We start from the raw sequence: 72,089 nt of genomic DNA, 5'->3' as shown, positions 1-72,089 counted from the left end.
TTCTGTTTTATGACTCTCCGTTAACTTTGCTGTCTCTTAAATTAATTCAAATAATGAATTAGTTTACATTCATAAAAAATCATGGACTCTTCAGACCTAACAAGACAGGATTACTGGTTACACATCTGACTTTTTCAAGTTACATGAATTCCTGTTTGGAATTTGTGAACTACAGAAAATTACAAAAGATAAAATGCAATTCTGAAGACCTTGTCGAATAAGGAAACACCTGACTAGAAAAGGACTCTGGAAACTATGCCTACCTATTTCTAATGTAACTCTAAGCACAAACAGCCATCAGACACAATTTTAGCTGAGAGAAATGTAAGGTTTTGAAGGAGGAGAGAAATTAGGAGATGATAAGGGATGAGTTACAGCTGCCTAAATTCCTCCTGTGAATACCTTTTTTGATTGGTTATTACTCTGTAGAAAGGTTTTTCTGACACAATCTGATCTTTGTGGATACAAGGAAAAAAAGTTGTATCTAATCATACTATGGAAGGCACTATGACCCTGGGTGATTAAATATATATATATATATGACAATGTATTATAGTCCTGTGCACTTTCAAGTATAGGATTAACTAACTAGGGTTAGTACCTTGCCTAAACCACTCATTAGCTGTGACTTTTGGCAAGAGATCAGGAACCTCTGTTTCCTAATCCCCAAAATGGGGATATTACTTGCTTTGCAGAATGTAGCAGTGGAAAATCACTAGCATTTCTATATACCAACAACAGACAATCTGAGATCCAAATCATGAATGAACTCCCATTCACAATTGCCATAAAACTAATAAAGTAACTGGGAATACAGCTAACAAGGGGAGTGAGGGACCTCTTCAAGGAAAACTACATATCACTGCTCAAAGAAATCAGAGATGACACAAGCAAATGGAAAAACATTCCATGCTCATAGATAGGAGAAATCAATATCACGAAAATGGTGATACTACCCAAAGCAATTTAACATTCATTGTCATTCCCATTTGCATTATTCACAGAACTAGATAAAACTGTTTTAAAATTCATATGGAACCAAAAAGAGTGCCAATAGTAAAGGCAATCCTAAGCAAAAATAATAAAGTCAGAGACATCACACTACTTGACTTCAAACTATACTATAAGGCTTCAGTAACCAAAACAGCATGGTGCTGGTACAATAACAGACACATAGACCAATGAAACAGAATAGAGAGCCCAGAAATAAGACTGCACACTTACAACCATCTGATCTTCCACAAACCTGACAAAAATAAGCAATGGGGAAAGAATTCCCTATTTAATAAATGGTGCTGGGAGAACTGGCTAGCCATGTGCAGAAAATTGAAACTGGACCCCTTCCTTAAACTATATACAAAAATGAATGCAAGATGGATTAAAAACACTTTGGGAGGCTGACGTGGGCAGATGATGAGGTCAGGAGATCGAGACCATCCTAGCTAACACAGTGAATTAAAGACTTAAATGTAAAACACAGAACTATGAAACACTATGAAAACCCTAGAAGAAAACCCTAGGCAACATCACTCAGGAAATAGGCATGGGCAATGATTTCATGATGAAGATGCCAATAGCAATTACGACAAAAACAAAAATTGACAAATGGGATCTAATTAAGCTAAAGAGCTTCTGTACAGCAAAAGAAACTCTCTACAGAGTAAACAGACAACCTACAGAATGGGGGGAAATTTTTGCAAACTATGTTAAAGAAAAATTCTAATATACAGCATCTATAAGGAACTTAAACAAATTTAAAAGAAAAAAACAACTCCATTAAAAGTGGGCAAAGGACATGAACAGACACTTTACAAAAGAAGACATTTATGCAGCAAAAAATATGAAAAAAACCTCAACATCGGTGATCACTAGAGAAATGCAACTCAAAACCACATTGCAATACCATCTAACACCAATCAGAATGGCTCCTATTGAAAAGTCAAAAAATGACAGATGCTGGCAAAGTCATGGAGAAAAAGGAATGCTTTTACAATGTTGATGGGAGTGTAAATTATCTAACCATTGTTGAAGACAGTGTGATAATTCCTCTAAGATCCAGAGGCAGAAATACCATTTGGCCCAGAAATCCCATTACTGGAGATATACCCAAAAGAATGTAAATTGTTCTATTATAAAGATACATGCAAATGGATGTTCGTTATACACTATTTGTAATAGCAAAGACATGAATTCCACCTAAATGCCTATCAATAATAGACTTGATAAAGAAAATGTGGGACATATACACTGTAGAATACTATACAGCCATACAGAGAAATGAAATCATGTCCTTTGCAGGAACATGGATGGAGCTGGAGGTCATTATCCTTAGGGAACTAACACAGGAAGAAAAACAAATACCACTTGTTCTCACTTATAAGTGGGAGCTGAATAATGAGAACACATGGACACATGGTAGGGGGAACAACACACACTGGGGCTTGTAGGAGGGTGAAGAGGAAGGAGAGCATCAGGAAAAATAGCTAATAGATGTTGGGCTTAATACCTGGGTGACAGGATGATCTGTGCAGCAGACCACCATGGCACATATTTACCTATGTAACAAACATGCACATCCTGCACATGTACACCTGAACTTAAAAGTTGGAAAAAATAAAAAATAGACGACAAAAATAAAAAAAAGAAATGTACATTGTCTAACAAAATTTAATTTGTGAAAGAAAAAGAATGGCTTATATATCTTATATAGGTTTTACGTTGAAACAGTTATTTTTACTGTTTTATATTTGTTTTGTATAATACATTAGTAAATTGCCCATAATTGAATACTAACAAAAATTAATGAGAATGCTACAGAAGCATTCTTGCATTAATAATAATTAAGTCATCATCTGTTTTTTTCATCTTGGAGAATTTCTTAGTGAGTGAAGTCACAAAGGCAGAACTGCCAGAATAAAAGGTCATGAGATGACCAGAGAAAGAGGACAAAATTAATAATGCTCTTGGAGTGTAGCAAAAAAAAAAAAAAAAAAAAAAAAAAAAAAGATCTTCTGTGAATTCTTTCCACATACCCTTCAAGTAATTTGTCTTGTATTTTCAAGAGATCAGTTCTTAAGGCTTCTTGATGTATCTCTGACGTCATGTAATATGGTAGCCATGCTCTATATATTTCTCCTTTATTTCCCCTAGGGTGCTAGGAAATATCTGAAAGAGACAGTGGTTGCATTAGCCATAAAGTAAGTCAATGAACAAATTTTGACGTTAACAAGGAGCAATTTCTCAGTCACCTGGTCCATGTGACTATCCAATACTTATCCAGCATTTTTTTAAAAAATCACTAAAATATAACAATATTTTGCATTCTATAGGGATATACAAAAATAATTTATTTAAACAGACTTCTTGTGTTTTTATAAACATGTAGTTTAAATATGGGCCACCATGATACTCAAGGTCCTGTCTATTTATTTCTACAAAAATAAATATATTTAATCTTAAGAAAAGTCTAAAGATTATTTATTATTTCCTTTTTAAGAAATAAGGCAATTTTTGCTCTGATATTAGTTATTTCTTGTCTTCTGCTAGCTTTTGAATTTTTGCCATTACTTCTCTAGTTCTTTTAATTGTGATGTTAGGGTGTCAATTTCAGATCTTTCCTGATTTTTCCTGTGGGCATTTAGTGCTATAAATTTCCCTCTAAACTCTGCTTTAGCTGTGTCCCAGAGATCCTGGTACATTGTCTCTTTGTTCTCATTGGTTTCAAAGAACTTATTTATTTCTGCCTTAATTTTGTTATTTACTCAGTAGTCATTCAGGAGCAGGTTGTTCAGTTTCCATGTAGTTGTGCGGTTTTGAGTGAGTTTCTTAATCCTTAGTTCTAATTTGATTGCACTGTGGTCTGAGAGACTGTTTGTTATGATTTCCATTCTCTTGCATTTGCTGAGGAGTGTTTTCCTTCCAATTATGTGGACACTTTTAGAATAAGTGTGATGTGATGCTGAGAAGAATGTATATTCTGTTGATTTGGGGTGGAGAGTTCTGTAGATGTCTGTTAGTTCTGTATGGTCCAGAGCTGAGTTCAAGTCCTGAATATCTGTGTTAATTTTCTGTCTTGTTGATCTCATACAACAGTGGGGTGTTCAAGTCTCCCACTATTATTGTGTGGGAGTCTAAGTCTCTTTGTAGGCCTCTAAGAGCTTGCTTTATGAATCTGGGTGCTCCTGTATTGGGTGCATATGTATTTAGGATAGTTAGCTCTTCTTGTTGCATTGATCCCTTTACCATCATGTAATGCCCTTCTTTGTCTTTTTTGATATTTGTTGGTTTAAAGTCTTTCAGACCTGCTTTTTTTTTTTTTTTTTTTTCTTTCCATTTGCTCCATAAATATTCCTCCATCCCTTTATTTTGAGCTTATGTGTGTCTTTGAACACTGGATGGGTCTTCTGAATACAGCACACTGATGGATTTACCCAATTTGCCAGTTTGTGTCTTTTAACTGGGGCATTTAGCCCATTTACATTTAAGGTTAATATTGTTATGTGTGAATTTGATCCTGTCATTATGATGCTAGCTGGTTAACCATTTTGCCTGTTAGTGGATGCAGTGTCTTCATAGGGTCGATTGTCTTTGCAATTTGGTATGTTTTTGCAATGACTGGTACTAGTTTTTCCTTTTCATATTTAGTGCTTACTTCAGGAGCTCTTGTAAGGCAGGCCTGATGGTGACAAAATCTCTGAGCATTTGCTTGTCTCTAAAGGATTTTATTTCTCCTTCACTTATGAAGTTTAATTTAGCTGGATATGAAATTCTGGGTTGAAAATTTTTTTCTTTAAAAATGTTGAATATTGGCCCCCACTGTCTTCTGGCTTGTAGGGTTTCTGCCAAGAGATCCGCTGTTAGTCTGATGGGCTTCCCTTCGTGGGCAACCCGACCTTTCTCTCTGGTTACCCTTCACATTTTTTCCCTTCATTTCAACCTTGGTGAATCTGACAATTGTGTGTCTTGGGGTTGCTCCTTTCAAGGAGTATCTTTGTGGTGTTCTCTGTATTTCCTGAATTTGAATGTTGACCTGTCTTGCTAGGTTGGAGAAGTTCTGAGGGATAGTATCCTGAAGAGTGTTTTCCAACTTGGTTCCATTCTACCCATCACTTTCAGTTACACCAAGCAAACGTAGGTTTGGTCTTTTCACATAGTTCCATATTTCTTGGAGGCTTTGTTCATTCTTTTTCATTCTTTTTTCTCTAATCTTTTCTTCATGCTTTATTTCATTAAGTTGATTTTCAATCTCTGATATTCTTTCTTCTGCTTGATTGATTTGGCTATTTATACTCGTGTATGTTTTATGAAGTTCTCGTGCTGTGTTTTTCCACTCCATCGGGTAATTTATGTTCTTCATTAAACTGGTTATTCTAGTTAGCAATTTGTCTAACCTTTTTTCAATGTTCTTAGTTTTCTTTCTTTGGGTTAGAACTTGCTCCTGTAGCTCAGAAGAGTTTGTTATTACTCACCTTCGGAAGCCTACTTTTGTCAGATTAACATAGATGTGAAAATCCTCAATAAAATACAAGCAATTGAATGCCAGAAGCACATCACAAAGCTTCTCCAGCACAATAAAGTCAGCTTCATCCCTGGATGTAAGGCTGGTTCAACATAAACAAATCAATAAATGTAATCTATCATATAAACAGAACCAATGACAAAAATCACGTGGTTATCTCAATAGATGCAGAAAAGGCCTTCAATAAAATCCAACACCCTTTCATGCTAAAAATTCTCAATAAACTAGGTATTGATGGAACATATCTCAAACTAATAAGAGATATTTATGACAAACCCATAGCCAATATCATACTGAATGGGCAAAAGCTGGGAGCATTCCCTTTGAAAACCAGCACAAGAGACAAGGATTCCCTCTCTCACCACTCCTATTCAAGATAGTATTGGAAGTTCTGGCCAGGGCAATCAGACAAGAGAAAGAAATAAAGGGTATTCAAATAGGAAGAGAGGAAGTCAAATTGTCTTTGTTTGCAGATGACATAATTGTATATTTAGAAAACCCCATCGTCTCAGCCCCAAATCTCCTTAAGCTGATAAGCAACTTCAGCAAAATCTCAGGATAAAAAAATCAATGGGCAAATTCACAAGCATTCCTATACAGCAATAATAGACAAACAGAGAGCCAAATCGTAAGTGAATTTCCCTTCACAATTGCTACAAATAGAATAAAATACCTAGAAATAAAACTTACAAGGGATATGAAGGACCTCTTCAAGGAGAACTAAAAACCACCACTCAAGGAAATAATAGAGGACACAAACAAATGGAAAAACATTCCATGCTCATGGATAGGAAGAATCAATATCATGAAAATGGCCATACTGCCCAATGTAATTTATAGATTCAATGCTATCCCCATCAAGATACCATTAACTTTCTTCACAGACTTAGAAAAATCTACTTTAAATTTCATATGGAACCAAAAAAGAGCCCACATAGCCCAGACAGTTCTAGCAAAAAGAACAAAGCTGGAGACATCATACTACCTAACTTCAAACTGTACTACAAGGCTACAGTAACCAAAATAGCATGGTACTGGTACCAAAAGAGAATAGAACAATGGAACAGAACAGAGGCCTCAGAAATAACACCACACATCTACAGCCATCCGATCTTTGGCAAAACTGACAAAAACAAGAAATGAGGAAGGAATTCCCTATTTAATAAATGGTGTTGGGAAAAACTGGCTAGCCATATGTAGAAAACTGAAACTGGACCCCTTCCTTACACCTTATGCAAAAATTAACTCAAGATGGATTAAAAACTTAAATGTAAGACCTAAAACTATAAAAACCCTAGAAAAAAACCTAGGCAATACCATTCAGGACACAGGCATGGGCAAAGATCTTGAGACTAAAACACCAAAAGCAATGTCAACAAAAGCCAAAATTGACAAATGGGGTCTAATTAAACTAAAGAGTTTCTGCACAGCAAAAGAAACCAACATGAGAATGAACAGGTAACCTACAGAATGGGAGAAAATTTTTGCAATCTATCCATCTGACAAATGGCTAATATCCAGAATCTACAAGGAACTTAAACAAATTTACAAGAAAAAATCAAACAACCCCATCAAAAAGTGGTGAAGGGTATGAACAGACATTTCTCAAAATAAGACATTTATGCAGTTAACAAACATGAAGAAAGGCTCATCATCACTGGTCATTAGATAACTGCAAATCAAAACCACAATGAGATACCATCTCATGCCAGTTAGAATGGTGATCATTAAAATGTCAGGAAACCACAGATGGTGGAGAGGATGTGGGGAAATAGGAACGCTGCTACACTGTTGGTGGGAGTGTAAGTTAGTTCAACCATTGTGGAAGACAGTGTGGTGATTTCTCAATGATCTAGAACCAGAAATAGTATTTGAACCAGCAATCCCATTACTGGGTATATAACCAAAGCAGTATAAATCATTCTCCTATAAAGGTACATGCAAATGTATGTCTATGGCAGCACTGTTCACAATAGCAAAGTCTTAGAACCAACCCAAATGCCCATCAATGATAGACTGGATAAATAAAATGTGGCACATATACACCATGGAATACTATGCAGCCAAAAAAAGGATGAATTCATGTCCTTTGCAGGCACTTTGATGAAGCTGCAAACCATCATTCTCAGCACACTAACGCAGGAAAAGAAAAACAAAACACTGCACATTCTCACTCATAAGTGGGAGTTGAACAGTGAGAACATATAGACACAGGAAGGGGCACATCACACATCGGGGCCTGTCAGGGGGTGGGGGTTAAGGGGAGGGATAGCATTAGGAGAAATACCTAATGTAGATGACGGATTGATGAGTGCAGCAAACCACTATGGCACGTGTATCCCTCTGTAACAAACCTGCAAGTTTTGCACATGTATCCCAGAACTTAAAGTATAATAATAATTAAAAGAAATAAAGCAAATTATATCACATATCCCATTTTATCTGTTCAGTTAATTGATTTACAGGCATTTATATTTGTAAAGTACAGTAATTAACTCACTGAGACTTACTAGTATCTATTTCCTTTGATAATGTTGATGATCTCTGTAGCCATTGGGGTCCCAGCAGTAGAACGAAGCACTCTCAAACTGCTTAACTGAAGATCATGTTAAAAGTTGCTTTCCAAGGTGTGAGCAGAATTTAGGGAAACCAATAAGTGGGAAGCATGTACTTTTCCTAGGTTCACTACCTAACCAGATTCTCCTTCCGTATCTGATACTCCAATCCTTTGTTCCCCACACCCAATCAAAACACAAGGAGGAGTGAATGCTTTGAAAAAGCCTATACAAGTCTGCCTCCAGAGAGCAGAATGGAGAACAGATTGTAGGTATAAAGGCACTATGGAAAATGGAAAATATCCAGCAGAAGCTCTATTATTTGCATTATTAATTACATTATAATTAATTATACATAATATACTATAATTATGTTTTACTTACAAATAAGCTCAAATTATTTAAGAAAAGCAAAGTTTCTATAAAGTAAATAAAACAGTGAAGAAATTTAACTAACCCAATAAACACTATTTTATATTTAAATCATGTATTATATAGTTCACTTCATTAAAATGAATATTTATTACCGGTATAATGAAGATACTTTTAATTATTTGCATATGAGTTGTATAATACTTTATTATTAATTACCCTGCAAAAATTTCCATTATAATACTTTTTATTTGTATAGTGCTTTGTATCTTTTGAAGCAACTTTATAACTAGGTTATTACTAAGAATTACTCAATAGAACAAATCCTAATTTTCAGGATATTACTCATTTACTTGTATAAAAAATACTTGATTGCATTTTATAGCACATATACAATATTGAAATAAAATGATTAATTACAAAAACCTTATTTTGTAGGCTTACCAGTAAATAAGCTATTCATTTAAGAATCAAAAAATGAATACTGTGAGGGGTAAAACCCAAGATTAACTGTAATGATATATATTAATATTATTTCTGTATAATTTATCAAATTGAGACATTTTGTGGTATGTTTAATCATAATGAATTAAAATATATGGAAGCTATAGAATCCATTTAAATTACCCAAGTGGTCACTTTCTGGCCACAATACTATCCCCCTCAAACACTGCTAATAAATAACCCTTTTTTTCATGCTATCTAATAGCTTCATGAAGAGGCAGAATAAAATCAGAATTTTACATAGCAACAAGACAAATTCTTTTCTTTTTTTAACCATGTGGAGAAAACATGATTTTATTTATTCTAATAAGAGCTTTAAATGTTTTATTTTTCTTATTTCAGAAAGTTCTTAATGAAAATAATTTTTGACAGTTTTATAGCCAATCCCTTACTTCCAGATTAAATAGATATAAGAAAATTGGAAAATTTTAAAAAATTGTCAGTGATATTTATTTGAGTAAATTGTGTTCATTAAAAACATACAAAACATATACAACTTCCCTTTGATAAATCCACTAGCACATGTTTACGTCAATCCCAGATAGCTATAAAATTTGTTCTTAAAATGAAGAATGCTTCATATTATGTAAAGTTTATTACTTTTTAAAAAGTCCTCAAAGTAGAGACTTTTTTCTGTGTGTGTTTAGAGTTGATTTGAAACCCTAACAAAATTATGGGTTCTGAAATCTCTTGCTGTTACAGAATTATTTGGTAAGAGTTTATACAAGTTAAATTATTTTCATGTGGTTCCATATGATTAAAGGCTAGTCTTCAATAGTATTTATAAACAATTCATGAAAAATAGATACTTAATATGGTGAATAAAATTTATTATGTAAAAATGTTGCTTTTAATAAGACTATAATTTCAAAATATATTGCAAATAGTATTGAGATGGTGTATCTGTTTGTCATGATGAATTTGTTTGATCTGTGTTCAAGCATAACACTTAATAAATACAATTAATTTGGATTCACGGTATTTTAAATTTTGTTCTGTGGTATCTTTGAAGTCAAGGAGCATATGCCAGGATTCAGAAACCATATTTCCTATGAAAATCTTTGAGAGAAATGTTTCTAGTTTTATGATTAAGGTAATTGTCATTCTATGTCATACATTTATTTTACTTGATTGGTATGTGATCTTATAAATGATATTTTCCCTATTCACAATGTTTCTTGACAGCTTAAAATTAAATTTGTGATCAATCTCTAGTACATAAATAGGACTTTATGATATGACTTTATGATATGAATTTACTAAACTCATTTTTGTTGTCATCTTGCTTTCCTATATTGCCTCTTACTTTGTTTTTCTCACTGAATTTTGTCATGTTACATAAGTATATTTTAAATAGTGTTTAATAATGTTACATAAATGGACAAAATTATAGTGATGTGTAATAAAGATTGAATAAATAATAAAGACAGGTAACATAGGTGCCAGATAAACAAATATTTTGTCTATTTTTAAAATTTAATAATCACAGAAGTTCTATGAATACCATTCTATTAGTACAATTTTATAGATGAAACAATTGAAACATATATTTTATTTAACTTATTCAAAGCCCACACAGTAAAGAGTAGATCTAGAATCTGGTCTCAGGCAAGCCAACTCCTAAGTTCCTCCTTGTGACTACAAACATGAATACTGACATTGAAAAGAAGTATGCTTAGCTTTGGAGACTCAAGGAAGTTTACATTCTGGAGTATGTATCAGTTAGCCATTGCCACAAGAATATTTTTAAAACCCCAAAATGTAGTCGCTTATAACAACAATTATTTATCCTTATAGATCTGTGTGTAATTACATCTCAACTGAATATTTACTCCTTTCATATGCAAAAAAGGACTATTTTCCTTCATATGATAGGTGTTTCCTGAGATGTGAGGCTCTTCTATTGAACATATAAATTGATACAAATAAAAATATTTATTCCTGAATTAATAAATATAACTTTACCTTTAAGTTACTTATTGTGATTCTGAATTTTTATTCTTTAAAAGATGAAATAGTAAGGAAATAATACTGATGAATATGAAACTTGTGCACAGTTAGGATCTTCATAGGAGTCAAGACGACAGTGACTTATGTAATGGCAAAACTGTGGTACAATGATTGAAAAGAAAAAATGCCATACAAAGAAGTCACCTTCCTTTCAAAATACTAGGGGACTTTGTTGGCAGCACTGAAACAATTGTCTGAGGTGCCAAATATGTGCAAAAAGATACATTTATAATTTTACCACTTCAGAACTTATTTTTGTTCAGAAGACATTAATGAAAACATTGAATATCTCTGAGAAAAATGAAATTACAAGATGCTATTGCCTGAAAATATGCTTTTACTGTATAGTTATGAAAAAATAGAGATTAAAGCATATTTTAATCCAAAATATTTTCTCCTAAAATATAAAAAAGGACTTTTATAAGCTTTAAATGTCAGTTGTTTTCCATAATTTAAAGTCATTCTTTTTATGTATTCATAGTCACATTTTGATTTTTATTCATATCATATTAAAATCAGTTTATGAACATAAACAACCAGTTACAAAGTCATAAATAAAAACAATGGTGAAAATATTTTGATTGATTTTAAGAAGTGGGGGAAAATAGAGGATTATAATAAAACTAATCCACTTTTGTGCACTTTTTTTGTATAAGACAGTGTTATAGAGTTTATATAGATAAACTCTTATTTATACTGTTATATATATATAAACTTTTAATATAACAGTTGAAGGGTTATATATATATATAAACTATATAAACTCTGTATGTGTAAACTACCTATAACTGTCTTGTATAAAATAGCAGTATATATATATATACAAACAAATTTTTTTTCTACATGCCTTATGAAGTTGGAAAACTAGTTCTCATTTTATAATGTAGGAAACTGAAGATTAGAAGGAAAAGTTAACTGAAGATTACGTGGCTATTAAATCAATAAGAATGCACGTTCAAGGTTTTCTGAGTTCAAGATTGGCTTTCCTAACACTTAGAGCTCAGATTTCTCCTTCTCCATTTGCATTAATTCTGTAGTTTCCAAATTTAGTAAGCGTTCATCAAAATTCCTTTTCACACTTCTCTCTTCTCTCCCTTAGTTCTGTAATGTCATCATCTTGTTTGACCCAATGCAACTCTATTTTCCTCACTCTCTAAATTATTCTTTCTACTTTCTTCAGGCATGTAGTTCTAAAAGCAACAATGAAGAAAACAAAAGTAAACAAACACATAAACTAATTAGTTATTTTCCTGCTTATCTTAGTGCCAGATTGGCTGACATGGTGATTCTGTCTCTTTGAAGCTATGCACTTTATTTTCTTTCTTTTCATTCCTTTTCTTTTATGTTCTCAATGTATAGTAAATTACTCTTGTTTAATATATACAATTTGATGAAGTGTGACATATATCTACAATTGTGAAATCATAACCATGGTCAAGATAGCGAGTATCACCCTCTAAAGTTTGCACAAGCACCTTTGTATTTCAGCCCTCCTCTCTCTCCACAATGCCCATTGCCACTCTCTCTGGTCTGGTCTAGTTTCAGACATTATAAGTGAGCCTTAACAAGAGTCATGGTGCAGCTATCTTCAAATAATTTTTAAATTAACTTTATACAGCACATAGCATCCCTATATTCTGGTAGATGAGGGATTTTTCAACTATAATATGCTTTCTCAGATTTCTTTTGGAAAATGTGTATCTTAATCTGTGTCAAAGAAAAACTGCACTAAATGGAGTTAAATAGGCAAGACTATTGCAATATAGATCAAGACTATTACAATAGAGTGGAGAGATTGAAATAAACTCTGCTGAAACAAAAGGCAGGAGAGTTTCTAAGTGCTAGAGTGAACTACTGGGAAAATACTAAAGAATATGGGGAGACAAGAGGTTGTTCAATGTGATTAGGTTATCTGCGTTTGCTTATTGTGCTTATGAAAGTTACCCTCCCACCTTCCCACAGAGACTGGGAAACAGGAGCTTGCCCCTTCCTTCCTTCCTTCCTCCCTCCCTCCCTCCCCCCCTCCCTCCCTCCCTTCCTTCCTTCATTCCTTCCTCCCTCCCTCCCTCCTTCCTTCCTTCTTTCCTCCTTCAACTTCCCTTCCTTCCCTTCTCTCTCTCTTCCTTTTTTCTTTTCTTTTCTTTTCTTTCTTTCTTCTTCTTTCTTTCCTTCTTTCTGTTTTTTCTTTCTTCTTTCTCTCTTTTCTTCTTTCTCTTTCTTCTTTCTCTCTCTCTCTTTCTTTCTTTCTTATTTCTCTTTCTCCTCTTTCTTTCTTTCCTTTTTCTTCTTTCTCTTTCTTTCTTTCTTTCTTTCTTTCTTTCTTTCTTTCTTTCTTTCTTTCTTTTTCTTTCTTTTTCTTTCTTTCTTTTCTTTCCCCTTCCTTCCTTCCTTCCTTCCTTCCTTCCTTCCTTCCTTCCTTCCTTCCTTCCTTCCTTCCTTCCTTCTTTCCTCTTCTCTCTCTCTTTCTTTCTCTTTCTTTTTATTACTCTCTTTACTTGATGTATTTGTCTGTTCTTATGCTGCTAATAAACACATACCCAAGATTAGGTAATTTATAAAGCAAAGAGAATTAATTGACTCACATTTCCATATGGCTGGGGAGGCCTCACAATCATGGCAGAAGGTGAATGAGAAGCAAAGCCATGTCTTACATGGTGGCAGGCAAGATAGCTTGTGCAGGGAACTCCCATTTATCAAACCATCAGATCTTGTGAGACTTCTTTACTACCACAAGACCAGTAGGAAGGAAACTGCCCCCATGATTCAGTTATCACCACCTGGGCCTACCTTTGACATAGGGGAATTCCTGTAATTGAAGATGATATTTGGGCAGAGATAGAGCCAAACTATGCAATTTCACCCTAGCCCCTCCCAAATCTCATGTCCTCACATTTCAAAACCAATCATTCCTTCTCAACAATCCCCCAAAAACTTTTGTTTTTATCTTTTAACTTTTGTTTTATTTTCATTTAAGTTTGGGGGTACCTGTGCAGGTTTGTTACATGTGTATGAGAACATGCAGTATTTAGGTTTCCACTCCTGTATTTGTTCATTTAGAATAATGGCCTCCAGCTGCGCTCATGTTGTGGCAAAGGCCAGATTTCATTCCTTTTTTATGGCTGAGTAGTGTTCCATGGTATATAGGGATCCCTTCTCCTCCTCCTCTTCCTCCTCCTCCTCCTCCACTACTTCTTCTTCTCCTTCTCCTTCTCCTCCTCCTCCTTCTCCTCCTCCTCCTCCTCCTCCTCCTTCTTCTTTTTTTTGGTCATTGCCATTGTTTGTTCAAGCTTAACCTTAAAAGAAAACTTTCTGACCAACTCTCTTATGATAGATTAAAGGCCTCAGAGGAGATATATGTCTCTCTCTCTCTCTCTCTCTCTCTCTCTCTCTCTCTCTCTCTCTCTCCCCTCTCCATACACACACAAACACATTAGTTAGGAACATGTTTTGGAACAAAATCTTCAGCTGACAAAGTGCTAGTGTCATGTCAGTTAAGATACGTGTTTGTTCAAAAGAAATGACTAATTTCTCTTTGTCTTTCATCAACAAAAGAAGAACCCTGGGAATGTGCACACATTAAATATTTAATAGGACTTACTGTTAACATCTTTAAAGAGAGCATATGAATCTGCCTTTCCTGTTCTCAGTAATGAGAAGTCAGGGATTTGCATATACTGTTATACCTTCCAACATTTACATCTTTGCTATTACTATCTGCTCTGGACCATCACTACTACCCTTATTGTATAGATAATTTTTATGCATGTTAGCCACCAAGAGAAACTTAGATCTCCTGGTCATAACTCATTCATTTTTTTTCAATACTGAGTCAAAATCACTACTTGTTTATTAGGGCTCATCACTTTTCCTTTATTCGAGGACTTTCCTTTAGCAAATATCCTCATGATCTAATTAATCACCAATTTTTCCTTTTTACTAAATCTTTGCTATTAGCTATCGAACTTGAACACTGAAGCTGATTTTGTGCTAATAATGAATCAAGACATTTTAGTCAAAGATCTATAAATTAGATAGATCCTTCAGTTACTTCCCAGTTACCTGCTCCCCTTTATATCAAATCTCTCCTACAAAGCCGTCTCTAGTTCTTTTTCAAACATTTTACTTGGTTCCCACCTTTTCATGAAATGCAGTCTTTTTAGTTACCAGTGATCTTCATGTTGCTAAATTCAATAGTCAATCCTCATATCAAATCACATGTGTCTTTTAATATGATTTCTCAAAATTGCTATTTCTTCTTGTCGAATCACGTTCTTGATTGGCTAATAGAAACACGGACTTTCTCAATATTCCTTACATCTACCTGGTCTATCAGACTCCTTTGTAAAGTGTTCTCCATCTTTCTGGAGGGAGTGACAAAGGAATCAATTTAGTTACAATCCTTGTGCCTCTCTTTTTCTCTTTCTATATTCAAACCTTGGTGATCTTACTCTCACAGATTGAAATTTTTTATTTTCTCCTACCCCAGATGACTTATCCCCTTGTTTCTTCCCTTCCCTTATTTCCTAGTATTCTTTCCTTGTCCTGTTTCTCTCTACTAGCTTTTATGCTTGTACTGGAGGTTTGTTAGGAATACTCCTAACTTTGGAACTTGACAATTGTCATTTCTTCTGCCTAGAATGTCTCTCCAACAGAGATCTTAATGGTTTTGTTCCTCACCTGCCTCAAACGCTTGTTCAAATATTACTCTCCCAGTAAGATGTGTTCTAGCTAATTTATTTACTTAGAAGTTAGAAAGTGGCTCATCACTTTCACCTTTGCATTTAACAGTATACCTGTCCTGGTTTATTTTTCTTCATAACTTTTAAAACCTATTTCATGCTGCATTTTATTTACTTATTTTTAATTTCTATGTCCACACAATAGAATGCAAATGGTACGTGACAAGGTATTCTTTTCTTTTTCTTTTTTTTATTATTTATTTATTTATTATTATACTTTAAGTTCTAGGGTACGTGTGCATAACGTGCAGGTTTGTTACATATGTATACTTGTGCCATGTTGGTGTGCTGCACCCATCAACTCGTCAGCACCCATCAACTCGTCATTTACATCAGGTATAACTCCCAATGCATTCCCTCCCCCCTCCCCCCTCCCCATGATAGGCCCCGGTGTGTGATGTTCCCCTTCCCGAGTCCAAGTGATCTCATTGTTCAGTTCCCACCTATGAGTGAGAACATGCGGTGTTTGGTTTTCTGTTCTTGTGATAGTTTGCTAAGAATGATGGTTTCCAGCTGCATCCATGTCCCTACAAAGGACACAAACTCATCCTTTTGGATGGCTGCATAGTATTCCATGGTGTATATGTGCCACATTTTCTTGATCCAGTCTGTCACTGATGGACATTTGGGTTGATTCCAAGTCTTTGCTATTGTGAATAGTGCCGCAATAAACATACCTGTGCATGTGTTTTTATAGCAGCATGATTTGTAATCCTTTGGGTATATCCCCAGTAATGGGATGGCTGGGTCATATGGTACATCTAGTTCTAGATCCTTGAGGAATCGCCATACTGTTTTCCATAATGGTTGAACTAGTTTACAATCCCACCAACAGTGTAAAAGTGTTCCTATTTCTCCACAACCTCTCCAGCACCTGCTGTTTCCTGACTTTTTAATGATTGCCATTCTAACTGGTGTGAGACGGTATCTCATGGTGGTTTTGATTTGCATTTCTCTGATGGCCAGTGATGATGAGCATTTTTTCATGTGTCTGTTGGCTGTATGAATGTCTTCTTTTGAGAAATGTCTGTTCGTATCCTTTGCCCACTTTTTGATGGGGTTGTTTGTTTTTTCTTGTAAATTTGTTTGAGTTCTTTGTAGGTTCTGGATATTAGCCCTTTGTCAGATGAGTAGATTGCAAAAATTTTCTCCCATTCTGTAGGTTGCCTGTTCACTCTGATGGTAGTTTCTTTTGCAGTGCAGAAGCTCTTTAGTTTAATTAGATCCCATTTGTCAATTTTGGCTTTTGCTGCCGTTGCTCTTGGTGTTTTAGACATGAAGCCTTTGCCCATGCCTATGTCCTGAATGGTACTACCTAGGTTTTCTTCTAGGGTCTTTATGGTATTAAGTCTAAAATTTAAGTCTCTAATCCATCTTGAATTAATTTTCGTATAAGGAGTAAGGAAAGGATCCAGTTTCAGCTTTCTACTTATGGCTAGCCAATTTTCCCAGCACCATTTATTAAATAGGGAATCCTTTCCCCATTTCTTGTTTCTCTCAGGCTTGTCAAACATCAGATGGCTGTAGATGTGTGGTATTATTTCTGAGGACTCTGTTCTGTTCCATTGGTCTATATCTCTGTTTTGGTACCAGTACCATGCTGTTTTGGTTACTGTAGCCTTGTAGTATAGTTTGAAGTCAGGTAGCATGATGCCTGCATCTTTGTTCTTTTGACTTAGGATTGTCTTGGAGATGTGGGCTCTTTTTTGGTTCCATATGAACTTTAAAGCAGTTTTTTCCAGTTCTGTGAAGAAACTCATTGGTAGCTTGATGGGGATGGCATTGAATCTATTAATAACTTTGGGAAGTATGGCCATTTTCATGATATTGATTCTTCCTATCCATGAGCATGATATGTTCTTCCATTTATTTGTGTCCTCTTTTATTTCACTGAGCAGTGGTTTGTAGTTCTCCTTGAAGAGGTCCTTTACATCCCTTGTAAGTTGGATTCCTAGGTATTTTATTCTCTTTGAAGCAATTGTGAATGGAAGTTCATTCATGATTTGGCTCTCTGTTTGTCTGTTACTGGTGTATAAGAATTCTTGTGATTTTTGCACATTAATTTTGTATCCTGAGACTTTGCTGAAGTTGCTTATCAGCTTAAGGAGATTTTGGACTAAGACAATGGGGTTTTCTAAATATACAATCATGTCATCTGCAAAGAGGGACAATTTGACTTCTTCTTTTCCTAACTGAATACCATTGATTTCTTTCTCTTGCCTGATTGCCCTGTACAGAACTTCCAACACTGTGTTGAATAGGAGTGGTGAGAGAGGGCATCCCTGTCTTGTGCCAGTTTTCAAAGGGAATTTTTCCAGTTTTTGCCCATTCAGTATGATATTGGCTGTGGGTTTGTCATAAATAGCTCTTATTATTTTGAGGTACATTCCATCAATACCGAATTTATTGAGCGTTTTTAGCATGAAGGGCTGTTGAATTTTGTCAAAAGCCTTTTCTGCATCTATTGAGATAATCATGTGGTTCTTGTCTTTGGTTCTGTTTATATGCTGGATTATGTTTATTGATTTGCGAATGTTGAACCAGCCTTGCATCCCAGGGATGAAGCCCACTTGATCATGGTGGATAAGCTTTTTGATGTGCTGCTGAATCCGCTTTGCCAGTATTTTATTGAGGATTTTTGCATCGATGTTCATCAGGGATATTGGTCTAAAATTCTCTTTTTTTGTCGTGTCTCTGCCAGGCTTTGGTATCAGGATGATGTTGGCCTCATAAAATGAATTAGGGAGGATTCCCTCTTTTTTTATTGATTGGAATAGTTTCAGAAGGAATGGTACCAGCTCCTCCTTGTACCTCTGGTAGAATTCAGCTGTGAATCCATCTGGTCCTGGACTTTTTTTGGTTGGTAGGCTATTAATTATTGCCTCAATTTCAGAGCCTGCTATTGGTCTATTCAGGGATTCAACTTCTTCCTGATTTAGTCTTGGAAGAGTGTAAGTGTCCAGGAAATCATCCATTTCTTCTAGATTTTCTAGTTTATTTGCATAGAGGTGTTTATAGTATTCTCTGATGGTAGTTTGTATTTCTGTGGGGTCAGTGGTGATATCCCCTTTATCATTTTTTATTGCGTCTATTTGATTCTTCTCTCTTTTCTTCTTTATTAGTCTTGCTAGTGGTCTGTCAATTTTGTTGATCTTTTCAAAAAACCAACTCCTGGATTCATTGATTTTTTGGAGGGTTTTTTGTGTCTCTATCTCCTTCAGTTCTGGCCTGATCTTAGTTATTTCTTGCCTTTGCCAGCTTTTGAATGTGTTTGCTCTTGCTTCTCTAGTTCTTTTAATTGTGATGTTAGAGTGTCAATTTTAGATCTTTCCAGCTTTCTCTTGTGGGCATTTAGTGCTATAAATTTCCCTCTACACACTGCTTTAAATGTGTCCCAGAGATTCTGGTATGTTGTATCTTTGTTCTCATTGGTTACAAAGAACATCTTTATTTCTGCCTTCATTTCATTATGTACCCAGTAGTCATTCATGAGCAGGTTGTTCAGTTTCCATGTAGTTGAGCGGTTTTGATTGAGTTTCTTAGTCCTGATTTCTAGTTTGATTGCACTGTGGTCTGAGAGACAGTTTGTTATAATTTCTGTTATTGTACATTTGCTGAGGAGTGCTTTACTTCCAACTATGTGGTCAATTTTGGAATAAGTGTGATGTGGTGCTGAGAAGAATGTATATTCTGTTGATTTGGGGTGGAGAGTTCTATAGATGTCTATTAGGTCTGCTTGCTGCAGAGATGAGTTCAATTCCTGGATATCCTTGTTAACTTTCTGTCTCGTTGATCTGTCTAATGTTGACAGTGGAGTGTTGAAGTCTCCCATTATTATTGTATGGGAGTCTAAGTCTCTTTGTAAGTCTCTAAGGACTTGCTTGATGAATCTGGGTGCTCCTGTATTGGGTGCATATATATTTAGGATAGTTAGCTCTTCCTGTTGAATTGATCCCTTTACCATTATGTAATGGCCTTCTTTGTCTCTTTTGATCTTTGATGGTTTAAAGTCTGTTTTATCAGAGACTAGTATTGCAACTCCTGCTTTTTTTTGTTCTCCATTTGCTTGGTAGATCTTCCTCCATCCCTTTATTTTGAGCCTATGTATGTCTCTGCGTGTGAGATGGGTCTCCTGAATACAGCAGACTGACGGGTCTTGACTCTTTATCCAGTTTGCCAGTCTGTGTCTTTTAATTGGAGCATTTAGTCCATTTACATTTAAGGTTAAGATTGTTATGTGTGAACTTGATCCTGCCATTATGATATTAACTGGTTATTTTGCTCGTTAGTTGATGCAGTTTCTTCCTAGCCTTGATGATCTTTACATTTTGGCATGTTTTTGCAATGGCTGGTACCGGTTGTTCCTTTCCATGTTTAGTGCTTCCTTCAGGGTCTCTTGTAAGGCAGGCCTGGTGGTGACAAAATCTCTAAGCATTTGCTTATCTGTAAAGGATTTTATTTCTCTTTCACTTATGAAACTTAGTTTGGCTGCATATGAAATTCTGGGTTTAAAATTCTTTTCTTTAAGAATGTTGAATATTGGCCCCCACTCTCTTCTGGCTTGTAGAGTTTCTGCTGAGACATCTGCTGTTAGTCCGATGGGCTTCCCTTTGTGGGTAACCCGACCTTTCTCTCTGGCTGCCCTTAAGATTTTTTCCTTCATTTCAACTTTGGTGAATCTGGCAATTATGTGTCTTGGAGTTGCTCTTCTCGAGGTGTATCTTTGTGGCGTTCTCTGTATTTCCTGGATTTGAATGTTGGCCTGCACTACTAGGTTGGGGAAGTTCTCCTGGATGATATCCTGAAGAGTGTTTTCCAACTTGGTTCTGTTTTCCCCCTCACTTTCAGGCACCCCAATCAGACGTAGATTTGGTCTTTTTACATAATTCCATACTTCTTGCAGGCTTTGTTCATTTCTTTTTCTTCTTTTTTCTTTTGGTTTCTCTTCTCGCTTCATTTCATTCGTTTGATCCTCAATCGCTGATACTCTTTCTTCCAGTTGATCGAGTCGGTTACTGAAGTTTGTGCATTTGTCACGTATTTCTCGTGTCATGGTTTTCATCTCTGTCATTTCGTTTATGACCTTTTCTGCATTAATTACTGTAGCTATCAATTCTTCCACTCTTTTTTCAAGATTTTTAGTTTCTTTGTGCTGGGTTCGTAATTCCTCCTTTAGCTCTGAGAAGTTTGATGGACTGAAGCCTTCTTCTCTCATCTCGTCAAAGTCATTCTCCGTCCAGCTTTGATCCGTTGCTGGTGATGAGCTGCGTTCCTTTGCAGGGGGAGATGTGCTCTTACTTTTTGAATTTCCAGCTTTTCTGCCCTGCTTTTTCCCCATCTTTGTGGTTTTATCTGCCTCTGGTTTTGATGATGGTGACGTACTGTTGGGGTTTTGGTGTAGGTGTCCTTCCTGTTTGATAGTTTTCCTTCTAACAGTCAGGACCCTCAGCTGTAGGTCTGTTGGAGATTGCTTGAGGTCCACTCCAGACCCTGTTTGCCTGGATATCAGCAGCAGAGGCTGCAGAAGATAGAATATTGCCGAACAGCAAGTGTACCTGTCTCATTCTTAGTTTGGAAGCTTTCTCTCAGGGGTGTACTCCAGCCTGTGAGGTGTGGGGTGTCAGACTGCCCCTAGTGGGGGATGTCTCCTCGTTAGGCTACTCAGGGGTCAGGGACCCACTTGAGCAGGCAGTCTGTCCCTTCTCAGATCTCAACCTCCGTGTTGGGAGATCCACTGCTCTCTTCAAAGCTGTTAGACAGAGTCGTTTGCATCTGCAGAGGTTTCTCCTGCTTTTTGTTGTTGTTGTTGTTGTTGTTGTTTAGCTGTGCCCTGTCCCCAGAGGTGGAGTCTCAGTTGAAAACGCAGAAATCACCAGTCTTCTGTGTCGCTTGTGCTGGGAGTTGGAGACTGGAGCTGTTCCTATTTGGCCATCTTGCTCCGCCCCCTCTTTTCTTTTTCCTTTGTTCACTGATGCATCTCCAGTGCTTAGTAAAATACATGGTAAATAGTGGGTATAAATACTTGCTAGGTAAAACAATGAATAAATGGAAACTTTCTGTCACTTTGCTTCTGTCAACTAATGAGTGGAACGCTTCTGTCAACAAGAATGGGTGTCAACAAGAAGAAATGGCGATTTTGAGAAATGCTACTAAAAGAACCATGTGATTTGATAATGAAGATTGGCCATTGAATTTGGCAATGTGAAGATAACTGTTACCTTTGAAAATGTGCATTTAGTGAAAAGGTGGGAACCAAATAAAATGTGTGAGGCGGAACCCAAGGCAGCTGAAAATATTAATTTTCCTTTAGCATTCAGTATATTTGTCACTTTTTCCTGCAAGTCTTACCTAAATTCGCATGACCAGGTTTCACTGTGGTGTGCTTTTCTTTTTAAAAACAATTTTTTTTTATTATACTTTAAGTACTGGGGTACATGTGCAGAATGTGCAGGCTTATTACATAGGTATACATGTGCCATGGTGGTTTGCTGCACTCATCAACCCGTTATCTACATTATGTATTTCTCCTCATTTTATCCCTCCCCCCACCCCCTACCCTGTGACAGGCTCCAGGGTGTGACATTCCCCTCACTGTATCCATGTGTTCTCATTGTCCAACTCCCACTTATGAGTGAGAACATGCCGTGTTTAGTTTTCTGTTCCCGTGTTCGTTTGCTGAGAATGATGGTTTCTAGCTTCATCCATGTTCCTTCAAAGGACATGAACTCATCCTTTTTTATGGCTGCATAGTATTCCATGGTGTATATGTGTCACATTTTCTTTATCCAGTCTATCATTGTTGGGCATTTGGATTGTTTCCTCTTATAATGAGAATTATGCTACATGCATTTTTACTGCTTTTCTAATTGCCTTTCTCCATCTGTGACCTGAATTATAGACTAAGAGAGAGTAGGAATTTAGTCTTATTTGTTGATCATATTATAGTAAGTATTTAGAAGAGTTCATGTGAAAATTAGATACTACCGTCAACAGACTTTTAACATACACCTTGAAATTGGCGGGAAAGGTGTACAAAAATAGTTTCAAAAGTGATTGAAATATTTTAATCTACATAACTTCTTGAGAAATATTCCTCTCGTAAAAACTGCCACTGGAAAAGAAAAGATTTGTTATGTCAATTATATTCTCAGACCTTTCAAGAAGTATTAGGGAAGCCAGATCTCATGCCTTACAGCACAGTGGGAAGAACCACTGCCTCCATTGGTTTGGAGGTGAAGGGTTGAATGTGTGCAACAGAGCTGCTGTGGATCTTGCCGTGGAGGCATATGTAAGATGTGCTGAAGCCTTGCCTTTACCACAAGGGACACTGAGCCAGCTGCCTGAGTGAAAGATAAGGATGTAATACTGGTGGTGAATACATCATAAGTCCAATTTCAATAGTCAGTTTGGAAACGTGATTAGTTTCAATCTTAACATTAAAATTCTGTCTTATGTCTGTTACTGAATCCAAGTTATCATACAAAGAAAAATGCAAACTGAAAGTGCCTTAATTTTTTGAAAGAAATCACTATGAAAAAATTAAATTTCTAAATGCCCACTTAGAGATTCTTATTTTTTTGCCTCAGCGGAGAGTGAGATCATATTAAAAACATAAATTATGTTTTAATTATTAAACACATAAATTATGTTTTAATTATTAAACACATTCAAAATAAACATAGAAAAACATAGAAAATATAAGTAGAAAAAGTTAAATTAATAAAAGCTAATGATACTGATACTTACTATTGACAATATTTGAATATATTCTCTTTCTGTTTTTCTATTTTATACAACATTAGGATAGTGCTACCTAAGTGGTATTGTAACATTTTTCCTCAAAATACTATATTGTAGATATTTTCTCAAATCCCAAAATATTTTTTGTAATGTAATTTTGGTTTGAATATATCATGCCATAACTTAATATTTTTCTATTTTTTGACATTTGTATTGCTTTAACATTTTTACTATTGTATATAAAATGCTTTGATAAATGTATTTTTGCATGAATCTTTGTATACATCCTTAGATTTGTGATATGGGGAATATTAGATATGTAACTTCTGGGTCAAAGAACTTGAATATACTTAAAGATCTTGACTTAAAGTGTCAAATTGCCATCCAGAGAGATTGTGCCAACATTCTTACTGGTACCTTGGGTGAGGTGAAAATGCCTGACTTTTAAAAATCTCTTATTGTTGCTATTTTAAGTTTTACTTTTATCTAACAGTTATTTATGAGGTTGTCATTTTCTAAGTGGCTAGTTTAAGCACACTTTGTAAATTGATGAGTCATTTATATTACTATTTGGTGAAGTACCTGTTTTTGCCCAATTTTCCCTGTGGCTTCATTCATCTCTTTTCTATTTACAATTTTACATCAAGGATCCTATTCTTTACATTTATGTTGTGATCATTTTTCTGTTTGTTATTCCTCTTTGAGTTCTATTTACAGTCTCTTTTGAAGTAGTGCTTCGCTTTTTAAAAAATGAATTTGTTAATCACTCTTGTATGGTTTCTTTCTGCTGATATAATACTTAGAATTTGTTTACCACCTCTGTTAGATTTATATGAAGCTTCTTATGTGTTACTGTTCGTTATAATATGTTGACTCCCCTAATACTCACAAAATATCTGTATTAAGCTCCTATTTTTGTTGATGATGTTTTACAGATGACTAAACCTAGAAACAGAAATAGTAAATGTTTTCACCAAAGTCACAATAGTATGTAAATTGCAGAGCCACATTTCAATAAGGCAGTCCAACTCCATATTCCATGTACTTAACCAGTATGATGAAGTGCTTGCATTTTCTCCTATCTACTACATGATTTTATTTCTTAATTTTTAATTGTTCTACTCTTTTTGATTAATGATATATGTCATGAGTAGGTTATTTAAGTTTTTTTTTAATTTGGAAGACTTATGGTACCAAGACTATTTTTGAATAATTTACTTTTGCACCTTGATAACAAATGTTTCTCTGAGCACATACTGAATCTGTATGTAGTACAAATTTTGTTCCTCGAATTTCTATTTTGTTTTCTCTTTTACTATAAAAAATCACCAAAACTATTGTATTTTTAAATGTTTTCATTTTTAAAATTAATATTTCACTTTCTATTACTTTCTTAGTAAAAAAACTTCGGTTATTCTTGAGTTTTATGGAGTTTTTAAGTTATTACTACCCTGAGAAATATTTGTCAAGATGTAAAACAATTTCCACTAAATTTACTTGAAATAGATTCACTGAAAGACAATTCACACTTTATTATATTGTTTTCCCAATTCCGAATGTGGTGCAAACCCCCTGATTATTCAATATTAATTGTATATACTTATCTAATATATTATACCTTTTATATAGAGTTCCTGCATATATGTATATGTGCATATGTATATATATACCTGTACTCACATACAAAAATGTGTATGTATGTAAATAAAATAAATGTATAGGAGTATTTGTGTATGGTGTGAATATATATGTATTAATTATTTATTATAACTATTCTGCAGTTGTCCAAACTAGTGACTCTATTATTCATTTTAATTTAGATTTCCACACTTGACTATGATAATTGATTTGTGTAGCTATTCTCTCCAACACTGGGAAATATTAGGACAGAGTTATTACACCATATTCTGTAACCCCTCAGTGCATGGAGACACAGTAAATATTTCTTACATGAATGAATGCTTTCCTCCCTCTTATTTAAAGTAGAAATATTTTAGCCCTTGTTTTATTCACATATATTTTACCATCACTTGTAAATCACTAGAAGTAGTATATTTCATTGGAGCCTGCAATGCATTTCCACAAATTATTTGTTTGACTCAGACTAAGACAATTTGAATTGAAGGATTACCTTTAAAATATTAAATACTGCCATTTTTAAAGCAATTTGAGGAAGGTTTTAAGTGTGGTCAGAAGTAGACATTGCCTGTACACAGAAGATTTTTATTTCTTGACCCTTGATTGTTGCTCTCATGAATTTGAAAAAATTAAAAACAGCAAGAGTTTTCATTTAATAGATCCAAGGTTTCTTTAGAGGTGCTTATTTTTGTAGCAGCATGCAAATCTTCTAAATTTCAGTAATTCACATCAAATATGATATCAGGAAAACACAATCTTAAATAACTATGGGGAAAATGTTTTGAAATTACTCTTAATATTGCTATTTTCCACTTATGAAGGTAAACAAAACTGAGCATATTATCATAACTACATATATAAATCTAAAATACATATCATAATGTGTATATACCTATATATATATTATGTGCTGTATATAAATATATGTTAAATAAAAGTATTTTTCATTAGAAAGCAAAATACTCTTTAATTCTCTGGTGTGTCTTTGCAGTAAGTTAGCATTTTGTATCAGAATCGCTTTGGGAGCTCAACTGAATTTCCTTTGAAATTCCTGTGTGTCATATAACCTGAAGAGTATCACAAATGTGAGAAAGATTTGTGGTCATAGAGAACTTTCATGGCACATTAAATATGTGCATGTGGGTGGGAGAGAGAGAAAAAAGAAAGAGTGTGTGTTTTTGTTTATGTGCGTATCTTTGCATTGACGTACTGTATGTTATTTTATTTTTTAATCCTATAGAGTCTGATCTTTTGTCAGTCATGTTTTCTTTGTATGACTTTTAAAATTTTAATTTTTTAATATTTAATTTCATGGGTACATGTGCAGGTTTGTTGTATTCATAAATAGCATACCACAGGGATTTGATGTGCAGATTATTTCATCATGCAGGTCATAAGCATAGTACCCAATAGGTAGTTTTTTGAGCCTCATCCTCCTTGTGCCCTCTACCTTCACGTAGGTCCCACTGTCTGTTTGTTCCTATCTTTGTGTCCATGTGTACTCAGCGTTTAGTACCCACTTATAAATGAGAACATGTGGTATTGGGATTTCTGTTCCTGCACTACTTCACTTAGGAACATGGCCTCCAGTCTATCCATGTTGCTGCCAAGAATATGGTCTCATTCATTTTTATGGCTGTGTAGTATCTTATAGTGTATACGTCCACATTTTCTTTATCCAGTCTACTGTTGATGGGCATTTAGATTGATTCCGTGACTTTGCTATATGGTGCTGCAGTGAACACATGCACAGGAGGAATATCTCTTTTATCTCTACTCTAATAGGCTAACCTCATTAGGTCAGGTCCAGTTAGTTAATTTCCTTTTTGTTTAACATAAGTTTGACTAATTAGAGACCTTAACTGCATCTTCAAAATACTTTTCCTCTTTTCTATTCTATTGGTTAAAAGCAAGTTGTTAGTCCTGCCCATACTCAAGAGGGAGGGATTACAGACAGGTGTGGATATCAGGAGCTAAAAATATCAGGGCCATTTTATAATCCTGCCTACCACACTCTGTGACTACAGTTTGCAAATAATTTAAGAGGGAGAAAAAATATCCTGTTTATATTATCTCAATTTGTAATTTTTCACCTGTATTTTAACCAGCATGAAAGCACTATAGAAGCTATAATATCCTCTATAATTATTAAATAATACAGTGGTTATGAATATTTTCTTATCTTTGCATAACTCAAAAGAGACTTTTGTGACCATTCTCCTTCTAAGGTAATTTTAATATAATCTATAGAAGCATTCTTCAGATACTTGACCTAATTCCAAATTGATATTTTGAAAAAGAGACCCAAATGTGGATATACTTGAACATGTTCATGATGTGAGGAATGATAAATCTCAAAAGATTTTCTCATCATTTGGACTTTTATAGTATTGTAACAGTTTGCCATATCAGTCAAGGAGTACTTGTGCTGCACTTGTGGTTTAGATTGCATAATAGAAAAGTCTCTAATACTCTCAATATTTTTCCTGAATTTAAGATTATTTTATTCAATCTTATAGGAAATAAAAGTACAGTCAAGAGAATTTATTTTATTATACTCAATTTTATTTAAAAATACTAACGATTTACTGAAAATTATCATCAATAAAAAGAATCTTAGTATGTATTGAAATATGTCTACACTGGAATAATCCTTTATTTTGAAATATTTATGCCTTAGACATTGCTAATTTATATGTCTAGATAAATACCTTTAAATTAATATACAAAAATTGCAGTCATTTTTAGGAAAAACATCATACTTACACTTTTAAAATGCTTTAAATTGATTGAATTCAATCTATAATTACACCTTCAGCTCCCATTTCTCCTTTTTCGTTTCTAGGTTAAGCTGTAATAGAAATTCTGTTGATGACACAAGATGGAAGTTCTACCATTGAATACTCCTTGAACTTGGAACTCTTCTGAATAGGCCCAAAGGATGAAAACTTTGATTATATAAACTACTTGTGGTCATTAGAGGTCGACTATTATGTTCTCTTGTCTTATAAAACAAATATCATCTAAAAGATTGTACCTGATTATAAACATAACCTTTCCAAAATAAAATCAGAACTTTTTCCTGTGCCAGCATCATGAAACAGTCTTATTATTGTGATGAGAATGTTTATAAGTGGATAAGCATTCTCTGTTCATCAGGGATTCTTTTTCTCTCCTAAAATTTAGAAGATTTTAAAGGTATTATTGATCTAAAAGTACTTTCTTCCAGCCCATGTGACTTTCTCTATAAGCTTCACTGCTCATTAATTGCTCTTGAATTGATAGCCATTGTGCGTAACTCCCACTGTGGTCAATCGTCAGGCGGTAGAACTTAGAACAGTGGGAAATATTCGTTAATATGATTCTTTGATCAACTCAAAAAATACAAGGACTTTTAAGGGTGACATCTAATACAAGTGGATTTAATTTTGTGGGCAAAAAGAAAGCCTAATATAAAAACCCAGGAATTCATAAGGACCTTCATACTCAGAAAGTTAAGTCTTTTAAAGAATTTGGCATGCAGAAAGAGAGCACAGACTATTGCACTGTTAAAGCAGTGCAGCCTAGCAGATAGTAGTCCTAGAGCTTTCTGGGTGTCTACAAAGACAACAATATTTAGTCTCATGTGAGTGGCTATTGAAACTTCTCTGACCTTACAGATTATTTCTCATAATAAAATTCCGAGTTAGATCTTGGAAACTTTTATTAAAATAAAAGTATGTTCTTAGAAAAGGGTAGCAGGTCATACATTAAGGCAATTAATAAACTATTCATCAGATTTTTATGATAGCAGATACCATTGAGGGAAAGAGAGGGATTCTTATTTTGTCTCCTCGTAGAGAAGATAAGGGCCATACATTGTAAAATATCTGTGCCATCCATGTTCATTTTATACCTTCCTCTTTTCGTCTACCAATCTGCAATTGCATCTGATAGAACCTGTGTATTCCAAAAAAGGTCAGGTACAACCTATATAGGTAGGCATACAAATACTTTTATTATCCTTCAAGAAGACAGAATCAGGAAGAGAGTTACACAGTCTCTAAAGTGAACTCAGCCAGTTTCAGCAGCTGTTTTAGTGTCTTGGGATCCACAGCATTGCCTAGAGTTAGTGAAAGGCTTAATAAGGACACATCTCGTTGGCTCCATTGACTCCTTAAATAGGAGGGAGTGGCAGGGTCAGACAAGGTAAGATCTGGATACTCTAAAGCCAAGGTCCAAGATGGGTCCTTGATTGTTCATGTTTATAGTGGAGCTGTGCTCCTTATTTTCATATATCTAAAAAGTTCTGCTGACTTATACATTTTTCTCTTAATTTACTAGTTTATATTTATTAACAAGTATATCTTAATAGCTAATATTTTCCCTTTATCATAATTAACTTATTTTCTTATGAATATTATATAACATCAATGAAAATATTCATTTTCCTTTCATTTTTTCTTTGAAACAGTCTCACTCTGTCATCCAGACTGGAGTGCAGTGGTGCGATCTCAGCTCACTGCAACCTCTGCTTCCCGGGTTCGAGCGATTCTCTTGCCTCAGCCTCCTGAGTAGCTGGGATTACAGGTGCGCACCACCATGCTGGGCTAATTTTTGTATTTTTTTAGTAGAGACGAGGTTTCACCATATTGGCCAGGCTGGTCTTGAACTCCTGACCTCACGATCCACCTTCCTTGGCCTCCCAAAGTGCTGGCATTACAGGCATAAGCCACCATGTGCAGGCTATTTTCCTTTTAACAGCTTGTATATTTTTAAGCCAATACATTTCACATGATAACATTCTGTACATCTTGGTGAATATTTTATAAAAATTATTTTAAATCTCTTGACAGTACTTAGAAACTTATGTCATAAAGTACAATGAGATTAATTGAGCAAATCAAACTTCTAGCATTACATAGTAATCAAGATGTGATTGCCAATGGAGTAATATTTCATTTTTATTACTGTAATGGTATCTGAGAAAATAGATACATTTTGGTTTTTGTAATTCATTAAATTATGCCATTATGTTTCAAGCTCTTCTGATTCCATTTTGAATTTAACTTTTATTAACGTAAATTTTAGTCACATTTTGCTTTACCTAAGCGTCCCAAAATATTAGTATTAGCTCTTTTCTTGTATATAATAATCTTAATAATCTCAGATTTTTACATCCAAATCTAGAATTTTCAGTATTGAGACAAATTAATTTTGTGAAATTGGGAACTTAATTTTTCATTACATGAAGAATCTAATTCTTAGATATTTTTGCTTGCTTAGGTGGCCTTAAAAGGTAAAGATTGCTGGATACATAGTGCCATCAACAATATTTTTTATAATTCCAGTAGAAATTAATTTTAAATAACAAATATATATGGTTTAATTTTGATAGCAGATGAAACTTACTTTATGGTTATTGAAGAGTCTCGGTGATTTCCTTGGTTGGAAATACTTTATTGACCCAAGTGGCAGGAAGACCACTCAGCACAGAGGACTGTTCCCAAATAGGGAAAAATGGGATGTAGCCATCAGACCCATGCCTTCTCATATGATGGAGAGTGGTGACTCTTCTCTGCTGGTCTATGTTTACACAGTCAACTCTCAGGCAGGATTCTCAACTGGACCATACAATGTGAACATGGCAGAGGTAAGGTCAGTGCTCTTCTTTTTGTACTAAATAGGAAATATGACTAATTGACTCTTAGCTTATAAAATAGAATAATACCTAAACCTTTTTTCAACATAGCTGGGAAATAAATGAGTGATGAAAAGGACATCTCATGTATTCTTTACCTTGTAAATCATATTGAAAACTTCTACATTAATATCAGAAGAGTATACTTACACTTCAGGTTTGTGTAAAATTTGAACTTATTGAAATTAGTAAAGATAATATGTCTTAAAAATGTGTAATATATTCATTGAACTCTACTCAAAGTTTCATTTTAGCCCAAATTTTGATGTTTGTTGTCACCAAGGTAATGGTGATAAAATCATTTTGCACTTTTGAGAGTTATGTAAAAGAAAGTCTCTGTAAATAATTTACATTGTTATCAGGAAATAATATGTAGTATCATAAAATAGCTTACAAGAAAGCATTGTGTTTCTTAGTTTTGAAAGAGAGTTGGGTTGAGGAGCAAAAGATCTGAGATTGTGCTCCAATTATTTTCATAATTGGTTGTGTAGTGTTTACCTTTTCTATACGGTGTTTTATTGTGTTAGGTCATAAGAGCTTGTAGTATCTATGCCTCTTTTAGCCTAAAATTCTGTGATACTTAGTTGCGATATAATAAGAAAAAACTTCTTTTAGTTACAAACTATACAGATGTGTGTTTTACATAGATTTTGCATAATTAAGAATTAACAATTGTAATACATTTTAAAGATATTACAATATTCTCTCACGCCAAAATATCTCACCCAATAGTCATATTCCTAACCTCAGTGTTTCTTGTAGATTGTACTTATAGCAATACATATGACTTGGTAGATAACAGACCCTTAACAAATATTTGTTGACTAAATAAACTTTGCAGTTCACAGATATTTATATACATTATTTGTTTTACTCACTGGGGAGAAGAATTATAGTACACTGCAGTCATCCTCGTACTAACACATTCTCTATAGTGACAGAATAAAGGTGCCTTGTTCTATAACACTTGTCCTCTGCCAAATGAGAAAAGAACTAGGGTGTAAGAAAAACAAGAAATACTTGAAAGATTATAGATGTTACCAAAACAAAAGATAGGGCTTAATATGGATTCCATATTGTTTTTCCCAATTTGTTGAAAGACTAATGACAATTTATAATTTAAACAAAATTATTTAGTGATGGGAGCTATCTTTTTGACTTTATCACTTCCATTTTACATAGCAGGTAAAAATGTTAATTTCCCTTGTCAACTTGAAAAATTCAACTGGTATCATATAAATGAAAGGCATAGTCTGTGTTTTTGTATTCTTGCTCTATAAATTGAATATTATGAATAAATTGTATATTTTTTAATTTTAGTGCAAAACCAAATCATAGAATTTTTTTATCTCTGAGAAAAATTAAGTAATGTAGGCAAATTTAAAAATAGTACAGAGATTTAAGACACCGAGGTCTACTGTAGATTGAATTTCAGTATCAGTTTATGTTCCATGGGCTGGATCCTGATCAGATATACCTTGTTTTTAAATATTGAAAACAAGATATAGAGAGCCTTAAATGTTACCTGGCAGCTAAAAGTCTTGATTGGACCAGAACTGCCTTTAGGAAATGACATTATCTATCTGTAATTTGTTTCCTTTTCTTTGCTTAAATAAAGAAAAGGTATTTCTCTAAATGTCTTCTTCTTAATTTGCTGTAAGGGGAGAGGGTATAAGGGTTAATATGGGTGAGAACAAAGGGGAAGACACAACTAAAATATGTTTACTAATAAACTGATTCCAGTGAGATGAGATGCCTTCAGCTAGTAAAACCTCAAAACAAAGAAACAAACAACAAAACAAATACACACACAGAAAAGAAAAAAACCAAACACTCACAAATCTTTTAAAAAGAAAATCTGACTTTATTCCTGAATCAGTATGCAGTCAGGAAGTTTGAAATCAAAAAGTGAGTGAGAGAGTGTCCAGAGGATTGCTGTTAAAATATGAACAGGTCCATAAGGATAAAACAAACAAAAGGCTTAGGTAATAGTTTTATTTTCTCTAAGCATCTAATGGAAACTTACAAGAGGATGATGATTGTCTCTGTCTCAATAACAAGCAAGAAACTAAAAGTTTAAATTGCAACAGGAGGAATTTGTGTTAGTCATAACAATTATTTTTTTCTTACTTGGATTACAAACCACTGAAAAACTTAAGCAAGAATAATTTTTAAAATTTCTAGTTGTTGGCTAAAAACGAAGATTGTAATGCATCACATTTGGTTATAAGAAAGAGTCAGGGACTAGTAAATTTTTGAGATTTGTAATCTGTAATTATAGCCATATCTATATCAATTAATTTTATACTGGTTCATAAATCTCAAGACCAAGATTTAGAAAGTAATTATTTGTTTTAGTGCACTAACTAGTTACAAATAATTTTTAAATCTATTTTATATTACTTTCCTGTCACATTTCAGGATAAAGTACCTGGAAAGTACAGGAGATGGAATATGTAAGAAAATATATGTGTTTCAGTAAGACTTTTAATGTGTTCTACATTGGCACTTGCCTTTAGAGAATAACGTAAATTATTTTTATCTTAACGCACCAAAGGAGAAAGACTTAACTTGCAGAAAAAAGAACATGCGTTAAACACAAAAAAGCCTTTTATTTCCTCCACTGCTCCCTGAATACAAACCCATTATTATAAGATACTCCCTCCCACAACCATTCTCACTTTGTTTTCTATACGCCCCAGAGAAAAAAAAATAAAAATAATCATTGAAAACATAAAGTATACATGAAATGAGCTACAAAAATGTACCAAATAAGTCATGAATTCACTCACTGACTCTTGGTGAAAATAAGAATTAAAAACTAAAGCAAATATATGTACCAACCTTAGAAAAGATTCACTAGCTTATATTGTCTCCACAACGATTTTATTAACAAAACTCTGCACTGAAATAAAAAGATTGACAAAATAGAATGAGATGTCAGAAAACTTTTTGAGGGATCATTATTTCTTCTCTCATTTGGTATATGTAGGCATCAGAGGTAAAAGTGAGAGACAAAGATAAAGAAAATAAATTTCTTAGTCATCTACTTACCATAAGCCTAAGAGAAAATCAGTGTTTTATATAATAGAACTAACACTGTAAGTCATTTCTAATACCTGTGCTGATGGAAACCACATGCAGCTTATAATAGTCCTTATTAGAAGGGTTTACATGGAAATGAAAGGTCAAAAATTACAAAATGGAAAAAAGCAATAGGAGATTCATTATTTACAGTTCCTTTAGACATTTATAGCACGAAGTTGGGAAGCTCAAGACTGGAAACAAATGAAAAGTCAATGAAAAAGAAAAGATGGAGCACTTTTTAACAAATTACCGTATTCTGTCTGAGAGGCAAATAAATAAGCTGAGGATATACAGGATAGAACAGAAACTGTGTACTGCCTGTTATGGACTTTATTCAAAAGTTAGTTCTAATTTTTAATACAGTGAATTATCGTGAAGGAGAGTCGGAGAGCAAGCCTGCAATGGATGTAAGCATGCTATGTTCTGTTTATACAGCTAAAGGAGCAATTTTGCTCTAAATTTGGAATAATCTTTATGGTATTCAGTGAATCTTTACACATAATATATGAGAAAATATAAAAGGAAAATGGGAATTACAGGAAGGTCATCTTAAAAAGAAAAAATAGGCCGGGCATGGTGGTTCACACCTGTAATCTCAAAACTCTGGGAGACCGAGGTGGGCAGATCATGAGGTCAAGAGATTGAGACCAACCTGGCCAACATGGTGAAACCCTGTCTCTACTAAAAATTCAAAAGTTAGCTGAGCCTCGTGGCGTGCTGGCCTGTAGTCCCAGCTTCCCAGCTACCCTGGAAGCTGAGGCGGGAGAATTGCTCGAACCAGGGAGGAGGAGGTTGCAGTAAGCTGAAATGGCTTCACTGTACTCCAGCCTGGCGATAGAGCGAGACTGTGTCTAAGAAAAAAAAAAGAAAGAATAATGAGACTTAACACTTTTCTTGCAAGTTGACATCATTGTACTAACAAAGTTAGATATCAAGAAGTTATCTTATCTTGCCCTTGGATGACCTATTCAGCAGAAAGTTGAGAAAAATATACTCAGTGTTACAATGTGGAAAAATTATATTTTTTTCCTGTTTAGTAAAAAGGTCATTATAATATTTATTCAACTATTAAAAGAAATTAAAGCACTCTGAGTTACTAAAGTAATATGAGATTGAAACATAAAAGCGTAAAAACGGGGTTTTGTACTAGCATATAGCTCTTACCTTAAAATAGCAGCTCTAGTTCTTGTTTCCCTCCTTTGTGCTCACAACTGCTTATCTTCTTCCAAGAGAATAAACTCTGTGGGTTTCACATACATAAAAGAGTGTTTACAGCACTCAAATGGGTATCCCTTTTCAATATGATTACTCATCCAGCATTCATGGCTGCTTCTTAAATTTCTTTATTTGGCATTTACTGAGCAATATAGGGAAAGGCACTCCCTTTGGCTTTCATTACAGATTTACGAAGTGATGAAATTTGAAACCCTATTCTAAACAAGTTTAGAAGCAGCCATAATTAAAATCTTCCTATAGTGGCCACTGTTAGGAATATATATTGATTGTTACTTTCCTGAGGAGAAGGCAGCCATTAATTCTGACTGTTAAGGTTCTGAGAAGGCTGAAGAGCAGAGCTAGTGTTGCAGCCAATTCACAAAAAATGAATTGAAGGTATATAATGAAAAACTAGAGGAATATAAAAGAAATTTTATGGGGAAACATTTAAAGGTATAAAAATGCATAGAATATTTTAATTGTATTCAATTCAAAATATACTTACTTGTTTGATCCTGTGCATGAGGCATAGTTAGAAGTCTGAAATTTATAATGCAGTATGCATTTGGACTGACATTCAGTTTGTACACACTGATATAGCCATTCTGAGCATTAAAATATTGAAATGCTGTGACTGTGCTTGGTAAATCATCATAGTCCTTAGTCCTTCAAATATGTCCCTTTGCTGTGTCCACTCTGGAAGCTTCCTCAGGTTTCACTATCTCTCTAGGATCTAACAATGAAAAAAAGGTATAGCAAGCACCTCAAGGAACCCTCTTCAGACCAAGTTTTCTAGTGTTAATATTTATCCGTCGGTGAACTTAACATAATGGTTCTGATGTATTTTGAATTTAATCCCCTGGGTACATCAATTAGAGTGGAAAATATAAATGAAAAGAAAGATTTGGAACATACTGTGAAGAATCTTGGCTATGATGCCTCTGGGAGGCTTTTTTTTTTTTATGAGAAGTGGGTGAAATGATTAAATGCTATAATTTTAAAAATAAGTGGTAAGGTGGTATATGAACTTGATATTTTATATGTGTCCAGTTTGGCTAGGAGAACATTATAATTAAAATAGAGCAGTTGAATCAAAAAGATACCGTCCAGTGTGATTTTTTGAAATCCATTCTGGATCTTTGTGTGTTTAGTCTGTACTGTTCCTAATTCTACTGAATAGAGCTTCTGTTCACATTAGGAATAAACTTACGTAAAACACAGTCAAACCAAATTTCCTTTATGGGAAGGGTGCTGGGTAGAGTGGGCTCAAGTACAACAAATTTAAGGTAAGGCACCATGGCTGTGTTCATTTGTACCCTCTAGGGTGATAGAAAGACCAAGATAGGAAAGAACAGCAAAGCGAGAGAAGTGTTACATAATGAATTCCATCTATTCCTTTACTCAGAGGTCCATTTCAAGTATTCAGAATTTTGACAGATGAAATTCCAGTTGAAGGCCATCCTTGATAAAGACTTCTACCATTTTGAATAATTAGTATTCCTTGAAGAGTTACTTTTCACAGTTCAGAAACTAGAGTAGCCTAAGTTAAGACAGCATTAATTTTGTTTGATTGCATCACCTCATATTACTATACCCTCTATTGCCCACAATTAAGCCACATTGCTTGAAATTATAATTCACTTTGTGATTACGCTTTCACTGATGTAGTTCTTCCTCCTTTCAACAGTCCATCTGGGAGTTATTTGACTATCCTCAGCAACTACCTGCAAATATTAGAGCAGTGATCAGCATTGCTTTAAGCTGGTGAATTGACAAGACTTTGGGGAATAACTCCTGCCTAATCTATTTCATACTTATTACGGCTTCCAGGTTAGCCTGCTTAATTTAAAAAGCTGACTTTGCCATCTGTCAGATGAGCAAATCTCAGAGTGATGTTATGTTGACTTTTTGAAAGCAAAGTACACGTTGAAAGAGAGGGCTGCTAGGGAAATTCTGCCTAGCTAGCTCGCTTCCCAGATCCTTCATAGAATGTTATTATATCACTGAATTTAAGTAGGTCCATAGTCTGAAACTCCACCTTGTAGGTCCAGGAGCAGGATTTTATCAGTATACCCAGATGCTAAATACTAAGCTGAATGCTTCTTGGCGATCATGGCAGTAGTCTCCTGAATGATAGTCTTGAGAAGCATTTTGACTAACCCAGTGGTTTTGATTCTATATTCCAGAAAGCTCTAGAATTTAACTGTTTAGTATGACAGCCTCTAGCCATATATTAAGTATCAAACAATTGAAATGTGGCTAGCAACTAAGGAACAATATTTTTAATTTTAATTTTAGATTTCTAATCTTACATTAGAATTTTAAGGTTGCTTAACTTAAATCAAAAATTAAAAACCAATATTCAATGTAGTTACTGAAAAACTTATATTTAGAACAACAGCATAAATACATTGTTTAGAACAATATACTTTTTCAACTCTAATTTCCTGAAATCTTTATACAGATCAAGTGTTTCCAAGGAAAATTTAGCATCTGAATTGAAATGTGCATTAAGTATAAAATGCACACTAAATGTTAAGACTTACTAAAATAAAAATAATGTAAATATGTCATTAACAAAATTTATGTTAAATATATGTAAATGATTATATTAGGTAACATATAATAATAAAATTAATTTTACCTATGACTTTTTACTTTTTTAAAATGTGGCTTCTTGGAAATTAAAATTTTCACATATGGCTCACATTATATTTTATTGGACCAAGCTGGTCTAGAATATGGGTTTTTTAAAATTCAGATTATTTATCCACTCAGGTAATAAGCATAGTACCAGATAGGTAGTTTTTTGATCATCATCTTCCTCTCATCCTCCACCCTAAAGTTGGCCCCAGTGTATATTGCTCCCTTGTTTGTGTCCATGTGTACTCGATGTTTAGCTCACCTGTATAAGTAAGAACATGCAATATTTGGTTTTCTGTTCATGAGTTAGGATAATGGCCTCTGGCTCCACCCATGCTGCTGCAAATAACATGATTTTATTCTTTTTTATGGCTGCATAATAGTCCATGTTTTATACTACCATAATTTTTATATCCAGTCTACTCTTGATGGGCATTTAGGTTGATTCCATGTCTTTGTTACTGTGGATAGTGCTGCAATGAACATGTGTGCCTATGTTTTTATGGTAGAACAACTTATATTTCTTACAGTATATACTCAATATTGGGATTACTGGGCCAAATGGTAATTCTGCTTTAAGTTCTTTGAGAAATTGCCAAATTGCTATACATAACATTTGATGTAGTTGTAGATTCCAGAAGTTTTAAGAATCTTCTTGGTATTTTTGTTTTTTGCATTTCTTTTATAGATTTGGGGGTATACATATTTATTTGTTACATGGATATTACTTGTGTAGTGGTGAGGGTTGGGCTTATAGTGTACTCATGAGAATGGGAGAAAATATTTACAAATTATACCTCTGACAAATGAATAATATCTAGAATATACAGGGAACTCAAGAAGAAAAAATCAAACAACCCCAGTAAAAACTGGACAAAGGTTGTGAACAGACATTTCTCAAAAGCAGCCAACAAACGCATTTAAAATGATCAACATAATCAATCATCAGTGAAATGCAAATGAAAACCACACTGAGATATCATCTTATTAATACGTGAGAATGACTTTTATTAAAAAGTAATAAAAACAACAGATTTTGGCATAGATGTGGGGAAAAGAGAATGCTCATACACTATTGGTGGGAATGTAGATTACTACCACCTCTATGGAAAACAGTATGGAGATACCTCAAAGAACTAAAAACTGAACTACAATTTGACCCAGTAATTCCACTACTGGGTGGCTATTCAAAGGAAAATAAATCATTTAAAAAAAGACACCTGCATTTTTATGTTTATCACACACAGCACTACTTACAATAGTAAAGTCATTGAAAACACCTAAGTGTATCTGTTTTTGTCTTCTCTGATGTCTTTATGCTTCCCAAAGTACTCCTTCTTAGATAGAGTCTGTGTCTTACAGCTCTTTCAGTTATAATCCACTGCTAATAATTGATTCCCCTCGTGGATGTGGTAAGATATGGGGGAGAGAGACCATGTCGTAAACTTATAATTATATCTCAGTGTTTATGTGAGCCTGTTTCTCTGGACTATGGCCTTCCCAACTATTTCTTAGCTTTCCCACTCCTAAAGGTGATACAGGAAGAATAGAGGGTTCTGGAGACTAAGAGAAATGCCTTCATCTCAGGTGGGATAAGGCTCTGATAAAATCTCCCTAACCCTCTTTCCCAGAGTAAAATCTTGTTTTGGGAAAAGCTGTGGGTATATTTCACAATGACTATTCTTCCCTTCCCCCTTCCAATGCCATAAGGAGAGTTTTCTTGGTTCTTCACAATAAGGAACCTGATAGGGTTCTTGGAGATAAAACTAACCAAAGTGTTGGGCACCCCCCTTAAATAGTGATCTGCAGGAATTTCTCATTCTAATGCTAGTCTGCAGTCAGTCTTCAGCAGTTTTGGAAAATTACCATTTAAGTGCTTCAACGTGTTTATTGTTCTAGAAGTTCTGTTCTAGGTAAGCAGATCCCAGCTGTTAATGTCTGACTATCTTGTCTCTTGAGATTTGGGGATAACTGTTTGTCCTATGACCTCAGTTCTCTGGTAGATCTAAGAAAAGTTATTGTTTTCCAGTGTGTTTAGTCTTTTTATTGTTATGAAGATAAGAATGATTACTTCCAAACTACCTGTCAGGAAAGATAACCCGTATAATACCATTTGTAATTACTCTGGATAATCATGGTCACATTATATATTTTTTGTCCCAAAAGCCTTGTCTTTCAATTGGTATATCCATTTTAAAGATATGCGTATCACTTTATTGTATTCTAATCAGGATACATTTTGCCTTTTTCCATGGGTGTTAATTAAATTAAATCACATTTGATTATTTTCTTTTTGTAGAGTGGAAGTTAAGAAAAGCCAATATTTACATCTTTAATTTTTTAATGGATCACAAACTACTAAACTTGGTGTTCTTGAAGTTACAAAGAAGGGTAAAACAGCATTTATGCCCCAGTGAAGCTTATCATGTACTTGGAGAAATGAAGCTAACCTTCTTGAAACAAATAGAAAAAAAAATGTTTTTGATCAAATTCAGAGATTAAAAAATGGCTTTTAAAACCAGGTCAAGGAAATAAATAATATTCTTTGGAGTCTAGGTAAGCATGTAGCACATAAAGCCAGAACAAAAGTTTAAGGCATTTAATTAAATTATCTTCTTTTACAAATCCAAACACTGACAACAAATACTTTACAAACAGTTACTGGTGTAGCTGAAGCAAGCTTCTAGTTTTCTAATTGTTATGACTTTGCCTAACACATGATTTAGAATTTAAAATAAATAATTTGTTCTTGATTTAACACTTATATGCATGCTAGCATTTTCAGATGACATATCTCAGCTATAGTAGGACAATTTAGGAGTATCATTCAGTATTAAATATTTAGAGATGATTTTTCTCAGTATCCCTAGTGATGTGTCACACTGAGGGTGAGATTATAATCCCAGTCTTCATCAGGTTCATTGACATTATTTTAAAGTGTTTCATGATAACTCAGGAAACTAACACATTTTCTTACTCATGCTGTTCTAAGCTATAGCCATTAGCAAACAGTAGTTTCTAAATGACATTTTAAAAAATGTTTTTTGCAATAACTCAGTCTATTATTGCTATATTTTTTCCTCTGAGAAACTACAAAATTTTCAAATAGCACTTGAATACGTGGAGTTATTTAATGGAAGGTGTGTTCAAGATATTAATGTATTTTATATTATTTTAATAAAATAATAATATATGCCACTTAAGATCTCAGTAATAATTATCTTCAATTTCCTTTTAAATTTATATTTATGAGCTGGAATAAACTTCCTGTAATCTCTGAGTCAAGTATAGATAAATGAAGAATTTAAATGTAGTGGATTTTATGTTACATCTTAGTATAAAAATACAACCTATCAAACCTACCTCTTATTTTTCCTTATCATGCATCTTCTGCTCATTTTTACCTCTGCTTCTCACAGTCCTATCATGGAAAGAGGGTATGGAATACTTACTTGAAATGTAGACTCTGAGTCCAGGTACAAATCTGAATTGTAATTCTTTTTTTTTTCTTTTCTTTTTCTTTTTCTTCTTTCTTTCTTTCTTTTTTTTTTTTTTTTTCTTTTTTGAGACGGAGTCTGGCTCTGTTGCCCAGGCTGAAGTGCAGTGGCTCCATCTCGGCTCACTGCAACCTCCGCCTCGCGGGTTCAAGCGATTATCCTGCCTCATCCTCCTGAGTAGCTGGGATTATAGATGGGCACCACTACACCAGGCTAATTTTTTTGTATTTTTTTAGTAGAGTCAGAGTTTCACCATGTTTGCCATGCTGGTCTCAAACTCCTGACCTTGTGATCCACCTGCCTTGGCCTCGCAAACTGTTGGGATTACAAGCCTGAGCCACCACACCCAGCCCTGAATTGGAATTCTTATTAGTTACTGATGGAGGAAGAGCTATTTAAGATTTCTGTCAGCAATTTTCTCTTATTACAATGAGGATTAAAACATACAGAGTTTTCAAAGATAAATTCATATAGTCAGTACCCAATTACAACCTGCTTACTATATGCCAAGCCCTATTTTAGATCCTAGATATATGCCCATAAAAAAATAGATAATCCCTACTCTTACAGAGTTGAAATAATCGTGAAAATAGATAAATGATAAATACATACGTAGCATCCAAGCTACTGATACATGCTGTAACAAAGAATAAAGCAAGGTGAAGGGACCAAAACTAAAAGGGGCTGCTAGTTTAGATGCAGTTACCATGGAACATCTTCCTCAGGAGGTGATATTTAAACAGAGACCCCAAAAAAGGTGAAACCAGCCAAATGGTTATCATACGGAAACGGTCATGTCTTTTTCTGGTCAAAAAGAGACCAGAAAGTAAGTGCAAATGTCTTGACGCAGGAGTGTGCTTAATATATTTAAAGATTAGCAAGAAGGCGGCCGGGCGCGGTGGCTCACACCTGTAATCCCAGCTCTTTGGAAGGCCGAGGCGAGCGGATCATGAGGTCAGGAGATACAGACCATCCTGGATAACACGGTAAAAACCCGTCTCTACTAAAGATACGAAAAAATTAGCCGGGCGTGGTGGTAGGCGCCTGTAGTCCCAGTTACTCAGGAGGCTGAGGCAGGAGAATGCCGTGGACCTGGGAGGCGGAGCTTGCAGTGAGACGAGATCGCGCCACAGCACTCCAGCCCACTCCAGCCTGGGCAACAGAGTGAGCCTCTGTCTCAAAAAAAAAAAAAAAAAAAAAAAAAAAAAAAATTAGCAAGGAGGCAAAAGTGGCGGTATCAGAGTTGGCAAAGAGAAAGTGGTTGGCGATTATATAAGCAAGGTAGTAGGGGAAAGTGCAAAGCCATAATACGGATTTTTCATTTTACTCGGCATCAAGAAGGGAAGTCTTTAAGAATTTTACTGTAGAAAGGTAACATGGTTTGCCCTGAGATTTTAAGGAACTGTTCTTTTGGTTGCTTGTGGCAGGAACTATAGGAGAGCAAGGTTAGGTGCAGCAGGATCAAGTAGGAAACAATAGGAATGGCCCAGGAGGGACATAATTGTAGCTTAGACTAAGCTGCTGGAAGTAGAGGTGATAAGTGCTGGATCCTGAACATATGTTGAAACAGAGCTCATATGATTTGTTTAAAGATGGCCCCAAGATGTTTTACCTGAGTACCTATAAGAATAGACTTGACATTTAGTAAGATGTAAGAGATCAGGGCAAAGAGTAGGATGTTTAATGAGGAGAGGTATGCATGGTCTGGGGATGACTGTTAACACCTGGAAAGTAGCCAGACACAACCTGCCTCACAGAAATGATGAAATAATTATCAGCAATTCTTTTCCACCACACATGTTATTTCCATTCTTGCGTAACATTAACTTTGCTCTTGCTCCTTGCCATATCAAATTCTTCCTTTTTGCAAAAAAAGTCAATTTTAAATTCATTTCTAACCTTACCCCAATAAAGTTATTTTATTTCTATGAAAATCTTAAATGTGTGTAACCTGAACAGATTTTCTCACATGTGATTCTATGTTGCTTGTGTATTCTTCTCATTCAAGGTACTTTAACATTGTAAATGTGCATGGGTGAGTGTAGAAAGGTATATATATTTCATGCCTCTAAAACTTTTGAATGATTGACATCAAGCATAACAACAATTAAAGCCCAAAGCAGAACAAGAGAGCAGTCATAATTTTCATAACAGAATTTATTTCCCTTTGGGAACACTTGCAGATGTTTAAATGTCAGGTGTGCTGATAGCTATGGATTCGTATATCACTAAACCAAGCTCTAAGGTAAGGAAAAGGATGATCCTCTCTGTGGGAATGTTTGTTAAATATTTCTGATATACATATATTTATATATGTAATTCTTATACATTGTGAATTTATTGTCTCTTTCAGCGTAGATGTTCCCTGGTTAAAACTCATATATGTGATTCAAGATGATCATACTTTTGCCCACTCTCACACTTCCACCCATAGTTGCAGGCCCCTGGCCAGGTAGCCAGTTCTTTTGATGTTATTAGGACCACTCTTGGAACCAGCTGTCTCAGATGCAGAGATGGGGCCTCGCGTGCAACTATCTTCCTGGCCAGGAATAAGAAAGGAAGTACTAGAAAGAATGAAACAGAGAAGGAGGGAAAGCTAATTCAAGGTACATCACTGAGCTAGTTAACTTGTATCATTTTCTTCATTTGTAAAATTAAAATTCTGTTTCTGTTATCAGCATTTCAGTGAGACAGCTGTCTCCTAAAGCTCATTTTCTAGTGTTTTACTGATTATCGGGATGGCTAATGAATACGTGGATTAAGGTTTTAAAAGTGTAATTATCATAGCTTAGTGTTCTATGTGTCATCAAAGTTTGTTTTAACAAGAATGGTCTAGGTCAGCACCTTGGAATCAAACTCATTTCATTGCTTTTAAGAGATATATAATTGGCTGCATAGGTTGGTGATTTTAGATGGAATGAGAGGAGATCATGAGTTTACTTTCCCAAAGAGTTCCCCCATCTTTTCAAGGCCTAAATTCTATCATTGAGATTCTTTTTTGCGGCCTGCAGCTTTTATCCTCCATTAAGATGCAAACAATATATTATTTATACCTTAATGCATTTGTGCTAATTAGGTACTCCATTGAAATGAAGTTTTGCTGTTGACAAGTAAGGATGAGGGGGTGCATGAGAAGACCCTGGTATCGTAAGCTATGAGTTGGATGTTGATTATGGAAAATGCCTGCTGACGTTTCAGTGTTTCCTAGAGCTCTCATTATAGAAAGGCAATATTGCTTCAGTTCTTGAGAAATTAGAACAAATGGCTCTTAGGAAGGGAGAGAAAAATGAGAAAAACCTCTTGATGCTATTCAGTAATTAACCTGAAAAAGAGAGTAGTTTAAAGAGAAAACTCTAATTCTTAGTTTCCAGACTTGTCCTACCAAAAGAATTTATTGTTTTATTGAGCACCAGATTTAAACGCAAGGCAAGTTTGGAATAAGAAGCAGCAACAATGCTACACATTTGCCAGCAGGAGACCGTGTAACACAAGCTCCTTTCTCGATTGGCTAAAATATCTTTCAGAACCAAATCAAATACACTCTAAAGAAAGAAAGTCTATTCTTGTTCATAATTCTTTAGAAGAGCTTCATGGAATTTTTTTTTTTTTTTTTTTTTTTTTTGACAGTCTCACTCTGTCGCCCAGGCTGGAGTGCAGTGGCATGATCTTGGCTCACTGCAACCTCTGCCTCCCGGGTTCAAGCTATTCTCCTGCCTCAGCCTACCAGTAGCTGGGATTACAGGTGTGTGCCACCACATCTAGTGATTTTTTGTATTTATAGTAGAGACAGGGTTTCATCATGTTGGCCAGACTGGTCTCGAACTCTTGGCCTCAGGTGATCTGCGCACCTCGGCCTCCCAAAGTGCCAGGATTATAGGTATGAGGCACCACTCCCAGCTGTTTGTTTTTCTTAGACAGCATCCTGCTCTGTTGCCCAAGGTGGAGTGCAGTGGTGCGATCTCGGCTCACTGCAACCTCTGTTTTAATAACAGTTGGGTCCTGGCTTTGGAGAATCAGTAAGCCGACATTTTGAATGAGTCTTAGAATTAACATTTTTTCAGTGACAATTTTGGTACGTATTTTTTCTTATACGCTTTAGCAATATGTTTGGAGACAGAACCATTTTGAAATATCAGCTCTACAACTTACTAGAAAATTTACGAAGCTTCTGCAAGTCTCATTCTCCTTACCTGTAAAATTGAACAAGAGTAACTCCTTGCTTTAATGTTAAATGAGTATGCATATCACATTTTAGCTACTTCGATTATAATTGTATTATCTCAGATTGCATCACAAGATTAGGTATTTTATAAAATGATCATATTTATGGAGGTGTGGAAAATAAAATTTATAACTCAATAATACATCACTGTAGTAGACTTGTGTATCAGTTACTACAGTCTAATATAGCACTAATATTAGAAAAATCAGAGGAATCAAAACATATTTACCAAATTTATGCAAAATGATTAGCATGCTCCTACCATATTTTCTCAAGGCCAAAGTGCTGTCTGAAAATGAAGAAAAATATTTCAGGTATTTTTAATGTAACAGAGTAAAATATTATATTTTGATGTTTTGAGAAAGTTAACAGTTTGCAAAATTCCTATCTCTCAGTCTGTTTTATTTTGTTTACTAGGTCATTTTTTCAGAATCTGGTTACAAAATTCATTCATTTTCATAGTATTCTACGCAGGGGAGACATTTGTAGTCTTGGAGGCAATATGAATGAAAGTTATTTTAGTGCAGTCTCACCGGGATTACTTTAATAGTCTCACTGTGCTCAGTTTTTCACTCCACTTTAACCCTTTTTATACCTTTCTCTTTTTATACCTTTCCAGGCATGTTGCATCATTTGGTTTTCTAAAGACTAATTAGAATCTTGTCCTTTCTGTGAAAATGTTCTATAATTTTATCTGTTTCCTAGGCTTTGAGGTAATTCAACACCACTAGTATTTGCACAAGCAAATTATTGACTGCTTCCCTGTACTCCCTACAACTTTCTGATTTTATATATGGGCATTCATTGCTCCTATTTCTACATCCCATCAACACATATGGCATTGTAAAGGGAAAACTGGCCACCCCCTTCCCCACTGCAACCTCACCTCACCAGAGCAACATTACCTGCAAAGGCAGAAACTTTTGAAGTTAATCTTGAATTACATGAACCTAATGACTTTAGAAAATGGATCAGCTGCTTCACTAATTGATAAATTCTTTATTAGTAAAGAGGTAAAGTGTATTATCTATGATAGTTAATATTTGTGCTTAGAAACATGCATAGGTTTAACTGAACAGGATCTTTACTGAAGAGAACTGGCATATCTCTACCTCATATGGGTGAGAATTTTTTTTTTTTAAAAAGAGATCCTGACCAGGTGATACATATCATCCTTAGAAAAGAGGTTCTAGAGTTCCTGGTTCATCTTCAAACTGGGGAAGCAAAAGATAACACTGATCAAGTTCAGGGGTTCCAACAACTCAGGACTGGCAAAGAAGGAGAGGATATCAGGGAATAGAGAGACTCAAGGGAAAAGATTTCCACTTGTCCATAGGATAAGTTATGTTTCCAGGAATGTAACTGGAGATATTAATGAAAAGACCTGAAAATAAGACTGCCTTGGAAAGAAAAAGCAAGGCTGAGGAAGTAGAACCTTGGTAGAGATGGGAGAAGCAGGCATATTGAAAAAACTTCCAAAGGTCTCTTCCCTTGGAGATCTAGAGTTCAGTCCACAATTATGAGAGACTAATGTTTCATTTTGATATTGTACTTCCCTTATGGAATTGTTACATTTTTCTTCACAAGTTGGTTTGACTATCTCATTGGACACTGAAGGGACAGAAAAGAATAGGGTGGGAAAACCTCAGCTGATCTGCTCACTGATTCTGGTAGAAAAGCAACTGTCTATGAATCTGAGTTCTGGTTGGTGAGCAGAAGTACAGGAAGGTTGATTCCAGAGAATTTGGCATCATTAGCAAGTGAGTATTACTAGATAGTTTAACCTAAGAAGAGAAGCACAGTTAAACTTTATTTTCATGCCATATGCCAATGGGAACTTTCCTTGGCCAGGAGAGAAAAGCAAACAAACAAACAAACAAACAAACAAAAACACTGGAGGTAAGAGTTTATGGATTCTATATTTTAAAGACTCCACAATCTTCTAGCAAGAATCTATCTCCTTCTCCTTTTTTCTTTGAACCCACATGGCATGTATCACTTTTTAACTTATAAAAGAAGTGTATTGTTATAATAGTGGTAAATATACAAATGATTGCCATATCATGATTTACAACTAGGAATCTGAGAATGTATAGGATATTATTTTCTTTGATTATATAGTCTTATTTTATCATAATTTAGACATTTAAAATAAATGGAAGACATCTGATAACATTTGTTTAGTAAATTGCTGAGAATTGACTACCAGTGATAAAATAAAAGGAATACTTTTTTATTTTATTTTTAAATGTACTCTATTGACTGGGCGCTGTGGCTCATGCCTGTAATCCCAGGACTTTGGGAGGCTGAGGTGGGTGGATCATCTGAGGTCAGAAGTTCAAGATCAGCCTGCCCAACATGGTGAAACCCCGTCTACACTAAAAATACAAAAATTAGCCGGGCATGGTGGTGAGCCCCTATAATCCCAACTACTTGGGAGGCTGAGGCAGGAGAATCACTTGATCACTTGAACTGGAGTTAGAGGTTGCAGTGAACCGAGATCACACCACACACCACTGCACTCCAGCCTGGGTGACAAGAGTGAAACTCTGTCTCAAAAAAAAAAAAAAAAAAAAACATTTGCTCTATCATACAAATTGTTATCCCCCCAACAAACAAAGCAGTTTATAAGTATACATATAAAAACTACATAAAATAAATTAGCAATAGGGTGAAAATTGTTTTTTTTCAGTTTGACACACTTTCTCATGTCACATAAATTTTGCACATCTTTTCCTGCCCGACACCCCTCTCTCCCTTTCACTTGGATAATTCTTATTTGGGAAAGGAAGGAGGTGACTGTGGCTTAAAAAGGGTGACAAAAGGTATCCTTGTAAAGGAACTGTTCTGTATCTTGAACGTGGTAGCGATCACATGAATTGGCACATAGGGTACAATTGCATCTAAGCAAATATATTCACACACATAAATGAATGTAAAACTGGTGAATGTGAATAACGTAAGTGGGTTTTATCAATGCCAATTTTTTGGCTGTGCTTTTACTATAGTTATGCAAGATGTTACTGTGAAAGAAAACTGAGTGTAGGGTACACAGGATCTCATTATATCATTACATATACCTGTATTTTAATCTATAATTATTTTAAAATAAAGTAAAACATTTAAAAAATAATCTTCCCAGATATCCATCAATATTTGTATTGTTTGTATGAAATCAGCAGTATCTTTTTATTAAAGAGATTGCATTTTTTCACAGATATATTAGTTGTGTTCAGTGCAAATGAATTATTAATCTCTAAGGATAAATCCTCACTACTTCATTTAAGTCTAGTTAAATTTCCTATAGTTTCTATATCTTGCTGGATCTAGTGGATAATTACTTATCTAAACACTTGGATAGCAAAAGAGCAATAAAGACCTTTTATGTGAAACATATATTTTAAATATAGGATTTCATTTTAAAAAGTAAAATTAATTCTTCTAGTTGTGCTCCCATCTCAATGTCTATTTCTTCTTCTCCTTTTCTGGATCTTCCATTTCTCCTGCCCTGTACATGTTGGCTAGTCGTAGGTGTTGCTCTTTTTTTTCTTTCTCTTCTTCATTCGCATTGTTAAGAACTGTGAAGGTTCTGAACTTCTACTCTACTTGAAAGCTAATGGTTACCCTGCCATAGTTCTGTAGATGCTGCCAGAAGACGCTGGCAGAGGCTCCTCAGTCAGAGACAAAAAACTTTATTGTTCAAGCCACAACAGGTAGCATGAGCTTCATGTTTACATTATTTTCATTATTTCCCCCAAGACCCACAGAGATGATGTGAAGTGATTGATGGATGCTATGGCACAAATCTGCCTTTTAAAATTAAAGATATTTATGCATATATAAGAATTACATATATTTATGGGGTACATATTTTGATACAAATATTCAATGTATAATGATTAAATCTGAGTAGTAGGAACATCCATCCCCTCAAACATTTATCATTACTTTGCATTGGGAACATTCAAAATCTACTCTTCTGGCTATTTTGGATTATTCAATAGTTGTCCTATTGTGCTACTAAGTAATATAGCTTATTCTTTTTATCTAACTGTAATTTCTACCCATTAATAAAGTCATCTTCTTCCCCCAACCACTACTCTTCCCTGCCTCTGAAAATCACCTTGCTGTTCACTTCCTCCATGAGATCAATTCTTTAGCTGTCACATATGAATGAAAGCATGAGCCACTTATATTTCTGTGCCTGGCATTTTCACTTAACATAATGTCTTCTAGTTCCTTCCATGTTGTTGCAAATGACAGGATTTCATTCTTTTTCATGGTGGAATGACATTTCATTGTGTATGTATACCACATTTTCTTTATCCATTCATCGTTTGATGGACACTTAGGTTGATTTCCTATCTGAGTTATTGTGAACAGTGCTGCAATAAACACAGGAGTGACATACTGGTTTCATTTTTGGGGGGATATATACCCAGCAGTGGAATTGCTGACTTATATGGTAGTTCTGTAATTTTTTTTAGGAACATACTGATATGGTTTGGCTATGTTCTCCCCCAAATCTCGTCTTGAATTCTAGCTCCCATAATCCCCATGTACTGTGGAAAGAAACCAGTGGGAAGCAAGTGAATTATGGAGGTGTTTTGTTGCCAAGCTGTTCTCACGATAGTGAATAAGTTTCACAAGATCTGATGGTTTTATAAAGGGTAGTTCCCCTGCACACACTCTCTTGTCTGCCGCCACATAAGACGTGCCTTTGTTCCTCCTTAACTTTCCTTCACTTTCCACTATGATTGTGAAGCCTCCCCAGTCATGTGGAATGGTGAGTCTACTCCTTTTCTTTACAAATTACCCAGTTTCAGGTATTTCTTCATAACAGAATGAGAACAGACTAATACACATACATACTGTTTTTAATAGTAGCTGTACTAGTTTACATTCCCACCAACATTGTGTAAGTGTTCCATTTTCTCTGTATTCTCACTAACATTGCTATATTCTTTCTTTTTGATAATAGTCATTTTAGCTGGGGTTAGTTGATATCTCACTGTGGTTTTGAATTGCATTTCTCTGATGATCAGTGATGTTGAGCACTTTCTCATATTCCTGGTGGCTTCACAATAACAATTCTCCACAAAGTGGATATAGAAAGAACATACCTCAAAACAATAAAGAGAATCTATAACAAACCCACAGCTAACATTACATTGAATAGGGAAAAATTGACAGCCTTTCCTCGAAGATCTGGAATGGACAAAAATACCCGTTTTCATCACTTTTATTTAACAAAATACTAAAAATCATAGCAAGGGCAATTAGGTAAGAGAAAGAAATAAAGGGTACCTAAATTGAAGAGGAAGTAATCAAATTGTTCTTGTCTGCAGAAAATATGATCTTATATTTAGAAAAACAACCAAAAACTATTTAAACTAGTAAATGAATACAGTAAAATTGCAGGATACAAAATCAACATAGGAAAATCAGTAGCATTTATATGTGCCAATAACAAACAGTCTGAAAAAGAAATCAAGAAAGCAATGTCACTTACAACAGGCACAAAAAATAAGAGTAAACTTAATCAAAGAAGTAAAAGATCTCTACAATAAATAGTATAAAACATTTGTGAAAGAAATTGAAGAGAACACAACAAAAGGGAAAGATATTCCATGTTCATAGATTGGGAGAATCAATTTTGTTAAAATGTTCATGTTACCCAAAATGATCTGTGGATTCAATGCAATCTCTATTAAAATGCTAATGGCAGTATCACCCTAATACCAAAACCAGGAAGGGACACAATAAAAAAGAAAACTACAGGCCTATATCCCAGATGAACATAGATGTAAAAATCCTCACCAAAATACTAGCTAACTGAATCCAAAAGCACATTAAAAAGATAATACTTCGAGTGAGTGTATTTCATCCAAGGAATACAGGGATGGTTTAACATATATGAGTAAGTAAATATGATATATCACATAAAATTAAAAACCAAAACAATGTGATAATCTCAATAGACACAGAAGAAAAGTCATTTGATGAAATCTAGCATCCCTTTATGATAAAAGCCCCCAACAAAATAGGCATAGAAAAGACTTACCTCAAAGTAATAAAAGCTGTATATGAAAAACCCACAGCCAATATCATTCTGAATGGGAACAAGTTGAAAGCATTCCCCCTGAGAACTGGAAGAAAACATGGATGCCCACTTTCACCACCTCTATTCAACACAGTATTGGAAGGCCTAGCCAGGGCACTCTGAAAAGAGAAAGAAATAAAGGACATTCAAATTGGAAATGAGGAAGTCAAACTGTCACTGTTCATGAGTAATATGATTGTATATGTAGAAAACCCTAAAGACTCATCCAAAAAACTCCTAGATCTGATACATGAATTCAGTAAAGTCTCAGGTTATGAAATCAATGTATGCAAATCAGTAGCACTGCTATACACAAGCAATGACCAAGCTAAGAATCAAGAACTCAATCCCTTTTACAGCAGCTTCAAAAAATAATATTGATAATAAATAAAGTACTTAGGAACATACTTATCCAAGTAGGTTAAAGATCTCTACAAGGAAAATGAGAAAACATAACTGAAGAAAAAAACAAAAAACAAAACAGATTACACAAACCAATGAAAACATGCTCATGTATGGGAAGAATCAATATTGTGAAAATGACTGTACTACACAAAGCAATGTACTTATTCAATGAAATTCTCATAAAAATACTATCATCATTCCTCACAGAACTAGGAATACTAATCTTCAAATTCATATGGAACCAGAAAAGAGCCCTTATAGCTAACACAATAGTAAGCAAAAAGAACAAATCTGGAGGCATCACATTATCTAACTTCAAATTATACTACAAGGCTGTAGTTACCAAAACAGCATGGTACTGATATAAAAATATACATGTAGGCCAATGGAAAAGAATAGAGAACTTAGAAATAAAGCCAAATACAGCCAACTGATCTTCGACTAAACAAACAATAATATAAATTAGGGAAAGAACACCCTATTTAATAAATGCTTCGGGGTAAGTCACATGTAGAGGAATAAATTCTCACCTTATAGAAAATTCAACTCAAGATGAATCAAAGACTTAAATCTAAGACCTGAACCCATAAAAATTCTAGAAGGTAACATCAGAAAAACTCTTCTGGATATTGGCTTAGGCAAAGAATCCATGACTAAGACCCCAAAAGCTAATGCAACAAAAACAACAATAAATGAAACCTAATTAAACTAAAAAGCTCCTATACAGAAAAAAAGATACACAGAGTAAACAGACAAATAATTGAATGGTAGAAAATATTTGCAAACTATGCATCTGACAAAGGATGAGTATTCAGAATCTACAAGGAACTCAATCAAATCAGCAAGAGAAAAGAATCCCATCACAAAGTGGGCAAAAGACATGAATAGACTATTCTCAAAAGAAGACATAAAAATGGCAAGAAACATATGAAAAAATTTTCAACATAAGTTATCATCAGAGAACTGCAAAATAAAATGAAAATGATACCACCTTACTCCTACGAGAATGGCTATAAATAAAAAGTCAAAAAAACAATAGCTATTGGCATGAATATGGTAAAAAGGGAACACTTTTACACTGTTGGTGGAAATGTAAATTAATACAACCACTTGGAAAACAGTATGGAGATTTCTTTAAAAAACTAAAAGTAAAACTATAATTTGATCCAGCAATCCCACTGTTGGGTATCTACCCAAAGGAAAATAAGTCCTTATATAAAATGTCATTATTAAAAGAAGTCATGCAAAACAGACATGCACATGCATGTTTATAGCAGCCCAATTTGCAATTGTAAAGACATGGGACGAACTTAAGTGCCCATCGACCAACAAGGGGTTTAGAAAATGTGGTATATATACACCATGGAATATTACTTACTTATTAAAAGGAATGAAATCATGTATTTTGCAACAATTTGGATGGAACTGGAAGCCATTATTCTAAATGAAGTAACTCAAGAATGAAAAACCAAATATTATATATTCTCATTTAAAAGTGATAGCTAAGCTCTGAGGATGCAAAGGCATAACAGTGATATAATGGACTTTGGGGACTTGCAGGGAAAGGTTGAAAGGCAAGTAAGGGATAAAAGACTACATATTGATTATAATGTACACTGCTTGGGTGATGGGTGCACCAAAATCTCAGAAATCAGCACTAAAGAACTTATCCATGCAACCAAAAACCACCTGTGCCCCAACAACTATTGAAAATTTAAAAAAAAAAAAAAAAATTCCACTGGTAACTGCTGTTAATAGAAGAGTATATTCAGGGAAACTTGAATCAATGCTCCTGGGTTACAATCCTCAAGGTTGGCCCAAATAAACTCTGTACTTTTATTTAAAAAAAGAAAAAAAAAAAGGAAACATGAATTCCATTCTTCACAGAAACATAAAAACACAATCTTAAAATTAATAACTAAAGCAATTCTTAGCAAAAAGAAAATGGCTAAAGGAATCAAATTACCAAACTTTAAATTATACTACTAAGCTATTGTAACTGAAACAGTGTGGTACCAGTATAAAAACAAACACACAGAACAATGGAACAGAACAGAGAACTCAGAAATGGATCCAAGCACTTATAGTCAACTTATTTTTAACAAATGCACCAAAAAAATACATTAGGGGAAAAACAAAACACAAAACAGTCTCTTCAATAAATGGTGCTGGGAAAACAATAACCATATTCAGAAGAATAAAACTGAGTCATTTTTTAAAATGGCTACTAGCAAATCTGCTTAGTCTTTGCACTGCAAGAAGTAATTATCATTATTAACCTAGTCAGGAAACAAATCTAACCTCCTATCTGGGTACACACAAGATCTTTATTGCCTAAGGCAATTTGCTATGCAAATACCTTTGAAAATATAGTCACAAACAAAAAATTCAGACATGCCATGGAGAATTCTTTCCCAACACATTGTCTTCCATGGTTTTCAATATCATCATTATGTGAATGATTCAAAATTGATTACCCTAATACTAACTCCTTTTCAAAATTTATGTAAAATTCAAAAAGTCCTTAAATATCTTTTAAGAACTACAAGGACCCTTTCCTAACACCATATACAAAAATCAACTGAAGGTAGGTTAAAGATATAAATGTAAAACCCAAACTATAAAAAACCTTAAATATAACTAGGCAATACCATTCTGGACATAGGAATGAGCAAATATTTTATAACACAGGCGCCAAAAGCAATTGCAACAAAAGCAAAAATTGACAAACGAGATCTAATTAAACTAAAGGGCTTCCACACAACAAAAGAAACAATCAGCAGACTAAACAGACAACCTACAGAATGGGAGAAAAGTTTTGCAAACTATGCATCAAACAAAGGTCTAATAGCCAGAACATATAAGAAACTTTAATGAATTTATAAGAAAAAAACTTCCATTAAAAACTGGGCAAAGACATGGACACTTTTCAACAGAAGACATACATGCAGCCAACAAGCACATGAAAATCGTTCAACCTCACTGATCATTAGAGAAATACAAATCAAAACCACAATGAAATGCCATCTCACACTAGTGAGAATTGGTACTACTAAAAGTTAAAAAAATAACAGGTGCTGGTGAGGTTGTTGAGAAAAGAGAATGTTTATACGTTGTTGGTGGGAGTGTAAATTAGTTCAACCATTGTGAAAAACAGTGAAGGAATTTCTCAAAGACTTAAAAAGAGAACTGCCATCGGATTCAGGAATCCCATTACTGGGTACATACCCAAAGGAATAGAAATCATTCTAGCACAAAGACATATGCACATAAATATTCACTGTAGTACTATTCACAATAGCAAAGACATGGAATCAACCTAAATGCCCATCAATGATAAACTAGATAAAGAAAATGTGGTACATATACACCAAGGAATACTATGCAATCATAAAGAAAAGATTGTGTCCTTTGCAGGAACATGGATGGAGTTGGAGGTCGTTATTCTTAACAAAATAACACAGGAACAGAAAACCAAATGCGGCTAAATGATGCAAACACATGGACACATAGTGGGGACAACATGCTCCAGGGCCTGTTGGAAGGAGGAGGCTGAGAGAAGGGAAGAGATCAGGAAAAATAATTAGTAGGCTCTAGGCTTAATACTTGTCTTATAAGATAATCTGTACAACAAATCTCCATGACACAAGTTTATCCATATAACAAATCTACACATGTAGCCCTGAACTTAGAAGTTTTTTAAAAAAGAACTGCAAACTGAATAATATCAAAACAGAAATATTGGACTTTCTTTCTGTCAAAAATCTCTTCCCTCCTCCTTTTTGTTTTCTCAATGAATATCATCTATAGCCACTATTTCTGCTTTCTTTCTCTTTTTTTTTTTTTTTTCTTTTTGAGACAGAATCTTGCTCTGTCACCCAGGCTGGAGAACAGTGATGCAATCTCAGCTCACTGCAACCTCTGCTTCCCAGGTTCAAGCAATTCTCGTGTTTCAGTCTCCTGAGTAACTGGAATTACAAGCATTCACCACCAAGCCTGGCTAATTTTTGTATTTTTAGTAGAGACGGGGTTTCACCATGTTGCCCAGGCTGGACTAGAAATCCTGACCTCAAGCGATCCGCCTGCCTCGGCCTTGCAAAGTGCTGGTATTACTGGCATGAGCCATGGTGCCTGTGTCTATTCTTTTTTCAAGTTCAAAATCAAGGAGTCATCCTTATGCCTTGCTTTCTTCAAATCTCATATGCACATTAGCAAATTATGTTGATTCTGCTCCCAAAACATATTCTGAGTTCAAACTAAGTTAAAGAGATCATGACTACTACTACTACTACTACTACTACTACTACTACTACTACTACTATTTCCCTTGCAACTAGAGGACATCATGTAATATGTAAATAGAAGTATTGTGTGGGAATTCCATAAAGCCTATCTAAAGGGTACTTGACTGAGCAAGAAAGACAGCTTTTTTTTTTTTTTCCATTTATTTTTTAATCCTCTTTTCTCTTTCCTGAAATACACAATAGGATGCCTCAGGTGTAGAAGTCATGTTAAGCCACTTGCAATACCAGGGACTGAAGAAAGCTGAGAACCTGACAACTCCATGTTTCAACTTGGAAAAAGATAGATAACTGTGGACAGCCCATCTGGAATTGTCTTCAATCTCATAAGCATGAGGAACTGACCAATCTCCAATTGTTTCCTCTCTCTGATTATACGAAATCAGCCAGTGAAGATAGAGTTTAGGACAGGGAATGATGGGACCATTAGCGATCTAAATTTCAGAACATTTAAGAGACTCCTACTTGTTGATAACTCACGTTCTGGTCTAGTATCAATGGTATTCCTTTATGCATTCACTAATCGCCAGAAGGATACGTATGCCTGATTTCTTCTCTATGGAGTCCCCTATGTCTAAAACCGAAGGGAGAGGCAGTGAGGCTTAGACCGTATTTCAGGAAAAAAAAAAAAAAAGCCTTTTAAGTGACACAGCCAATGAAAATAATAAAGAAAAAAAAGAAACTTACTGAGTGCTAGAAGTACTGAGTTTACTTTAGGGATTAGATACTAGTCTGAGCACATTGTACCACAAATATTCAGTATTCAGTTCAAATGCTTCTTTCTTTATTTTCTTTTTTCTTTTTTTTTTTTTTTCTTTTTTTTTTAGACTGAGTGTTGCTCCTGTTGCCCAGGCTGGAGTTCAGTAACAAGATCTTGGCTGACTGCAACCTCCACCTCCCAGGTTCAAGCAATTCTCCTGCCTCAGCCTCCTGAGTAGCTGGGATTACAGGTGTCTGCCACCACGCCCAGCTATTTTTTTTTTGTATTTTTAGTAGAGACAGGCTTTCCTCATGTTGGTCAGGCTGTTCTCGAACTCCTGACCTCAGGCGATCCACCTGCCTCGGCCTCCCAGAGTGCAGGGATTACAGGTGTGAGCCACTGCTCCCAGCCTCAAATGCTACTTTCTGTGGGAATGTTTCCCAGATAAAATACAAGGCCTCAATTAAATGCACCTTCCTAATTAAAGCCAAGCACATGCCACTATTATAATACTTAATGCTCTGTATTGTAATTAGGCTTTTAAATTGTATCTTTTTCAGTACACTCAAAGCCTCTTAAGGCAAGGCTTACATTTTATATTCCTAAATCTTGAGAGATAGTACTAAGGCTGGTACATATTATGTGCTAAGCCTGGTACATATTATACACTTGATAAATATTTATTGAATAAATGAATCAATGAATAAATGAAAGAAAAAGAAGAAAGCGTGAATTATTTGTTCTAAGATAGAATGGCACAGAAAAATTGTGAATTGTTTAAAGCTACACAATGATTGACTGATAGAAGAAAGACATTGATTGTTGTTTGAGTAGTAAACCAGGATGCCTGTGCATTTTATGAAGTTCTGCCAAAGCCTTTGAAATGAGGTTATATAACATTGTCCCAGAATTCCAGGTTTCTACTCTGTAAAATTGGCAACATTTTAACTATGCAACAGGATTGTTATTAAAATAAATAAAATGATAATGTTAAAGCTCTTAATGTATTATGTGATTTGCAGTAAGTGCATAAAAATATTTACATTAAAAATATTCATTTTAGCTTTAGGTTTTACAGTTAAGTTTATCTCCAGTTGATTTTTGTATATGGTGAAAGGAAGGAGCCTAGTTTCAATCCTCTGCATATGGCTACTCAGTTATCCTAGCAACATTTACTGGATAGGAAGTCCTTTCTCCATTGCTTGTTTTTGTTGACTTTGTTGATGCTCAGGTGATTATAGATGAGCAGCTTTATTTTCCTGTTTCATTGGTCTATGTTTCTGCTTTTGTACCAGCATCATGATGTTTTGGTTACTGTAGCCCTGTAGTATAGTTTGAAGTTGGGTAGTGTGGTGCTTCTACCTTTATTCTTTTTGCTTAAGATTGGTTTGTTTATTTGGGCTCTTTTTTGGTTCCATATAAATTTTAGAATTTTTTTTTTCCTAATTCTGTGAAAAATGTCATTGGTAGTTTACTAGGAATAGCATTGAATCTGTAAATTCCTTTGGGCAGTATGGCCATTTTATTGATGCTTATTCTTCCTATCCATGAACATGGAATATTTTTCCATATGTTTGTTGTCTCTGATGTTTTTCAGTCGTATTTTAACATTTTTGTTACAGAGGTCTTTTACCACCCTCGCTAGCTGTATTTCTAGGTATTTTATGTTTTTTTATGTGTGGCTATTGTTAATGGGACTATGCTCTTAATTGGCTCTCAGCTTGGATATTGTTGGTCTACAGAAAAGCTACTTATTTTTTTGTACATTAAAAACCCTAGAAGATAACATATGAAATACCATTCTGGACGTAAGGTGTGACAAAGATTTTATGAGAATGAAGGCAAAAGCAACTGCAATGAAAATACAATTTGATAAATGGGATCTAATTAAACTAAAGAGCTTCTGCACAGCAAAATAAACTATCAACAGAGTAAGCAGGCAAGCTACAGTCTGGGAGAAAATATTTCCAATTTATGGATCCAACAAAGGCTTAGTATCCAGAATCTGTAAGGAACTCAAACAAATTAACAAGCAAAAATCAAACAACCTCATTAAAAAGTAAGCAAAAAGCATGAACAGTCACTTCTCTAAAGAAGACATACACTCAACCAAGAAGAGTATGAAAAAATACTGAACAACACTAATCATTAGAGAAGTGCAAATAAAAACTACAATGAAATACCATCTCACACAAATTAGAATGGCTACTATTAAAATGTCAAAACATAATAGATGCTGATAAGGTTGCAGGGAAAAGAGAATGCTTACACCAATAGTGGGAATGTAAACTAATTCAGCCACTGTGGAAAGAAGTTTGGAGATTTCTTAAAGATCTAAAAACAGAGATACTATTTGACCCAGAAATCCAATTATTGTGTATATACTCAAGGAATGTAATTCATCTTACCATAAAGACATATGCACACATGTGTTCATTGCAGCACTCTTGACAGTAGCACAGAAATAGAATCAACCTAAATGCCCATCAGTGATAGACTGGATAAAGAAAATCTGGCAGATATACACCATGGAATACTAAGCATCCCTAAAAGGAACGGGATCATGTCATTTGAAGCACCTTGGATGGAGCTAGAGGTCATTATCCTACATGAATAAATGCAGAAACAGAAAACCAAACACCACATCTCCTCACTTGTAAGTGGGGGCTAAACACTGAGAGCACATGGACACAGAGAAGGGAACAACAGACACCAGGGACTACTTGCGGGTGGAGGTAGAAAGGAGGACAAGGATAAAAAAAACCACCTATTTGTTACTATGCTTATTACCTGAGTGATGAAATAATCTGTACACCAAACCCCTAAAACACACAATTTACCTACATAATAGACCCACACATGTATCCCTTGAACCTGAAATAAAAGCTGAAAGAAAAAACAAACACTGTATTCATATAGCTTAAGTAGTCACTGTTTTATGCTATATAGTTAAGTATTTAATAGAAATTATTCCTGATTATGTATAGTTTGCAGTTGGGTAGTAAGCATAGGCCTATGTATGATGTATTCTAATATTTGTTCAAAAATTAAAAGCTATTTAAATCATCTCTCTATTTGATTTGATTTTCTCCTCTGTATTAAGTGGTAGTAACATATTTAAAAGTTCATATATATCAAGTGTCTGGTTTTTTTTTTCATTTTTTAGGGTAAGTATAGTTCAAATATATGATGCATTTAATGGTATAATTCAAATATATGATACATTTAATGGAATTTACTTTGTTAAGACCCTCAGAATTCTATAGTAGAAGATGCATTCTAGCAATGACAATTGTAAGAACAAGAAAGAAATCTGTGCTTCCAACTGCATTTTTAGAATTCTTTCAGGTACGCTTATGCTCTCAGTGTCTGTGAATCATGAGTAGTTGTATAGGTATGTGGGAAGAAAAAAAAATGTTCGAAGAAAGCTGTAAGTGGAAATGAAACCTTATTGATCCTCAGTAAGATTCTTTTTATTACAAACTTTTCAACTCTTCCAAAAATCTGAGCCAATTGAAGTGAATTCAGAAATGACATTTCTGGTGGGTTTGCTTTGTTCAGTAAGAATAACAAGTGAAAACATTTCTACTAACCTGAGCTATAGAATGACATATTACCTTTTGTTGATATTGTGTTTTTATTTAGCATTGGAGATAAGCATTATCTTATACTTCATGGGATATCATATAAACATACATGCTGGATGTGAAAAAATAAAATACCATAATGTTCATTCAATAATATTTGTCAAACATCTATTATATATATGACTTTATGAGTCAGGGATCTGAGGGGATAAAAAGCTATCAAATCATAATACTCAGCTTCAAGAGCTTGCATTAAATTACAACTGACAAGGAACAATGGAAAAGCAACAAGAAAGGGCTACTGATAAAATGTTTGTAGAATTGGATAGAGATTACTTTTGTCTGAGAAATTTATTGAGGGATTAATAAAAAAAGTAGATGTAGATATATATGAACACTAAAAATATACATTATAAAAAGTACCACTGTTTGCAGCTTTTCTACTGTAAAAATTGCAACTTTCTAATGTATATTTTCAGAAAATATACTGGATAATATTTTCAGTTAATAAGATATTAATTAATGAAATATTAATGAAAATATTAATATGATTAATGATTTGTATGTTAATAGAGTTATTTACTGCATCATAATATTTTCAGCAAATTATCGCATTTTAGTAACATAACCACTGTGCCTGTGTGACTGGCATTGTTTTTTTTTTTTTTATTGCTTTCTTTTACAGGTAAAGAAAATGAAGCTCAGTGAAGTCACATTCACAAAGTAGGAAAAAGCATATGTATCTCTTCAAGCAAATCCAGCATAATAGAACTACTATGTGACCTTAGTTATGTTGCCAATTTCCTTTATGATCATATTTTCTCATCTGGATACTGGGGTTGAAAACAGTAGTTGCCTCACAAAACAGTATATCAGTGAGGATACTTTCAATTACCAATAACAGAATGGTGGTTTAACTAACATAGACATTGATTATTTTTCACTCAGATGGCTTAAAGATACATGGTTCTAGGTTTGACTCTGCAGCTCAACTTCGTCATCATAGTCCCAGAGTATTTTGTCTGTTCACTGTGTCATTATCAGGGTGTTTATGACATCTTCTAGTCTGCCCACACAGAACATCATACAAATCATACAAGCATCATGCCCATATACCTTGTAGGATGATATGTACTGCATATCATCCACTTGCTCTTTTGCTCTTCCAGATTCCCGCTCCCTTTTTATTTTTTATATTTTTGGAGAAAGAGTCTCACTCTGTCATCCAGAGTGGAGTGCAGTGGCACAATCTTGGCTCACTGCAACCTCTGCCTCCTGGGTTCAAGCAATTCTCCCATCTCAGCCTCCCAAATAGCTGGGACTACAGGCATGCGCCACCACACCTGGCTGATTTTTCCATTTTTTAGTTGGGATTTCACCATGTTGACCAGGCTGGTCTCAAACTTCTGGGCTCAAGTGATCTGCTGCCTCAGCCTCCCAAAGTGCTGGAATTACAGGCCTGAGCTACCACCTCTGGCCCCAGATCCTCTCTTGACCCTTCTCTACCCATTCTGTACCACAGGAGGGTGACTGGAATGGACTGCTTCTAACTGTGACTGATTTCTGATTCATTTTAGCTAATGAAATCACGAGTTTAAAAGTAGAAAAGCAAGTAATGTTGGGATATTTATTTCTCATTCCTTCCTCCTTGCCAGGTCATGTGGGTTGGATGTTAACAGCCCCCTCAACACAGCTATTCTTACCAGGAACTAAACACTGAGCCCTCCTTTGCTGCTTCACAGCAGCTCTTCTCTTGAAAACCTCCAGTTACTTCACTATTTCTTGTTCATAATAGATTATTTAGAAAACTATCATACTTACTATACCAGTGACTTTGTGCTACTTATACTGGGTTGTTCATGCTCTATATCTATATAGTCTTAAAGGCTATTAAGCAATTTATTCTCAAATGATCCACAATGAAGAAGACTTACCTAAATTCTCATAAAATAGCCATGAATAGACATAAGACGGTTTTACACCACTAAAAGCAGTAATAGGCAAACAAATTATAGAACCATAGATAATTCATAGTTAACTATGAGATAGATTTATTCTATATATACAGATAGATATAGATCTATCTCTATCTTTCTATCAAAAGCCAGAGAGGGAGAGATAACTCCTGAAATGTGTACTTTATAATATAAAATAAAGACCACCTACAATGCAAAATGAGCTTTATCATTATCCATCATTAGCCCTGTGATTCCAATCTTTAGGTCCTACACAAATTTAAAACTAGATTGCCCACCAACTTTTTTGAAGAGTAGCTTTATAAAGTAGAGTACTATTTACTTCATTCTAGTTGCCTTTAAAACTGGTAGCAACATACTTTTCTGTCCCTGTTTTAAACACTACTAATACCAGGCAAAAGCAACTTAGCAATTTGCTTTAAAAAACTCTTGTTATTAGAAGACTGGAAAAATTAAAATAGCATTTTTTTAAGACCAATAACTTGCTCATCCTCAAGACTTGCTTCAAGACTCACCTTGCCCTATCCACTAGGTTAAAACTAACATCTTGTAAATTTCTTAATGTTAACCAGTTTTATACCTTGCAAAATCCACCTTAAAGTCCTTCACTCCAGTCCTTAAGATCCCAGAAGTGTACTCCCCTGACCTTGCCCCTGTCAGCCACTACTAAGATTCAGTCAATATAGTGTTCTCTTTCATTGCAGTAGGTCTAATAAACTTAGTTTTGTGTGATCAATGTATTTTTCTGGTGAATTTTTGTGGGGGTGGTAGTGTCAATATTTGACAGCCTTCTCCTTACTCTAAGCTGTGCTAGCATCTTACTCCACCAAGATGGAGACTGTAAATCCTAGAATAAAAGTACACAAGAAATAAGAATTTTGAGGGGTTGGATCAATACATTACGTGGTTTTAGATTTTGTGAGTGGGTCAAGTACAGTAGGGACTGTTGGTTAGAAAAATAACCAGTGTAGCAGTTTACATATGCTTGAAAGTACAGGTTTTCATGTATTAACATTGTCTTAGAGCATCAAACGAACAAGAGCTCAGGGATAGGATGAAAATACAACTCTAATATGTTTTACTAGAAGAAGATAATTAGACTAAGATATGTGTACTTCAACCTGATTTCAAAGTGTAGCTCTAAAAGAGGTACTGACCTACCCACTGAGTGATGTATAAACAGAGGAATCTGCAATACTCTCACACTTTTCTGACACATACCTATTGAGCTTGGATTCATATTAGTTAACAATAGAGAGAGGAGAAAAATAAAACACTAAATTTTAAAAAATGATGTTTTCAGAAAAGATTAGCATATTAGCACTGAAGTCACCCAGGAAGTTTTAAAAATATAACAAAACACAGAGTTGTGGGCAGGGATTATGATTTAATTAATCTGGTTTAGGACCTACTTCCAATATGCAGCTAGGATGGAGAACTCCAGAGCTGGAACAGAGGTCAGCAAACTACAATTTGTTGGGCCAGATAGATCTTATCATCTGTTTTTGCACAGCTCTTAAGCTAAGAATATTTTTTAAAACTTTAAAGTATTGAGGGGGAAAAGACTATTTCAGGGACACATAAACGTTATAAGAAATTCCAAGTTTAGTGTCAATTAATAAAGTTTTCTGAGGATGTAACCACTTTCATTTGTTTACTTATTGTCTGTGGTCGCTTTTGAGTTAAAACAGCAGAGTTGAGTAGTTGAGATAGAGTGTACGATCTGCAAAACCAAAAATGTATAATTTTTAGACCTTAACAGAAAATGTTTGCAGATCTAGAAGATTCAGAGGAAAAGTCTATCTCTAGGGTGGATCTACAGCATAATTCAGAACAAAATTTTAGAAAACTCATTGATGTATTAGCACAGTATGACTTAACTGTTACAGATTGATAACAAATTATGTGGAGAAATAATATTAATTCATTATCAAAAGGCACAAAAGAGAAATAAAAAGAGAGGTGACTACATTAAGAAAGGCAGGTAAGTGAAATGCAATAGCAATGCTGGACATATTTCCTTCCATGCTTTGACATTAGCAAATCAAAATTTTACTCTTCTTCACTGTGGTTTCTGTTTTACAACAGTGAAAGTATAGAATGGGAAAACACAAACAGCAAAGACACATACATCCAGCTGGCAAAAAAACATGTATTTTCTAATAAACCGGCTTTTGCTCACGGTTCTAACATTCTGGAAACTGAACCCAATGCCTGCATTGACATTCCTTGGGTCACTTACCTTATCCAACCACACCAATTAATATTTTGTGTGATCTGCATTAAAGTAATGTTATTAACTCGGTACATCACTGCAGTTCTAATTCATCATTTCAGCAGTAAACGTGAATGCATTAGGCTGTCTAGGACCAATTTTCACCAGCAACTCTATGTGGCCCCCACGGAAACAGTGGCAATGACTAGCAGATCATGCTACAGTAGATTAGGTTTTTGTCCTCTTCACATTTAGCCATGGATTTTCTAATTTGAAAATAAGCAAGTACATGGACAATTTGAAGGTGAGGTGAAGCAAGAGACTTTAGAAAACAATAGATTCACTCTTATTATATAGAAATGGAACTTTAAGCAAATAATTTTTTAAAATGAAAAATATACAGCTATCTTTATATATGTTACTTCAATTGATGATAATTTATGTATGCTATACTATATTTTAAAATTTTTTTCTGTTTACCTCATTGTCTGCTGTTATGAAAAAAGACTTAAATGAATACATAAAATATACATCTTTTGTAAATGCGTTTATGGATTGTGAAAATGAACAAATTGATTTTATCCTATAACATATATAGTTTAATTGAGGCAAAACTATATTTGATTTGATTTAATTTGTAAGTTAATTTTTTTTAAGTTGAGAGTTATAATGTTTTTTCTGGCTGACTTCATTAAATGCCAATGCTGTATTTGCTTGTCAGCTATAATACTGAAATGTATGAAAGTGGAAATTTTATATTTTATAAGTCACAATGACTGCCTGAATTTGAAACTATGAAGACTGTATTAGTGTATTTCAAAAACCAATATTCTTTGGAATATTGCCATGGAGAAATAAAAGAATGATTGTCAGATAAATATTGGTATGACATTTTGTATAACTTTAGGTGACCTTTCAATGAAAGTCTTACAAAGACTTTTATTCTAACACTAATTACTACTCACAATTATTAAATTTGGTAAAGTTCCACATGAATATAGGCTAAAAATCCTGACTCTACAGGGTGGGAAATCATCCTGCCACTGTAATATTTTATTTTGATTTTTATTTTAAGTACAGGGGCCAAGTGTAGGTTTGTTATGTAGGTAAACCTGTGTCATGAGGGTTTGTTGTACAGACTATCTTACCAGCCAGGTATTAAGCCTAACACCTATAAGTTGTTTTTCTGGATCATTTCCCTCCTCCCACCCTCCATCCTACAAAAGGCCATGTTGTGTGTTGTTCCCATCTATGTGTTCTCATCATTTAGCTCCCACCTAAAGCAAGAACATGCAGTATTTGGTTTTCTGTTCCTGTATTAGTTTGCTGAGGAAAATGGCCTCCAGCTCCATCCACATTCCTGCAAAGGGCATGATCTTGTTCTTTTTTATGGCTACATAGTATTCCATGGTGTAAAAGTATCACATTTTCTTTATCCAGTCTATCACTGATGGGAATTTAGGTTGATTACATGTCTTTGCTATTGTGAATAGTGCTGCCATGAACATATATGGGCATTTGTCTTTATGCTACAATGATTTCTATTCCTTTAGATATATACCCGGTAATGGGATTGCTGGGTCCAATGGTAGTTATGTCTTTAGGTCTGTGAGGAATTCCCACATTGTCTTCTACAATGGCTGAACTAATTTGCACTCTCTCCAACAGTGTACAAGTGTTTCTTTTTCTCCACAGCCTCACCAGCAACTATTATTTTTTGAGTTTTAATTAAAAGCCATGAAATGGCATCACATTGTGGTTTTGATTTGCGTTTCTCCAGTGATCAGTGATGTTGTGCTTTGTTTCATATGTTTTTTGGCCATACATTTATCTTCTTTTAAAAAGTATGTTCATGTCTCTTGCCCACTTTTTAATGGGGTTGTTTTTTCTTATAAATATGTTTAAGTTTCTTACAGATTCTGGATATTAGACCTTTGTTGGATGAATAGTTTGCAAAAATTTTCTTCCATTCTGTAGGTTGTCTTTTACCATGTTGATAGTTCTTTTGCTGTGCAGAAGCTCTTTAGTTTAACTAGATCCTATTTGTCAATTTTTTCTTTTATTGCAATTGCAGTGTCTTCATCATGAAATCGTTACTCATGCCTATGTCCTGAATGGTATTGCCTAGGTTGTCTTCCAGCATTTTTATAGTTTTAAGTTTTATATTTATTTCTTTAATACATCTAGAGTTGGGTTTTGCACATGGCATAAGAGGGTTTTGTATATGGCACAACTTCAGTCTTCTGTATATGGCTAGTCAGTTATCCCAGCACCATTTATTAAATAGGGAACTCTTTCCCCATTGCTTGCTTTTGTCAGATTTATTGAAGATCAGATAGTGTAGGTGTGCAATCTTATTCCTAGGTTCTCTATTCTCTTCCATTGGTTTTATGTGTCTGTTCTTGTACCATGGAGTTTTGGTTCCACAAGAATTTTAAAATAGTGTGTTCCAGTTCTGTGAAAAATGTCAATGGTAGTTTAATGGGAATAGCATTGAATCTGTAAATTGTTTTGGGCAGTATAGTCATTTTAATGATATTGATTATTCCTATCCATGAGCATGGATTTTTTTCCATTTCTTTGTGTCATCTCTGATTTCTTTGAGCACTGGTTTGTAGTTCTCCTTGTAGAGATCTTTCATGTCTCAAGTTAGCTGCATTCCAAGGTATTTTATTCTTTTTTGTGGCAATTGTTAATGGGAGTTCATTCCGGATTTGACTCTCGGGTTTACTAATATTGGTGTATAGGAATGCTAGTAATTTGTGCAAATCAATTTTGTATCCTGAGACTTTGCTGAATTTATCAGTTTAAGAAGCTTTTGGAGCTGGGCATGGTGGCTCACGCTTGTAATCCCAGCACTTTGGGAGGCAGAGACAGGCGGATCACGAGGTCAGGAGATCCAGACCATCCTGGCTAATACGGTGAAACCCTGTCTCTACTAAAAATGCAAAAAATTTGCCGGTCATGGTGGCAGGTACCGGTAATCCCAGCCTCTTGGGAAGCTGAGGCAGGGGAATCGCTTGAACCCAGGAGGGCAGAGGATGCAGTGAGCCGAGATTGCAACACTGCACTCCAGCCTGGATGACAGAGCGAGACTGCGTCTCAAAAAAAAAAAAAAATAGAAGAAGATTTTGTGCTGAGACTATGTGGTTTTATACATAGAATACCATACCATTTGCAAACAGAGATAGTTTGACTCCCTCTTTCTATTTGAATTCCCTTTATTTATCGTTTTGCCTAATTCCCCTAGTCAAAACTTCCAACACTATGTTGAATAGGAGTGGTGAGAGAGGCCATTCTTGTCATGTTCTGGTCTTCAAGTGGTATGCTTCCAGCTTTTGCCCATTCAGTATAATGTTGGCTGTGGGTTTATCATTGATGGCTCTTATTATTTTGAGGTGTGTTCCTTCCATACCTCATTCATTGAGGTTTTTAAAATGGATGAATATTGAATTTTATCAAACGGCTTCTCTGTAACTATTGAGAAAATCATGTGATTTTTGTCTTCAGTTCTGTTTATGTGCTGAATCACATTTATTGATTTAAGTACGTTGAACCAGCCTTGCGTCCTGCGGCTAGAGCCTACTTGATCATGGTGGATAAGCTTTTTGATGTTTTTCTGGATTTGGCTTGCCAGTATTTGGTTGAGGGTTTTTGCATAGATGTTCATAAAGGATATTTGCCTAAAGTTTTCTTTTTTTGTTGTATCTCTGCCAGATTTGGGTATCAGGACAATCCTAGCCTCACAGAATGAGTTAGGAAGGAGTTCCTTCTCCTCAATTTTTTTGAATACTTTCAGTAGGAATGGTATCAGCTCTTCTTTGTATATCTGGTAGAATTCAACTCTCAATCCATGTGGCCCTGGGCCTTTTTTGGTTGGTAGGCTATTTATTAGTGCCTCAGTTTCAGAACTTATTTTTGGTCTATTGAAGGATTCAATTTCTTTCTGGTTCAATCACGGGAAGCTGTATGTGTCCAGAAATTTATCATTTCTTCTAGGTTTTTTAGTTTGTGTGCATATAGGTGTTCATAATATTCTCTGTTGGTTGTTCGTATTTCTGTGTGTCAGTGGTAATATCTCCCTCATCATTTCTGATTATATTTATAACATAGCATTAAATGTAATTAAACATTGATGGCAATTATCAATATATGCAATAAAAATAATTTAAAAGTCTTGGATTTTTGCTACTGGGTTATAGTTGAGCTTTTTTGCCAATGTATTTTAGAAATATAAGCCTTCAAGTCAAAGAAAATTCCAATGTAATCATAAAAAAATTCACAACAACCTTAGAATATGACTCAAGTAATTAGTAGAAAAAAATGCTAGGTGGGATGAAGAAGAAAAATCTGGCTGTCATTTATATATGTAAAAACATGAGAAGTTTTAAAACATATTTTTAAGTTAATTTTCACTGCTTTTGGAATATAGTCCTCTAAACTGAAAACAATATCCATGAATATTTTTAGGCAAATTTCAATATTTAAATCTTAAATTACAGAATGAATTTATATACTTTATTTATTTGTTTGCTTGTTTGTTTGTTTATTGGAGGCAAATCCTTACATTCTATTTTCAAAGATAGGTTTATAAGTGAGGCTTTTGTCTTTCACAACTTTTGCTGACCTTATTCTTTCCATTTGTGGGGGTTTGAACATTAATATTTCATAATATCAAAGTAAAATATTTAAACTGCCTCATTTCACACAACTATTTTTTTTTTTTTTAAAGATGCTTCAGAAATGCTTTGGTGCTAATGTTTCCTGGAATGCTCACTACAGATATAGAACTAGTGCTTTAAATAGATTATTGAGAATTCTCCTTGATCATATAAATTATACACATTTTGTTATACAATTTTAAGTTAAATGTTTTAGAAATTAAGTTATCCTGCATGAAACCTATAATATGCTATAAAATTATCACTACAAACCCTAAAATATTTCACATATTTATGATATTTTGTGAAATCTAAGTTGCAGTCTATAAGAAAAGCCATTCTTTTATGTATTAAAAAGAATGATAAATATATCTATTATATAAGAATCATCAATATAAGAATTCTACCATTTATAGAGATGTTAAAATGTAAAAAAAAAAAAGTCTTAAAAGTTTTGGTTATAAAAATAAAACATTTGGCCGGGCGCGGTGGCTCAAGCCTGTAATCCCAGCATTTTGGGAGGCCGAGACGGGCGGATCACGAGGTCAAGAGATCGAGACCATCCTGGCGAACACGGTGAAACCCCGTCTCTACTAAAAAATACAAAAAAAAAAAAAAAAAACTAGCCAGGCGATGTGGCGGGCGCCTGTAGTCCCAGCTACTTGGGAGGCTGAGGCAGGAGAATGGCTTAAACCCGGGAGGCGGAGCTTGCAGTGAGCTGAGATCCGGCCACTGCACTCCAGCCTGAGCGACAGAGCGAGACTCCGTCTCAAAAAAGTAAAACATTTAATCAATATTTTAGTTATGACCTACTTGGCTGAAAAATATATTATCTTCAAAATTTGTTTAGCAACTTTATTTTTTAATTCATATGTTTTATTTTTTATTTGTTCTGAATTTTTGATTCGCATTATATATTACTTCTTATACCTCAAAGTAAGCTCATATTTTCTTTGGCTCTACCATAATAATCAGTTTCTTTCAACAGGCCTCTTATTGATGGAAATGCAGGGTTTATCCTTTAATTAGAACTGTGTTTTCATGTATCTGAAATTTATGCAATGGTAAAGCAAGAGCCTTTCTACGAAATTCATGCTATATTTAAAACTGTAAATGTGACTGGCTTCAAGATGAAGCAGATGCTTTTCTTTCTCAAGATTATTAGTACTTAAAGATATTCTGAACGGTGGCTTTAAATATGACTCAAATTGGCCCCCTCTATAAGTAAAGTTCTGATAAACAGACAGAATTAACCATATAAAATGTATTTAATTTGGTTATAAATTGAGTAGCATCTAGGAGTGATTTAATCATTTCATCAGCAGCATACGATGTCATTTCTGCACTGAACCCAGAAGGGCAATTGGTATTCTAAAATCAGATGAAACAAAGTTATTGATAAATTCAGGGTATTCCAAATAGAGAGATCTAACAAATACATATGTGCATCCGTGACCTATAAAACACTATGCTGCTAAAACCAGACTCCCCAGCCTCATGGAGCTTACAAGTTTATAAGATGGAGAGTATTTTGAAAGAATGGTGAGAGAAGGGAACTGAAATTTTCTGGAAAAGAAAATTCATTTTGGAAAGTGATAGGCTATTATATTCTAGTGATAGATGGGGTGAAGAGAGAGATTCCAACTGGGTTTTGTCTTATAGTAACGATTAGAAGTTTTTGAGCATGAAGTTGAAACAAAAAAAAAAGGAAGTCCTTGGAAAGGTAGCAATGTTTAAGAAAACCATGAACTTTTGTGTGGTTCAGGTCTAAGATAATTGGTTTGGAATAAGGAAGTAGAGATGAGTAGGAAAAGAAAAAGTTTAATAGTTATTTGAAAAAAAGCTTTGTAGAATTTTAAGATGAGTAAATTAATATTAAGACACTCTAATATATTTGACGAGGTAGTCAACAAACATTTATAGAATTTATCCTCGTTTGCCATTTTCTTCACAATACACAGCAAAATCCTCATTGAGAAATATAACCTTTTCTTTTGCATTATTGGAGTGAAGAACAGTTACAATATATTCTGTATTTTAATATTTCTAAAGGGTATCTCAATATCTTTTATTTGTAATTTCACTACAATTTTAAAGACACAAATATTATCCTGTGATAAATTTATCAACAGAACAGCTTATGGCTTGTGATAAAAATTTAGAGTAAGCATAAGGCAAAATTATGTCTGGACTGGGAGCTAAAAATGCCACTTGTTATACAAAGTTGAGAATTTAAAGCAAGCTTGACTCACATAATATCTTTAAACTATAAGTAGTGATGATGAGGCTGTCAGTGGAAAAGACTAGCACATATAAAAATATCCCTGCCTCAATATTATTTCTATTGTCAAAATGGGAGTTATAAAAATGTTCAGTTATGACCAATTGCTTACAAATCACATCTTCTTGGTAAAATAGCAACTTAAATTTTCATTAACAAATGACTAAATCAGAATTAGAACTAAAATCCATTTACATTTTTTGAACCATATTAGGGTAGTTCATGTGGTGGCCACAAACAAATCCCAAATCTTTGTAGCCTAGAACAAGGGTATACTTCTTGCTCACACTGAATATTCATTTTGACTTTGTTGGTGTTCTGTTTTATGTTAAGCTAACTCATGGAAGCCAACTGAGTCATCACAAACAGCAGCTGTCATTATGGAAGTTGGAAAGAGCAGAAGAATCATGCACTGGTTCCTGAAAACTTCTGTCTAAAAA

The sequence above is a fragment of the Macaca fascicularis genome, chromosome 7, assembly GCF_037993035.2.
Source record: "Macaca fascicularis isolate 582-1 chromosome 7, T2T-MFA8v1.1".
NCBI classification, from domain to species: Eukaryota; Metazoa; Chordata; class Mammalia; order Primates; family Cercopithecidae; genus Macaca; species Macaca fascicularis.
This window is presented reverse-complemented; position numbering follows the sequence as displayed.